This window comes from Pleurodeles waltl, chromosome 8 (genome assembly GCF_031143425.1).
Source record: "Pleurodeles waltl isolate 20211129_DDA chromosome 8, aPleWal1.hap1.20221129, whole genome shotgun sequence".
NCBI classification, from domain to species: Eukaryota; Metazoa; Chordata; class Amphibia; order Caudata; family Salamandridae; genus Pleurodeles; species Pleurodeles waltl.
In genome coordinates, this window is record NC_090447.1 from 77082662 (window position 1) to 77154750 (window position 72089).

Consider the following 72089-nt stretch of genomic DNA (forward strand, 5'->3'; position numbering starts at 1 on the left):
CTAGGTATGCCATGACATGGTCTCCATGGGCTTCTAATAATTAGTTCATCAACCTTTGGAAGGTGGCTGGTGCTCCATGTAATAACATTTTGAAGTGATGTAACTGTAGGAGTAAAAGCAGTTTTCACTTTTCTTCTTTGACCAATGGTATTTGCGAGTCCTTTAGTCAAACTGATAGTAGACAGTTTGACTAAAATTATTCCTAATTATTCTAGTAACTCATCATGCTGGGCATTGAGAGGCTGGGCAGTGAGATATTGTATTTATCTGACAAAAATCAACACATAACCTGATAGTTCTGTCAGTTTTAGGTACCAGTACAACCGGGAGTTCTGCTTGCTTCTATATTATTTGTTGTGACCCCCTTCTCTATTTCGTCCTATATTATCTCTCTCATCACAGCTGGGATTAGACACGGTCTTTGCTGCACTGTTGTATGGGCTCTGTAATTATTTAATGTTCTACAACAACTGGTCTTTAAGAAAAAAAAACTTCAGTAACAGATTTTGGATAGCTCTTTCCTGTTGTATGGTTTAGTCTTCATCAGCTATCAGCTTGTGTTACGTCTTTATGTGTAACGGTGGGTGTCTCCTGCATGTACAACCTCCTTTTCCACTCTTCCCATAAAGGCCTTGGGGTTGCACTTCTCTTTAAAATTGTTTACAGGTTAGGGGGGCATTTTGTTATGAGGGTGTTGGGGCTCCGCCCCCACCCCCATATTTCCTATCTTCTATTTTGTTTTCATATTATTTACATTATACCGTACAGCATTGTCTAGGGATGAGTCGCTCAAGTTTCACTGGCAGATGTCCTAGTGCGCACGTGCCGCTTGTTGCAGGTTTCAGAGGGCTTGCATTCGTCTAGCCCTCGTCCACTGTGGGCACCGGCAGTGTAGGACTAAACACCTCTGTGATGAAAGAAATGCCTCGCTTATTGAACACAGCGTGGGTGCATTAGGCTTACGCCCTGTGCTGCCTGATGCTGTATGTCAATCAGTGACGGTGTCAGAGGGTGGTCTTAACATTAGTCTGCTGCATGAAGACACCTCTATTGGGTAGGAGAAAAGTGGAAGCGTGAATCAGTGTGCATGTGCCTGGCGTCGTATGTGATGCCAGTCGCATGCTCGAAACAAGCGCACTGAAGCACGCAGAGTATTCTGTCACAGTGGCTTCTTTCTAGGTACAGATGCTGGCTGTGACCTATGGTGAGCCTTTGCTCCAGTACCATGAGCACAGTCCAGCCCCCTAGTTCTGGTAATGGGACGGGTGCTGTGGGGTTAGCCAGTATCATTGAGGCCATCACTCAGGTATGACTTGCCTCACCCAGCCAGCAGTATGAGGCTGTGCACCCAGTGAAAGTGTAGCTCTGCACTGTTTTCTACCTCACCCTGCAGCTTTCCTCCGAGCACATTCGTTCTGAGGGCACACAGTGCTGTGGATGTACAGAACTGCATGCACATAATTATCGAGTGATTCATGTGTAGAACTGCATGTGTGTAAGAAACTGGTGCATGTGATTACTGAAAGCATAATATTATGTCTGTGCTTTCATCTGAGGGTACACAGAGCAAATGATGTGCAGGGCTGCGTGCATTCAGCAAACAGTAAACACAAGGCCTTAGAGAACCACTCTAAAGAGCTGTCCTGGCTGCCCTGCAATGTGGTCACTGTATCAGTAATTCAAATGTTGTTGAAGCCTGTTACCTGCCGAGAGAAGCAAAGAGAAGTTCCAGAAACCATGCAGATGATGAAATAAAGGCTCCTAAATGGCATGTGACTGACTCTGGCCCAGCCCTAGAGACCTTCTACTAACAAGTGTACAACCAGGCCAGATGAGGGCCACAGTGTGGGTCAGTGATTCTCTAGCTAGATCTGGCTACAAAATAGAAACCACAAACCTGGCACAGTCACCTAATTTCAATAACGTGGGGCAGGCAATAGCAGCTGTGCTCCTAATATTGCATCATCCACCATCTGATTTCCTAAGATTGGATCAAAGCTAACAGTGACTGAAGCAGCCTGAAGAAACTGACCATTGCACAGCATGCACCCTGTTGTGTCTTGAACACCTGTATTAGGGAATGCTTAAGATGTATGGGGCTTTAGAGTGCTGCAAAGTTGCTTGAGCTCTGGAATATGGAACTGACAGGGACATGGAAGGTTCACAATTAAAAGTCTGTTATTGTTTTATGGAGATTGTAAAGAGTAATGATCTGCGAAGGCCCAGATTTTATTTAAATGCATGCTGCGAGCTCATGGGTTCTGCTACTCTCGGGCTTCTCCTAAACTCTCACCCAGGCACATGTGCTCACTGAGCAGAGCCTGTGCATTTAGAAAAGGAGTTGCCTGGACTTCAGGAATGAAAATCCAGGAGTCGCAGGTATCCCTCCTGACCATTTCCCAATGCCTCCCACCCTCAGTCTCCGGCAAACCTCCCGCTCCCCCCATCTGCCAAACTACTCGCTGTGTTAAACATCTTTCCTGGACTTAAGTGCTTTGGGAGGCAGTGCTCTGAAAAACATTTCACACTGAAGCTGACATATCCCCACAATGGCTCATTTGTGCTTATAGTTCTTATGCTTGTGCTGTCAGACATGTTTTGGGTGGTGTCATGTGACACTCACGATTTCCCTCCAAGGGCATGCTTGTGCAACGCTAGAGACACATTGGCCCCATTCTGAATTAGGTGTCGCCAGAACGCCGGGGGTTCCTTGCTTTTCTTGTAGGGTAACTGAGTAGTCTGAAGTATCAGTAGAACACCTCATGAAACCTACAGGCCACAGTCTGACTCCCTGCAGGACAGACTCAGACCTTCAGCCTCCTAGGACTGATAGAGTGAGTGCCACTGTGTGTATTGTTGGGGTCCAACACCATCTGCCATAAAGAGCCACATATCACAAAATGGTCTTTAAGGGTGGACTCCACCTCCATGGTGCTTGATGTGCGGCAAAGGTGAGGTTCCCATCCAAAGCTTCATGAAGTCTCCATTCTTTGGCAAAGGTGAGGTTTCCATCCAAAGCTTCATGAAGTCTCCATTCTTTGGCAAAGGTGAGGTTTCCATCCAAAGCTTCATGAAGTCTCCATTCTTTGGCAAAGGTGAGGTTCCCATCCAAAGCTTCATGAAGTCTCCATTCTTTGGCAAAGGTGAGGTTTCCATCCAAAGCTTCATGAAGTCTCCATTCTTTGGCAAAGGTGAGATTTCCATCCAAAGCTTCATGAAGTCTCCATTCTTTGGCAAAGGTGAGGTTCCCATCCAAAGCTTCATGAAGTCTCCATTCTTTGGCAAAGGTGAGATTTCCATCCAAAGCTTCATGAAGTCTCCATTCTTTGGCAAAGGTGAGGTTTCCATCCAAAGCTTCATGAAGTCTCCATTCTTTACAGCTATTAGATGAAGCACTAGATATGACAAAGTCAGGACCAGGGCACCAGACAAGCCCTGTGTACACAGCAGGCAACAGCAATGCATTTGCATTATACGCCCTTTATTATGAATAATACATGGTTAATCACCATACAGGCCTGCTTCTCCATGCCAACCACCCTACACTCTTGACTTTGATTTAAACCTACTTTCTTCCCCAGCCACCCTCAGCTTTTCACTGCACGCATGCCTTTTGTTCTATCTATTATCCACACTTCCTTGACTATAATCTCAACTTTTTGTCTTCACTCCTGCATCCACACATCTGCCTTTTTGTCCCCTCTGAGCCCCAGCCCTTCTTCCCATCCAGCATCCATTTTTCTGTTAAATCTCCCCTCCACTCTCCATTCAACTATTTTCCTTCCATGCCTTTTCTTTTATCTGTCATGCCCTCACCGATAGCACCCCTAAACTGCAGACCTGCCAACTCACACAGTGCCACCGTGTGTCACTCGATTTCAGCTCCCTCCACACAGTCACGTGGTGAGGAGCTGCTATCACACGGTGGGAGGGAAAACAAGCTGAAAACAACTCCAAACAGTGGGTTTCCAGCTCGTTCTCGGATGCTGTAAGCAGCAGATTTCCATTAAAAGTGTGAAAACACCCCAGGACATCGGCCACAGCCTTAAAGATCCTTTGTTTTCTTGGGTGGGGCTCTGGGGCTTGGTGAGGGGCAGAGCGCCTCTTAGGGCCAGATGTAGGAAGCCTTTTGCATGTCGCAAACTGCGAAAAATGCAGTTTGCGGCATGCAAACGGCCGAACGCGATGCACAACCTCAAATTGCGAGTCGGTACCGACTCGTAATTTGAGGATGCGACTCGCAAATAGGAAGGGGTGTTCCCTTCCTATTTGCGTCCGCATCGCCATGCTGAGTTGCTTTGTGACCGCGAATGCGGTCGCAAAAACCAACTCGCAGTTACCACCCACTTGAAGTGGGTGGTAACTCATTCGCAAAAGGGAAGGGGTCCCCATGGGACCCCTTCCCCTTTGTGAATGCCGAATTCTTTTTTTTTTTCAGAGCAGGCAGTGGTCCTATGGACCACTGCCTACTCTGAAAAAAACGAAACCAAATGGTTTCGGAATTTTTTCTTTTTGCAACTCGTTTTCCTTTAAGGAAAACGGGCTGCAAAAAGAAAAAAAAAACTGCTTTGTTAAAAAGCAGTCACAGACATGGAGGTCTGCTGTCTCCAGCAGGCCACCATCCCTGTGAGTGCATGGACTCGCTAGGGGGTCGTAAAATGCGACCCAACTCATTAATATTCATGAGGTGGGTCTTTGCGACCCCATAGCGAATCGCAGTAGGTGTCTGAGACACCTTTCTGCATACAATTTTGCGAGTTGCAAATTGCGAGTCGGTTTGACTCGCAATTTGCAAGTCGCAAAATTGTAGATTGCTACATCTGGCCCTTAGTTAGCTCCCAACTCCAGGCCCTGCCCCCTCCAAGGCCCAGCCCCTCCTCACAATATATAAATATTTGCTGTGCTCCCCAGCGCATGCAAATTCAGGATCAAGTCTTAACACCCCTCACTTTCACAGCTTACCAGCCGCCATTGCAAGGTAACATAATAAATTAGAGAATGCCTTTAGTTCTTTAATAACACTATGTTATATGTGACTGCGTTAACCTTCCCAGGGATTTTGTAGGGACCCTGCTGGTGGACTAACAATTTATTTTCAGATCAAAATTAAATAATCTGGTTTAAATTCTCGTTCTTTATTTCCTCGATTGTAATTCCTCTCCTGCTTTTTTGCGGTTTTGCTAGATTTTACTTACGATTTTTCAAACTCCCGAAAAATATTTTTGTTTGGGCAACATATTCTATAATTTCCTTCACCTCTTTGATTTTCCCAGCCTTCTCTAGTCATATCTAATAAGGTTCTAGGATGGCGTCCAAAGAGAAATTCAAATGGTGAAAGTCCAGTGGAACTCTGCCCATGACCCCTGAGGGCAAAGAACAGTAGAGGTAAGATTATATCCCAGTTTTAAGGCTCTTCTTGCATCAGTTTTTTAGAATATTTGTAATGTTCTGAATGTACCTTTCTACCAAACCAACTGTGGATGATATGCAGAACTTTTTATTTGTTTTTCCCCTACTTGTCGACATGTTTCAGCCATGAGTTTTGATAAAAAGGTGGTTTCCTAATCTGTCAAAATCTCCCTGAGAAAGCCAACGTGTGAGGACATTTCTAGCATTCCCTGCGCTTTTTTCAGGTTTTTAACTACAAATAGATGCATACTTGTGATAGAATATATTTGGAGCCCTGGGATAAGTGTAAAAGGTGCCCCGGTAGGTCCATTCCCATCCTTTAAAATGCAGTCCCCATTATGGAGAGAGAGTTTAGCAGTCCTTTTGGGGCATTTACGGGATTAAAAAGTTGGCAAACTACATAAACTCTAATACATTGTTTAACCTGCCTATATGTCCCTGGCCAGAAAAATTATTATAATACAATCCCTTATGCTTTCTCACTTGCCATGTGTCCTTCACCATTGTGGACATGAGCTACATCAAGTATTTGCTTTCTAAAAGCAATTACTTGCTTTTCAGGATGCATTCCACACACTAATCCATTCTCTTTAAGACAATATGATCCCACCTTGTATAGATCACTGTGTCTTGACCTCTTTCTAACATTTCTAAGGTGGTAACTTCTTACTGAGCTGCCTTGTAATCTTCGCCTCCTTCCCAGAGTTCTGTCTCATTTTCTTCTTCATCGCTTGACCTTTCTTTTATATGCAAATAAACGGGACTATATTTCTTCTTCTCTGCTCTACATTTGCAACTAGACGTAATGGGTCCATCAGGTTTAGTTTCAATAGTTTCATTTGAAAAGAGTGCCTGATTCCAAAGTCTTTTTTAGTTCCACGGGTACTTCAGCTGTTGGATAATTTTTCTTAATTCCATGTATGTATGTTATCCATATGCGAGAATCCTCATTCCTTTGATGATCCTTTACCATATGTTATTTTATCACAGTTTGTTGACATCCTTTATCCAGAAGGGTTTGGACTGCTTAATCGTTTACACTGATAGTTTTCGTATATAGAGTTTGTGGATCCCCTGCATATGTGTTTTTCCTTTAACGACACACACTTCTAAAGGTTCTGTCTTTTAAGGACATACCTGAGCAACATACCCTACTCTCTACAGTCCAAACAATGGGGGCCCATGGGAAAAAATGGAGTTTAAGAAGACGCATTAGTAGTTATGACTTTTCTTTCCTCCGCTGATCGGGACACATTTTTTTAATTGCTAAGGATTTTTAATCCTCCTGAATTCTAAGAGGTTCCTCCAAGGCTATTAGTGTTAGGGCTTACCTTCCATTCCAGAATTTGAAGAAAAGCGCATGATATGTCGACTGCATAATTTAATTTCAGTTTATACCATTTTTGGGTGGAAATTGACAGGGACTCAAAAAAATGATCTTTTGCAGTGAAATCTTTAGGCTGTAACTTCTTTTCCCCCCAAGTCTTTTATTCTAAAATAAAGAACTCCATGGCTTTTCCCTGCTTCCCCCTTTTATATTCTAAACTTCATTGACATGCTTCATTGTCTAATCACAAGCATTCCAAAAGAGATTTTTAACTTCTTAATATGGGTTAGTTCAACAGGTTGGGTGCCCGAAAGGCCAGCTCCAAATCTACTAGGAAGGTTGCGATATATTGTCCCATCTTTCAGGCTGCCAAGTGGGGATCCATGCTTCCCTTTCAAAATGTGTAAAGCAGTGGTTCCCAAACTGTGCGCCGCAGCACCTCGGTGCGCAGTTAGAAGTTGCCAGGGGCACCGCGCGCATTGATGAAAACATGATATGACACACTTTTAAAAAAAAATGATGCGTGCAGTTTTTACCAGCTTACGTTATGCGGCGCGGTAAAAATTATTTTCCGGCCGAGTAACTCATTATACTCCCGATAATTCTTCCTACATTTCCCACTTCCCCCTTATTGCTTCCTCTCTATTATTTCTTCAACTCCGAGTTGCATCTAAGGCAGCGCTTTCCCTCGTGTCATTGTGACTGCACACGAGGTTGCCTGCATACTGCTGCAGTCCGTGGGGATGGAGGGAGGATTGCTCGGTGGGGGAGAGGGGGGTGCTTGTATGGCCAGTTGGTTTTCAGCTTATATTCATATGGGGGAGTTACACGAGCCCCACCTGTCAACGTCTTGCCATCTGCAGCATGGTTTCACCCAGCAGCGTGATTACGTCGTTTTTAGAACCTCCGGTGTTGCCAGGCGCGCAGAAGTTCAGAAGAGAGCACTGGGGTGTTATTGCTACCCTCATTAAAGTGCGCACATTGTCGAATATCGGTTTTGTTGAATAATCAGGTAATTATTATGTTCTGATGGAATCCATGCTTTCAGATTGGATACATTTTGAGTGTTTTTTTCATGCTGTGCTCAAGATTGATTTGCTCCAGGACTGCTGAAGATGTTGGTTGCAGTATTTTACATGGGGCCTGGCATATCATATGTTATTCCTCCTCGCAGCACTGTGATCTCATTGACCAAAATATGGCTTAAAACCAGCGAGGCAACAGGAAAACCTGTATAAAGTGTTTTTAGAGGAGGCCTAGCACTCTACAAGAATTTCTTTATTTAAACTTTACATAAACGGTCTACAGGAAATAATATGTTAAATATGAATATTACTCAAGGGCTGACTATTTGATAGGAATTCTAATCTTTTGTGCCAACTCATGATACCTACATGCCTATAGTGTATTTTTAAATGCTTTCAAGTAACACTGTTCACATTGGTGCATTCTTGTTGTGTAGTTTTTAATTTGCCTTTGTTTAGTTTGTATTGTCAGGTTTTCCCCTACAGGTGCTGGGAGTGTTATCGCTTGCCAAGTGGAGCTGGACACTGCTTGGCCTTGTGATCATTGTAATCCCTACCATCTCTCCCATTTGGGATTTCCTCTTTCACTGCCGGATGTCTTGGTGAAGGGTGGAAAGATAAGGGCATTTTCTCTGTTTGGGCCTGTTAGGGTCTGGAAGGGCCAGAAAGCCTGCCCTGTGTGCCCCTCATTTCTCGCTTATCTAAATATCTCGAATTTCTCCTTCCTTCTTTTCCTTCAACAGTTATCTGACTCACATCCAAACACCCCCCACACACCTTTTGGGTGGGCACAGAGACCTACTAACATGGTCTCTGGGGTGTTCTTGGTTGCCCTTACCACCCCCCCGGGTGGATTGTGTGGAATTCCCGCTGTGGTGCATGTGAGTCGTAATAGGTGCACCATCTCTACTGCTGCACTGACGCACAGGACCAGAGTCTGGCGTAACTCGAGCACAGCCGTTTTACATGAATAACACTTGTATGCATATGACAGATCATACTTCTGCATCCTCCTGCGAAGCCCATCCATTAATGGGGGGTTGGTGTGAACGAGGAAAGAGAAGCCATGTTGCCCTGAAATAGTAGCAAAGTTGCACATACCTCAGCACCACTGTCTGGATGTTGTTGTAGCTATGATCCCACAAGAGCAATGAACCTTCCATCAGCCAGACTTACAAACTACTGAAATCTGAGGCGTAGTGGCATAGGCCAGTCTGGAAATGTACCTCTTCATATATAGTACCTGGAAGATGCACAAAGAGTAACTGCAGAGTGGGAGTGTGAACGGCAGTGCTTAATTTGTAAATAAAAAGGTGCCGGTGCCCAAAGCCCTCCTCTTAAACATGTGGCTGCTGCAATTAAATGTGGGAAAACTGAATACTGAGGCAGCGTAATACTGAAGCCATCTCAGGCCTCTTCAATGATTATAAAACCACTTCCTTTCCCTTCAGCTCACTCTTGCAGCTTTCTGTTTTCTCCCATTGTGATACTATTTTGTTTTTCTCTTCCGCAGTCTTTCTCTTCTCTTCTACGTCTGAACTGATTGGCATCTTTATGATTGACAATGAAGAGATTTTTAATTCTGAGTTCAAGTTCGTCTGAGCAAAGTGAAGTCTCAGGTTCTTCAGAGAAAAAAGAGGACGGGAAGCGAAAAACCAAGTACAGAAAGTATGATGACAGGTATCTAGATTATGGTTTCACATGTGTACAGGTTAATAATGAGGAGAGTCCTCAACGTTTAATCTGTTTAAAAGTTTTGGCTTTAGAATCCATGCTTCCATGTAAACTAAAGCGTCATCTTGAAAGTCTTCACCCAAATGTGGTTGAAAAGTCAAGGGAATTTTTCCAAAGAAAACTTACAGAAGCCAAATTACAAAAGACCACTTTCTCAAAACAAGTCAAAGTTAATAGTAACACCCTCTTGTCTTCTTCTAAAGTGTCCTTTCGTGTTGCACAGTGTAAAAAACCACACACAATGGCAGAAGAGTTGATTTTGCCTGCTGCTGTTGATATGGTAATCATCATGCTCGTAGAAGATGCTGGTAAACAGCTGCTCAAAGTGCCTCTTTCTAATACTATCAGCCGGAGGATAAATGACATGGCTGACGATATTAACGATCAGCTCATCTGTAACTTAAAAGGCAAAGACTTTGCACTCCAATTGGACGAGGCAACATACAACCAAAAAGACACCCATCTTATTTGCTATGTGAGGTTTGTTAACAAAAACAAAATAGTTGAGGATTTGTTGTTCTGTAAGGAAATGAAAGGTGGAACTACCGGTCAAGACTTGTTTGTGGTTGTGGGTGATTTTATGGTTCAGAATCAGATTGACTGGGAGAGATGTGTTGGAGTTTGCACAGACGGGGGTCGTTCAATGGCAGGATGCTACCAAGGACTTCAAGCTTGCATACGGTCTAAAGCACTGAATGCTGTTCGGACACACTGTATAATACACAGAGAAGCACTAGCAGCAGCAGGAAACCTCAGTGAAGAACTGCATAATATTCTGAAACTAGTCAACAAAGTGATACATTTTATTAAAACAAGACCAATGAAAGCAAGATTTTTTGCTAAGCTGTGTGAAGGCATGGGTGCCGAACACTCATGCCTTTTTTTCTACAGCAGTTCTCGATGGCCATCTCTCGGTAACTCCCGGCTTACAGTGTATGAGCTTAGGAATGAAATACACTCATATCTACATGATGATGAACATTGTTTTGCCGACAAATTTATTGATGCAGACTTTCTAATACAAATGGCTTTTCTTTCTGATCTTTTTGAAAAACTGAACGCACTGAACAAGTCCTTGCAAGGTAATAATACTAACATCTTGCAGCTCTCAGACAAAGTTTCAGGGTTTAAGAAAAAAGGCATCCTTTGGAAAGGCAGTGTAAGCAAAGGTGACTATAAATGTTTTCCTTCATTGGACACATTTCTGCAAGACAATGAGATGGCATTAAAGGAGGAACTGAGGACAGTTTTTGTTCTGTATTTGTCACAACTGCATTTTTACCTTCAGAAATATTTCCCAGAGGATGAAGTGGAGCCAAATGGGTGAGAGATCCCTTCAATGCTGAGATACCTCAGCATTTCAATAACGAGGAAGCAGAACAGCTCATTGACATTTTGAGTGACTCAACACTGAAAGTACAATTCCAGTCTCTGTCACTACTTGAGTTTTGGTGCCAAACTCAAGATGAATACCCAGTGATTAGCAAGATAGCCCTGCATGTTTTGATCCTGTTTGCTACTTCCTACCTTTGTGAAGCTAGTTTCTCAGCAGTTGCAGTGATAAAGTCAAAATATAGGGCAAAAATTCACCTTGAAAAAGAAATGCGTGTTGCGATCTAAAAAATAACACCAAGATTTGAGGAGCTTTGTAAAGAAAAACAAGCACATCCATCTCATATGGATTTTCCAAACAAATTTAGTCCTTTCTATTTTGTTTACATTCGGACTCCCTGTTTTTTCTTGTTAATTAAAAAACATTTTCTACAGAAATTTGTTGTGTGGTTAAACTTACATGTGTTCAAAAAAGGTTGCTAGTTCATGGAAAAATGTTTGGCCCTCAATATTGTATTGTTTTTGACTTAACTGAATTAAAAAAAATCTTAAAGTAAACAACTTGTATTTTTATTTTGTTACCAATATGATAATACCATCACCCAAATTATTTGCAGGAAGAAAAATTGCCCACCCGCAAAAAATGTAACATAATGGGGAGCCGTGGGCAATGGCCAATAAGTGTGAAGGGAGCCGCAGGTCGAAAAAGTTTGGGAACCACTGGTGTAAAGAATCACACAGGGTCATCTTCTGGGTGTATTTCCATAACCCCAATAATGGTATATTTGGGTGAAGTTGGGTGCTAGTGACATCATCTGCTAACTTGATGATGGTGTTATCTTAGGCAGATAAACTACAAGTGAGGTGCTCTGCTTGGGATTGTTGTGCATTCTGCGCCTGTTCTAAGGCACATTATAAATGCCTTTAGCCTTCAGCCAGTTGTTGTATCATGTTTTCCATTTTTATTGGTGTAATCACGATTCCACTGCTGACACCATGTGTGAACAGTCTCAATATTTATCAAATTTATCATAGCCATATAAATGTGCTTTGTTTCTTACTGCTTACGAATATCTGCTACGTTCAACTTTTCCAGTTTAGTAGTAGTCTCTATTAACTATTTAACTTTGGTAGCTCCATGAACCAAACAAAATCGGTACTACATTGTGAGAAGAAAGCTAATGGGACAAACATGTCAGGTCGTGGAAGACAGGTTCAATTCTTCCGGCCCACAAAATAAAAAGATGAAAATTCAGAGTTGCTGAAATTCTGTAAAGACATTTTGGGGGTTATTACAACTTTGGAAGAGGTGTTAATCCGTCCCAAAAGTGACGGTAAAGTGACGGATATACCACCAGCCGTATTACGAGTTCCATAGGATATAATGGACTCGTAATACGGCTGGTGGTATATCCGTCACTTTACCGTCACTTTTGGGACGGATTAACACCTTCTCCAAAGTTGTAATAACCCCCTTTGTCTATTCCTGCCAAAATGCTAATTTTGAAAGAGTTTTTCGTTTGATTAATATTCAGTGGAGTGACAAAAGCGATTGTTTGGAAGTTGCAACGTTGCAGTCCAGTTTGCGGCTCCAGAAGAACAGTGCTAAATCCAGAAGTGAACCGCTGACAGACGTTCAACCACCATCTGTATTGAGTAGAGAAGGAAATTCCACCTCTGGACTCTCCAGTGGATTTGACACTTCCTACAGAAATAGGAGGGTTTCCATTACTGCCCACTGTATACGCCTAAAATAGCAACATGTGATTAATTTTTGGACAAGTAACTACAAGCCATAACCTTTGAAGGCAAAACAACAACATTTATTTTGTATTTGGTGACCAAACACAGCAATTGCTTTTTACCTTTATGTGTTACATATGGTCCTAGACTTTCAGACCTGTTTAGAAGATCACCAATCTCATGATGTTTTGCTAGTGTTGATTCAAGAATGGCTGGATGTTCTCTGATTTTATTCGCTTTTATCATGGAGTCCAGGAAGTCCATGGGTGCACCTCCTTTTCTCCTGTCACTTCAAGGGTCTGAAGGTGGGTGGTATTACCTCGGTTGCACGGCCCGCTTATAGTGATGGGAATGAAACAAAGTAAACATGACTGGCAGACCAGCGGTCCACGTATGGCCATCCAGACTTACACATTATATATTGTTTAGAGCTTTGATGCACATCACTTTAGCAGAGAGGTCGGCGATGGGGGCTTCAACTTCCAGCTCGGCAGCAGAGCACTGAACGTCTGTGTTGGATACCCAAGAGCAGAGCCCTCTTTACCCTAACAGTGTTTGTGAGAGTGCGGGAGGATACCATGAGGGTGATGTTATACACAGACCTGGGTCCACTGCTCACTGTACCATAGGACTCAAGCTATACGTGACTGACGAGGTCTATGGAGTCTGACACCAGGCTTGGGTTGCTTGTGTTCCCGTCTTGAGGGGACCAGGCCTGACAGTTCAGGCTGGACTGTTCCTAAAGGAGCAGAGCCAAGGCTGGTTTGCATGTGCTGGTTTCTTTCTAGAATGCCACAGTGGTAAAAACACAGCAGGCTGTGATATGGCCCTGAGCGATTGCTATGAGCTGCGATTAATTCAAGCAATCCTTCTTGTTTTTGTAGTAGACTCTCTAAGTGGAATGGAATGGGTATGCCCAGACATGGGGCAGTGCTGACTGTGCCACAGGACTAAAGCCCCACTTCATTGCCATGGCCTTCCATCAACTCTACATCACAATGTACTGAACTTACATGTTTATTCCCAGAATCCGGCGACCTCACATAGCCCTTGTCGACGGTGCCTACTTTCCACAGGTTTGGGAGTTCAGGTGGGCTGTTTCTATTAGATGAGCACCAAGACTGATTAACATGTGGCTATTTTCTGTCTAAAATTGCATCATGGGTGAAAAATGATAGATCGGAATGTGGCCTTGAGTGAGTACCAGTAGCAGAAAGTAATTCAAACATTCCTTTCTTCACCTAATTGTTTGTTTCAGCTCTTCAGCAAAGCAATACCAAAGCATGGCATACCCAGGGGAGGCCCTTCCTCGCACAGCGTGACTGACAGTGCAGTTCTCCAATCAGGCCTACTGCACTCAATCACTGTGTGAAAAAGGTCCTGTTTTACTACCTGAATGGGATGCGTCACCTGAGGCCTTCGGAAGCTTAATATAAAAAGTGTGTGTGTGTGTGTGTGTGTGTGTGTATGTGTGTGTGAGAATTAGCCGAGCACACCACGCATAATGATGGCATTGGCATAAAGGTAGTCATTCTTTACATATTGTGGCCTTCCATGGCATAAGTGCACCCAACACTGGTAAAATGCTGCCACAGAAATATAGAAGATAATAGTGGCAATTTACTTTTATAACCAAATGTATTCAGTTATTTTAGATATGAACATCCTTATACAAAACTGGCTCCATAAAGCCCAACATACAGTTTCCCCAGAGTGGGGAGAGGGGGTCACAAGATATCAAGTCCCATCAACCACTGTAGAATGATGGCAATTCTTGGGATATTGTAGGCATGCATGGCATGAAGGTGCCCTGTACATCATTGGCAAAATGTTGACACAGTAATGAAAGCAGCAATCTGTGGCAGCCCCTGGAATGAAAGTAGTAATTCTTGGCCTATTATGAGCACCCATGGAGTAATAATGCTAGCCACCCTTGGTGTAATACTGGCCTTGTAATAAAGGTGGCAATTCTTGGCCTGGCGCCAGCATCGATGGAGGTGGTGCTTACACATAGGCATACACCTTTCTTTGACAAACAAGTTCTCATGCAAATTGACTACAAAACTTAAGAGGTAAACAATTTAAAACATTACAAATATGTTGCACCGATTCTTGAAATCACATTCAAGAGACTAATTACAATAAAGCAGAGCATACATAAGTTTCCATTCGTAAGACGTAACCACGGGCACTGAAATTATGCAGTTGTGCGGCCGCAGTAATTTTTGCTTAATTACAGATTTGCCGCATCTGCCACATAATTGGTCATCTGCCTCATAATTTGCAGATTTTAACAAATCAATGGTTTCTAGCTCAAACAGTTCACGAGCTACTAAGAATGCAGCGACGTGTTGGGGTGCAGTGAAAGGCCCTTTGCAAAACTGACTTGTCACCTTTTTGTTGTTTATTGCTATAATTGTGTATTAAAACGGTACTAATGAGGTGCAACCAATTCCCAGGCAGTGTTACCAAGTTTAAAAATGATGACGTAATTAAGTAATGCTATTACAAAATGTTCTGCCTTATGCAGCATAATTTCCCTTTTCTTACCACATAATTTACTCAACCCTGCTGCATAATTTGGCCCTCTCCTGCCGCATAATTCCAGTGGCTGTGACCATAACCAATTTCCCAGCCTAGCACAACTCTCTGGGAATAGCAGCCCAGCCAGAAAAGTATCTCATATATCATTGTGCAGTGGCCAGGCCCGCGTTATATGATGGGAAGATTCAATTGCTGGATTGGACATTTATTCTATCAAGCATTTCCCTGTGGAGCTGGTGCCTTTGGTAACCGGTTTTGAAGGCCGAGGGCTGCTGCCTTTGTCTCCAGCTTCCAGGGTTTAATGCAGCAGGCACATCAGGACAAAAGCACAAGAGGGAAAGAGTGGAAACAAAGAACCAGAAAAAGTGGCGACAGGACAAGAGCGAGGGCTGGTTTCAACCTACTTGGCAGGGCTACTTTTGGGGAATTAAAAAAAAAAGTGATGGGTGGAATGCGTGAATTAATCTTGGACACTGGTAATTGCTCTGGGACACATCCATCGTTCTTTATCTCACCATCAACCACTAAACAGGAATCTATTAATCTTTTCTTATGTCAAGGCTTTGTTTTTACCTTTTGTTCATTTTTCTGCATTTGTATATAGTGCAAACCTAACCTGGAGCGCCAGTTACATTACAAAAGGTGAGAAGCATTCATTGTTTGTAGGCACGGGGAGGTTTAGGGTCTGATTTAGAACTTGGTGGATAATTTCCTCCGTCACAACAGTGACGGATATCCCGTCGGCTTAAATCTAAATCCCTTTATGTCCCATGGGATTTCGATTTTGGCAGATAGGATATCTGTCACCGTTGTGACAGAGTAACCCGTACGCCAAGTTGTGAATCAGGCCCTAAGTGATTTGACTGGAATCACAGGAGCGGACACTGATGCTGGTTCCCCAGTACTAAAGTCGAGAGCTCTGGCTGTAAGGCCGCATCCATCCAGGAAACAAGAAGGTTGGCTTGTGATTGGCTTGTTATTGGTTCGCGGTTCAAACAGGACCTCGTGCTGAGCTAGAGCCGCGCTCCAGGCTTGAGCCTGGCTGGAGATTTTAGTGGCTCCCCCACCTCTGTGCAACCCTACAGCTTTTTGTTTTATTTGGGATTCTTCAGTAGGGTGAAACTTGGTCCCAGTGGGAGAATAAGAGTGGCACCTATGTCTGGGCACACCTGTCGCACATAGGGCGTCACACTAAGGAATACAAACGAGAAATTAGTGCAATGCTTGATTAATTTCAGCCACTGGAAACTACTTGGGACTAAATCTCACTTCATCGGTTTTTGCCCACTGTGCCACCTCAGACCGTTCCCAGCTATATGCAAATCAGCCCCGACGCTGCTCCATTAATACTAATCCAGTCCAAACTGCCAAGTCAGGTCCACTCTGAACTGGAAAAAACAATTGGCCGCAGTAGACTTCCTAAGTGTGACAGGTATGCCCCTCGAGAAGAGATCTGGCCCAGTGTTCTGGGTGGTACTGGTGTGCGTGAAAAAAAACGACGTACACCAAGCAGCGCCGGCGTAGGGGGATATGGAGCTTGGGCGCCAAAAAATGGGGCAAGTCAGGCTGAGGCAAATTTTTCGCCTCAACCCGATTTGCGCCATTTTTTTTGACTCCCAACCCCCATAGAAATGACTCCTGTCTTAGCAAAGACAGGAGTCATGCCCCCTTGCCCAATGGCCATGCCCAGGGGACTTCTGTCCCCTGGGCATGGTCATTGGGCATAGTGGCATGTAGGGGGGCACAAATCAGGCCCCCCTATGCCACAAATTTTTTTGAAAAAAAACACTTACCTGAACTTACCTTAATGTCCCTGGGATGGGTCCCTCCATCCTTAGGCATCCTCCTGGGGTGGGCAAGGGCGACAGGGGGGGGGTCCCTGGGGGCATGGAAGGGCACCTCTGGGCTCCTTCCGAGCCCACAGGTCCCTTAACGGCTGCCCTGACCAGGTGCTAAAAAATGGCGCAAAAGCGGCCGTACGTCATTTTTTTTGACCCGCCCACTCCCGGGCGTGAATTTTGCCCGGGAGTGTAAATACGGCGCACATGCCTCGGAGTCAATTTTTTAGACGGGAACGCCTACCTTGCATATCATTAATGCAAAGTAGGTGTCCACGCTAAAAAATGACGCAAACTCCATGGACTTTGGCGCAGACTAACGTCATTGAATAAATACGCCGCCCGCATGGCGCTTCAGGATGGCGTTAGCCGGCGCTAATTTTTTTGACGCAAAACTGCGTTAGCGCAGTTTTGCGTCAAAAAGTATAAATATGGCCCTAAGAGAAACTTGAAAGCTTTTAAATTCGTGGCCTATATTAAATCAGGTCATTCAGTTCCATCGAACAATTGAGAGAATGAGTCACCGAAGACGGAGCTGCCCTGCGAGGCCGAGCTCTAAAGAGGCGCCGCTGAGGGGGGGGCCAGGGGGCCGCCTATTATCTAGGTCTTTCCTCTTTCAAAGGCTCTACAGACTTCTCGAAAAGTTCAGTGCGATGAACATTTTAATGATGCCATTATCTCCCACAGCCGCGCGGTGCTCGAGTGCAGGAATAGAAGCTGGCTGAAGGTAGGAGGAGAAAAAAAAAATCAAAAATATGAAACAAAATAGAAGGGAAAAGCTCTTCACCAGCTGACACAATTCAGCTGAAAGACCCTCAAAGGACAAGCCTCTATAACAGGCTCCAAAGACCTTAAAGAACCCAAAATGCAGCATCATGTCTCATACTGGCACTCTGAAAACTCACCCACCACAGAAAACACCACTGGCTGCCAGCCAGGCCCGAATGAATCTGAAAATGCTGTGCCCGGAGTGGGCTGGGCGGCTTCCCTCAAAAGAAACCCACCTACCAGCCTGGCTGCCATCTCTACTGGGCCCTTCTCACCTCCGGGAGCAATTACAGATGTACGGGTGACGTGCCACTCTCAAATGGGCCCCCGCCCACCTCTGGAAGGACACACCACCCAGCAGTTGGAATTTCTGGACAAAACAAAAAACCCAGGGCTTTAAGTGGGCCGGGTCCTGCCGGTGCTCTGCATCAGCAGTTCCTAAAAGCAGGTGCTGAGACGGGGCCCCGTCGGGCACTCCAGTTTTGCCCTCACCCTCGGGGTGAAAACACATCTCACCTCGGCAGCAGCGCCACCCTTCACTGACTTTGATGTAACTTCAGGGAGACTCGTTACAGTTCTATCACAGACTCATCATTTCAGAACGGAAGCATCTTCAGTATTATATACAACAAAGCCACTGTTGTACTTGTTTATCTTAGGCAACTAACAACCATTGACAAAGCCAATAGGCCTGGCTTGCTGTAGGTGTAATGTCAGTTATTGCATTATATATCTGGATGCAACAACAGGAAGCATCAAGCAGCAGCAAAATGCCAGTCGGTGGCACACTATGCTGAGCACAGTTTTTTAGTTGACGTGTTTTAAGCCACGCCCTTAATTCTACAGGCCACGCCCCTTTCAGAGACCTACTAGTTTTTCATCCCACTTAAAGCCCTGTAAAACCCATCTTTCCAACCCATCGATCACTGACTCGGGAGCCGTGGGGTGACTCGGAGGGGGTCTAACCTTACGAATCCGAGCAACTAACCCATACACCACAATGCAAGGGATATCCGCGTTGGGCCTATTCACAAAGGAGTGCGTAAAGTAGTACCCCTGCAGCACTCTTACAGGCCTTTGTGAACTGGCTGCCAAATATCTACACTGGGACTGTTCATGCACAATTAGGACAGAATGGACTGTACCCTCTTTGCGAATACTAGTAGGGAGTTGGACGTTTCGGGCTGATTCACAAAGAAATGTCAGAGTATGCACAAGAATACTCTTGTAGTACTAATTCTCATACTCATAAATGCTTTCATGAATCAGCCCTCAAGAGTTTGTGAAGGCTGCCAACAGTCATGGAATGCGCACAGCAGTACTTTTGACCCTGTAGCTTTGACGCATAGAAATAAGCGTGAATAGCCACTCGCAGGCAGGAAACCCTCCCTTTACAGCCTTTTGTGCGTACTCTGTAAACCCCTCATGCTGTAGATCAGTGGTCTTCAAGCTTTTTAATGCTGTGCCCCCCAGTGGAAAAAAATCATCGGCCCCCATCCATATTTTTCACAATTATTCTATGAAACTGGCAATGTTTAAATATACCACTTATTTAACCATTACAGTTACACTGTTACTGTTTTAAAAACGCAATAAAATGTATGATGCCAACCATACAATTCTGGTCAAGCAGGCCTTAATAATGCGTAAAAATATCCACTGTGTGATTATTAGAAGTGGGGTTGGAGGTTTTGAAGAGTATTTGGAGTCCCTTCCCTTTTGACACAAGCTTGGACATACATGACAAAACATGTCAGTGATGGCCCATTACAGAGTGGTTTGCTGCTGCTCATTTTTCAGCTCAAAACAAAGCCCTTTTATTAGCATAATGCTTCTTTTGGTCACAGCCTGGCACCCCCCCTGGGATCACTTGAGCCCCCCCCCCCCCAAGGGGGGTCCGTCCCTCAGTTTGAAGACCCCTGCTGTACATCATCTTTTTTTAAAAAGGCACCTAGAAGCAATTTAGGCATGCTCTGTGTGACTTACAGGTAGAATAAACGTAAACAAGTGCCCGGCTAGAAGGTGGAAAGGAAGTGTTTATTGCTCTATCCTAAATGGTTCTTTCATGAGGGCTTCTCTGCTGATCTTCTGTACTGTGTGAGAAAGCTGCCTTCCAGTGTTTAAATGCTGCACTCTCCCTGAAACAAGAGCTGCTGTTCTGTCCTACTTCAACCAGGGTTATCACAATGGCGGGAGGAGATCTGCGGTGTAAGTCCGACCCAGACTCCCTGATTTGCACAGTCCCATGCTTCTGCAGCATGTTTTATTTATACATTTTTAGGTCTTGCCTGCAGATAGCTTTTAGATGTCATTTGTGGAAGGCCTTCTGTTGACCATGCCTTGCTCATAGTGGTCTTTGGGCCTGAACATGCTTACCATTGGTTGGCTATTTTGTCAATCTCAATTGATTGCTTCTTATTCGATGGAGTAACTGTGCAGTAACTGAGCAGTGCAGAGGGTAAAAAGCCCCATTCTCCAGTGCCCCGCCTCCTCTCCAGTGCCCCACCCACTTCTCCCTGTGTGATTACACAGAGAAAATAATTCTCATTTTCACAAGTCAGCATCTACTCATCCTCAAAGGAAGAATGAAATCACCTCCCTTGTCCTGGAGAGGCTTTTAATCGGAGCCCAGGTGGGCACAACATTCACACCAGAGCTATTTACCCATTCTTTGTGAGGGCTTCCACCTGACCAAATGATAGTGGTTCCTCGCTGGGCGTCCGTGTGATGGGAGAGGACAGCAGCAGCACCGAAGTTGGGAGCCCCCGCATCAGGTTCTTAACCCAGGACACACAAGAACATCTGATAAGCCTGTCCTCAGGTTTTGCAAAAACTCTTGCAATCATACGAGTCAGTATGATAAAAGCTTGGAGCTCAATGCAGTCGTGGCTCGCCTGGGTTACAGGGGCGGGATGGCGTGGGGAGGAATATTAGTAAACTTAAAAAATGAAATAAAAAAAAACTTACTTCCACTCTGCGCCGCTGCTCCCCCGTCTCCTCAGAAGGTAGGAACAGGCTCCCAGCCTGCCCTGCGGCCAATCCTGATGCTGCTCAGAGCAGTGTTATGATTGGCTGGGAGCACCCAGCCAGGCCGCTCCCAGGCAGACTGGGAGCCTGTGCCCGCTCTCTCCAGCCCGGAAACACAGTGCCGGGCTGGAGAGAGCGCAGTGCGCATGTGTGTTTGGCCGACCCGAGACGGCGGGCCAAACATACATGCGCACTGAGGGGAGTGCTCTGTGCACTTCTCTCCATCGCTGTCATCTCCAGTGCCCCGCACCTTTTACTACAAAACGATAATAAACATAGTTTATTATTGTTTTGTAGTTGAAGGTTTTTTGCTGCTGGCCGGGGGCGACGCTCCTTCGCCATAGCGGAGGAGCCGCCACAGGCTCAACGGCACGATGCCTTTGGAAGAGCCTTCCATGCATGTTCTGAAACTCCCGTCGTGGAAGGCTCGGTGCTGTGTGTTAGTGAGGAGGAGGAAGTGACGTCACATAAAGGTGCATGCACTATTTTGTTGAGCACATTAGAGAAACGCAATTACAGTATTTAATGCAACCTAACAGTCGCAACTTAGATGCCTCTGTTCTTGGCATCCGGCATAATTTCAGGTCGTTTTAGTTATGCAAGTCTATAAGGCACTGAACAGGACGTAAGGCTTTGAAGCGCTTTAGAAGAGTATGCTATATGCAGGGCCACTTGAATTATACGGCCGAGGGCCAAAATATAGGGCAAGAAAACGCAAATTATGCGGAATTGTGCAGCACATTTTGTGATAGTATCACTTCATTATTGTTTCATTTATAAAGTTGCTAACACTATCTGGGCATTAGTTGCACCTAATTAGAACCAGTTTAACTCACTAAGACACGGCGTTTTTAATAACTTCCGAACCGTTTGAGCAAGAAACATTTTTTTAATTAAAATCTGCAGGTTATGCAGCAGAAAACGGATTATGCGGCACAAGAGTCAAATCTATAATTATGCGAAAATCGCTGTGGCCGCCCAATCGTCTAATTCCAGTGGCCCTGACCCTTTAAAAACACGAATGATGTGAATAAAAGCAGACTAACACTTCAGGTTAATTAACGACAAGGAAAGTCTATCAATGCTATTGTGGCACTTCCTGCCACACGAGGGCGCTGCAGGACTGCACGTACACAGGGGCAGAGCACACTAGGGCAATGCTGGCAGCCAGAGAGGTTACCCCTGCAATTAGTGATGGAGTGTAGGACACGGGTCGTGCTTTGAGTTGTGTGCAGAGAGCACGCTGCTTAGAGGCAGCACTTCTACGTCTTCAACACCGAGGAGAAATTACCTATTTTAACATTCCCACAAAAGACTTTGGTGTGAGATTCATTCTGACGGCGCTGATTAAACCCGCTGTACTCATGTTTGAATATTTAATGACCACGGAGCTGCAGTGTATTCGTACAGCTTAGATGGCCGGGAGGTCATTACACCTGTGTGTTTTGCTCCAGCGCTTAGAGGCAGCTTTTATAGAGGTAGCGCAGTGCATTAAAATCGAGAGGGAGCCATTGTTATATAATGGGGCCCAGAATTACGAACCTTTCACGAATGCACCACAAGAGTGCAACTTGCTGTGGTGTCCTACATGAGAGGGGTCAGAAATGCACCATATCTACTAAGTATGGGGCCCTGCTGCTCTGGGATAGCCCGGGCGCACTTCACGCAGCCTCGTGCCAACGCAGGCCAACTTGTGCCATGTTGCAATGCAAGGGTGCCTGCGTTACGGGCAGGACCGTTTTGTGCAGGGAGCTACACCTTCATGCACAAACAACAATCCTTCCAGGCATATTCCTCTTTGTAAGTGTGCTGCAAAATGCAGGACACATGGATGAATGAAGTATTAAGGAGAAACCAGATAGTTCTCCTCGTTCTGCGTCGATCATCATCACCTCCTACGCCGACGACACCCAACTTATACTCTCCCTCACCAAGGACCCCGCCAGCGCCAAGACCAACCTACAAGAGGGTATGAAGGATGTCGCAGATTGGATGAGGCTCAGCCGCCTAAAGCTGAACTCTGAAAAAACGGAAGTCCTCATCCTCGGCAACACCCCGTCCGCCTGGGACGACTCCTGGTGGCCCACGGCCCTCGGCACTGCACCGACCCCCACAGACCACGCCCGCAACCTCGGCTTCATCTTGGACCCTCTTCTCACCATGACCAAGCAAGTCAACGCTGTGTCCTCCGCCTGCTTCCTCACCCTCCGCATGCTCCGCAAGATCTTCCGCTGGATCCCCGCCGACACTAGAAAAACCGTGACCCACGCCCTTGTCACGAGCCGCCTGGACTATGGCAACACCCGCTACGCTGGGACCACAGCCAAACTCCAAAATCGCCTGCAACGCATTCAAAACCCCTCGGCCCGCCTCATCCTCGACGTACCCCACAACAGCCACATCTCCGCACACCTGAGACACCTGCATTGGCTCCCAGTCAGCAAAAGGATCACCTTTCGACTTCTCACCCACGCACACAAAGCCCTCCACAACAAGGGACCGGAATACCTCAACCGACGCCTCAGCTTCTACGTCCCCACCCGCCTCCTCCGTTCCTCTGGCCTCGCACTCGCTGCCGCTCCACGGCGGGTGGGAGATCTTTCTCCTTCCTGGCAGCCAAAACCTGGAACTCCCTCCCCACCAGCCTCAGGACCACCCAGGACCACTCCGCTTTCCGGAGACTCCTAAAAACCTGGCTTTTCGAGCAGCAGTAACCCCTCTTTCCCCTAGTGCCTTGAGACCCGCACGGGTGAGTAGCGCGCTTTATAAATGTTAATGATTTAATGATTTGATTTGGGTAGGCACACCGTTTTTTTGCTGTTTTTTTTAAATAGATCAAACTCGACCCGAAGGCACGAGGAGATTAAGTGGTTTGCCCAGCATCACAGGTTGTTGAGCCAGCGCCAAGACTTGGACCTTGTTTCCTAGTTCCAAATTCAGCAGCTCTGGACGTAGCGCCACATCTTTGCAAACCCAGATCTACCGCCTTCAGCAAATCTGGGTTTGTGTCAAAATCCATGGATGGATGCATGTGAACCCCCATGTTCCACCCTTGTAACACCTACCCAATGTACTGTAACAAAACTCAGTGCAAAGCGTTGATTTGAGTTATCTTTTGTGTGCCTTTGTAAGTCTCAACTCGCATTTTGTGACATGGCAGCTCCAAAAAAGTGTCGTGAGCATGACACAAAATGTTAGTAAATCTGTGCCTTGGGGCAGAGATACTTCCAAATATAGATTCAACGCCGCCTCCTCCATCCCCCTTCACTGAGAACTGAGAAATTCATACTTCATCTCCAGGAATATCAATTCTTTGTTGAGCATTCAGCCTTTCTGTCATGACACTCAGACCTGCAACTCGAAGAGTATAAGGAACAAATCGTATGCAGGTTAATCCCAACGTTTATTGGTAAATTGGCACTGCCACCAAGATGTTGGCAGCTAGAGAGCCTGTACCAACTGAGCTATAATCACTCTTCATCACCAATCCTACACAAATTAGAATGTTCTATGGCAGCATTCCACAGGGAGTAGCTAGACCGCAAAACACCTTCCCCTCTACAGAACTGCATACATGTGAAGAAAAACATAATATAATTCAGTATAATTTAATTTTCAGGCAGTTGCCAACGCCGGGTGTAGGTGTCCTGGACCCCCATTTTATTGATTTTAATGTTTCTGATAAACAATAGAAACATAACCAAACAAGGCATCCAGTTTTTACATCACTGCTATGGATTTGTGCCTATAGACATCATTTCATCATACCTTATAGTGCTCACTAAGCAGCCCAAAGTAATCCCACTCAAAAGTAAGCCCTTTTGAGCAAAGCCCTGAAAGGTCAGACAACACTGGAAACATTCTCCCCAAATGTGTACTAATACTCTGCCATGCCTAAGAAGGACCTGGTCTATATGGGAGGGGGCTGGTATCTTCATCACTGACTCTGTTTGATGAAAGTTTGCATGAACCCCTTCTTCCAAGATTGTGTGCCTTTAATAGGACACAAGCTAAAGCTGCACTTCTCTCTTTTCAGGGTGAGTTCATTCTCACACTTCCGTACAGGTGGATATCGTCCTGGAAAAATGTAACATTGTTAAACCCGGTTAATACCTTGGATATGACCCTCTGGAAACAAGCAGTCACAGATGCAAGTCCAAAAGGCATGCAAATAAATGTGTTACTAGCATAAGAAGTGACAAATGAGGTCAAAGCTTTGAGCAATCATGGAGCCAAAGTTGGTAAGTGCCCGCAGGGAGATTCATCGTACTAAAAATGTTTGCACCTGCAAAACTGACAACACTTCTGAAATATTTAGTTCAGGTTCCCTGTCTACCCATATATTCTGATTAAGATCACAGAGATCGGCACACATTCTTATCTTGGTGCTTGCATCCTTGGCTGCTAATATAATTGGCACTAACCACTCCGAAGCTTCGTTCTCTTCAATGACACCTGACTCGAATCATTATCATTAGGATAGGTACTCTCCTAACTTTGCATACAGTGGGTTTTACATTACAGCTTAACCCCTTTAGTGCAGCCGTTGGCCAATGGCCCCAATCCCCCTACCCAGTGTGTCTGTTGACCATTGGCCGACACTCGGGAGGGTTAGCAAGGCCACTTGGTGCTTTACACCAGAGGGTTTGCTTTTTTCCACCCAAGCTCAGGCTGCTCGGTGAAAAGCTTCCCGAGCAGCCAGAGCTTTTTTTTGGTTTGTAATGATGATCAGCATCCAGGGCGAGCTGACGTCACTACATTGCAAAAGTGGAAGTAAAAGATCCACTTTTTTTCACTTTTACTTATTCAGTGGTCAGGGTATGTCTCAACCCTGCCAAGCAGTTCCCCTTTCCAAAGGCACATTTGCCAAGTGGGAGAGCGCTCCCCAAGCAGGAATCCACTAACTGGACACTAGGGATTTTAGGGGAGCCCATCACACCCCATAAAAATGCCAGTTTTCTGTCCCCATGGGGGACAGATGAGGACCCCGATCTGCCCTCCCCAGGGGTGCAGAAAGTCCACTTGACTCCATGGAGTGTTTGTTTTATTAAAATATAGGGGTGAGGGCATCCCACCAGGGTGTTGCCAGGATGCCCCCCCCCCCATTTGTATGAGTAAATTCAAAACCTAACTATAACATCCCTGTAACCTTTGTTTTTTTAGTGAGTTTCTGTTTTTTTTAACATAAAGCAATTTAAATTACTATACATTATTCTAACCCCCGCCACAAACAGCCTTCGGCCGTGCGCAGCGGGGGTTGGTCGCAAGGCCTGGCCTGCAGCCAGGCCTTGCAGCCAAGCCCTTATTTTTTTTTTTAAATCTGTTTATTAGTCATAACATTCACTCAACAGTACATTGGCTGTTAATAATTTTGCGATCTGTTTACTTACATATATAAGCTTGCACAGCGCTGTTACACAATGAATTGTCAAAAAAAAGAAAAAAGAAGACATAAAACGAAATAAAAAAGAAAAGAAAAAAGAAACATTCAACTTGAAACTGTGCAATAACTAGTTAAAGACGCAACTAAACGCCACTAATGTCATTTCTAGTGTTGGCTATCCCCGACAGAAGGTGGGGGAAGGAAGAGGGAGGAATACAGCTAATGTGTATGAGTAAAACGGAGGTCATAGTTGAGGTATGAATTATGCATTGCGGAGCATGACGGGGCACAGAGCTAGTCTGATAATAAGCAAGCTAGGTATGAGTTGCGTATAGGCATAGCCGCAGAAGAAGTATCCTGATATATTTCGTTGTTACATTGAGGGAGGGGATGAGGATGTTAATAATGAAAGTGAATGATGGTGGGGCAGCTAAGAGTAGCGTGCTGACGATGTCAACCAAGACTGTAATAACTATATATGGTGCCCAATTTACGGGGGGTATATGTCATCCCTCGCTTCTATTGCCACCACAAAAGTGTCCCAAACTTCGGGGCCATCCTGAATAAGGCCTTTGTGTTGTAATAAGCGAAGTGCCTGGGCTTCAGCCTGTGAGCGACTATGTAAGTCACAGAGCCAAGCCGAAAGAGATGGAACGTGTGGGGCTTTCCAGTGTGTTGCTATTAGGCGCTTGAAAACAACAAATGCTAGATCTATAAATCTGTGTAACTGTTTATCCTCTCTAATACGGTGGCGTATGCCAAGTAAACAGGAATCTGGTGTGGGCAACAGGGTGTTGGACGAAATGTCTGCTGTGACGTCCGTAACGCGGTGCCAAGCCGAGTTTGAGTGGCAGCTCCAGACCATATGGTAAAAGTCTGCTGCCGGAGTAGCGTATCTGGGACATGACGGGGTTGTGCTCGGGTATATTCTTTGGATGCGGGCCGGGGATAGATATGAGTGGTGAATATAATTGAATTGGGTATAACGCAGACGAGGATTACGGGATATTGACTTGATCATTGCGAGAGCTGCGACCCAGGTTTTTTGTGGTAATGGTGAAGGGAGGACGGAGTCCCAGCGTGCCTTAGCATTCGGCAGGGTGGTGCAAACTGCTGCTAGTAATGCTTTATATAATTTAGTTATAATGCCTTTTGTGCTACCTATGGTGAGGATGGTAGTAAGTAATGGGGACTCAGGAGGCTCAGTGTTGCCAGCACCCCAGAGATTATTGAGTAGCCGCTTGATGGCGCTATATGTCAGAAAGGCTCCGTTGTGCATAACCCCAGCGGATACCAGTTCCGCAAAGGTGTACATCGCGGAGCTGGAGTATAAATCACCCACATTCAGTGTGCTTATGTCCCGTGTCTCATGATGTGATGAAAGGATTTGGGTGCCCGGCAATTGAAACAGCGGTAGCAACGGGGAGTGAGGAGGAAACGGGGCCTTGCTATGGACGTATCTACGCCAACCGAAGCGAGCTGCTTCCAACAATATGGGTTTTGAGGGTAGGGGGTGAGGGCCAGATAGCAGTGAAGACAGTATCGTTTGCGGGGCTATATATGCCTGCAACATTATGCTTTCGGTAGGAGGAGTGTCCTGAAGCCATGCGGATAACCACGACAGCTGAGCAGCTGCGTAGTATCTTTCGAAATTAGGCATGCCCAGCCCTCCCGCCTCTTGCGGGTATTGTGTTATAGCTAACATTACTCTGCGTCTATCTTTGCCCCAGAGCAGGTCAGTTAATATTGAGTGCAATTTACCAAAGAACGAGCGTGTTAAGCATAGCGGAAGGGCAGTAAAGTAATATAAGAACCTTGGGAGGATAAGCATTTTGGCTATTGCTACCCGACCCATAGGGGATAGGGGAAGTGAGCTCCAGAACGACATTGAGCTGTGGGTGGAGCTGAGTGCCCTGTCAATGTTACCCTCTTTTAGATCTGCAATGGAGTGATAAATCTGCACCCCGAGATATTTAAAGGTAGCATGTGACCATGGTAGTTTATATTGCGGTAATGCCATATGAAGGTCAATCGGTATGGATATTTAAACCAGAGGCAAGAGCAAAGGAGTCGAGCAACTGCAACACCTCTACCATAGAAGTAGAGTGATTACGCAGGTATATCAGGGCATCATCTGCGTATAAGGATATAATATGATGAGTGTTAGATTCCGGGATGCCCCATATATGTGCGTAGCTACGTAGTTGAATTGCTAATGGCACCATGGCTACAGCGAATAATAAAGGGGACAATGGACAACCTTGTCTGGTGCCTCTGCCTACAGGGAATGCTTCGGAGATAGTGCGTCCATTTTTTACACGGGCTGTGGGCGTGGAGTAGAGCGTTTTGATCCAACTAATGAAGCCGGGGCCGAAACCGAACGCTTTGAGTGTGCATAGAAGATAATTCCAGCTTAACATATCAAACGCTTTTTCAATATCTAGCAAGAGGGCCACCGCTTCTGTTTCTGTATTACTGTGCATTATGTGGAGCAGCCTTCTGATATTTAAGAAGGTGCTTCTCCCAGGAATAAAGCCGGACTGATCATAGTGTATCAGGCTTGATAGGTAGGGGAGCAGCCTGTTTGCTAATATTTTCCCTAGCAATTTGCAACCTGTGTTGAGGAGAGAGAGCGGCCTGTATGATTGAACGTCAAGAGGATCCCGGCCTGCCTTTGGGAGGACAACTATTAGAGCTTCGCGCATGGAGTCTGGCAGTTGTAAGTTATGGCGTGATTCGTTAAATACCTCTGTGAGTGGATTTAGGAGATGGGTAGCATGGGAGTTGAAATATTCTACCGGTAGGCTATCCGAACCGGGGGTTTTGCTACGTGCCATTTGTGCCAGAGCTGAGCGCAGCTCTTCAATAGTAATAGGACCATCTAAAGTGGCGGTATTGTCAAGAATGTGTTGGTTTTGGGAGACAAGTAGTAATATGTCAGTTAGTTGCTGATCCGGCGGGGGGGGGGGAGGAGGCGTGTAAAGGGCACGATAGTATGTGGAAAAGGCTTCGTTGATACCTGCTTGGGTGTTGACAATGACGTCGGGGTTCAGACGTATCGCACCAATGGGTGATGGCTGCGAAGGTTGACGGGTCAGCCACGCTAATAGCCTGCCCGATTTATCTCCCTCCGTGTGTTGTCTTGTCATATAATGTCTGTAGTCGTGCTTACCTAGACTGGTGTCTACTTCATTGTGGGCAGCTCTAAGCGAATTCAGTGTTGCTAGTGTGGACTCAACTCTGGCGACCTCAACCTCTGCTTTGCGGAGTTTTATCTCCAAATCTTGTAGTTCTTTGGTGAGTGCCCCTCTTACCCCCACCGTGGCCGCAAGGCAATGTCCGCGTATTACCGTTTTATGGGCATCCCACTCTATAGCGCGGGATGAAGTTGTGTTTTTATTCAGTAGGAAGTAATCAGCCAGTCTCTTGGACATATCTGCTTGAAAGGGGGGGTCTAGAAGAGCTTCTGGCTGCAATCGCCATGTTGGTATACGAGTGTGCATGTGACCCCAGGCCATTATTACGCATTGAGGGTTGTGGTCTGATATGGTGCGCGCTAGGTATTCAGACATGCTCACTTTCTGAATTACAGCTGCGGATAAGATCATGTCTATTCTGGTATGTAGCTTGTGTACAGGGGAGTAGTAAGAGTATTCGCGGTGGGTGGGGTGGCCCACCCTCCAAACATCCTTCAGGCCGTTATTTAAGGCCCAGCTTGCTAGTGCTTGTGAGGCGTGATTGGATGGGGCCGTGGTGAGTGGGGGAAATGAGCGGTCTATTTGAGTATCTAGGACGCTGTTAAAGTCGCCCCCCCCATATGCACTCTAATGTGGGGTCACTGAGATTGCCAGTGGAGAGCGTGCTCAGGAAATCGCGTTGATTTGCATTTGGGGAGTATAGTGCTACCAAAGCTAAAGGGGACCCGTCAAGGGCGCCTTCTAGTGTCACGTGTCTACCGTTTGGGTCGCATTGTGTGCGAGATATGATAAATGGAACCCCAGGAGCAATCCAAATCGCCACCCCACGAGCGAAGGACGAGGAAGTGGTGCCGTGCAATTGACCTTTCCATTTTGAGCGTGTGTTTTCCAACGTGGATTTAGAGAGATGTGTTTCTTGTAGTAGAGCTATGTGTACCTGATGCCTCTTAAGAAAGGCGTAAACCCTTTGCCGCTTATGTGGCGTTGCCATACCTTTAATATTCCATGTGAGTATCTTATATTTCAAGATACCTTGGTGAGTTTGGGTGGCCATGAGGCTTTTATAGCTTTCGCATAACCGGAGAAATGAGTGTTCTCCGTCCCCATTATGAAAATATTGTGACGCTTACCCGCTATGACTAGCCAGTGGATGTCCGTAGTGTTGTAAGCTGTAAACCTATTGCTATGGTAAATATGACATGTGCGTTTGCTGCTGTGTTTGCGATTAACTAACATGTGATAAAACCAACAACCAAAAAAAGTGCATTCTAAAACAATATATAGCAACAACTGAAATATTAAAAAATAGAAAACAATTCCAGCAATTGCCGGCTTGGAGGAACGCTCCATATGGAGCAGGGGGGTGCCGAAGGACATTGGTTCAGAGTCATGTATTTACCCTGCCCGAGTTACTCATGGTGCAAAGTGCGCCGCCCAGGACCACAAGCAGGCCACGCGCCGCAGTAAGGGATCAATAGTGCCGCCAAGCCGCCACTGAGCAGCCAAAGGGGGAAAAGCCGTGCCGCTGCATCCGAGGAGCGGGAGTAGGTGGTGCTTGATTGTCCTAGCAGATGTCATCCGCTGTGCGCGGCGTGAAGGAAGGACCACTCGTGGATTCCGCCGAGTCAGAATTTACGTCCTGCTCCAGATCCACGTCAGTTTGTGTGGATAGGGCAGTTGGCGACGTGTTAACAAATCTAGATGTGGCCCGCAGGAGCAGGGAGAGTTCAGTTTGTACCTGTTCAGATGAGGGTTTAATGCCTTGTTTTTTGCGTTGCCTGCGTCTCGACGTGGAGGAAGACCAATTTTCACCCAGGGTGCTTGTGTCTAATGGGTCGGCTAGACCCTTGGCATGCAGCCAGGTCCAGGCATCTTCCGGAGTGGTGAAGAAAAGTATCCGAGTATCATCCTGCACCCGGAGTCTGGCTGGGAACATCAACGCATACTTGATGTTATGTTTGCAGAGGCATACCTTAACACGATAGAAAGAGCTCCACTTCTTCTGTACTTCTGCTGTAAAATCTGGATAAGCTGTAATCTCAGCATTTTCAAAGCATACCGGACCAGATTTGCGAAATAGCTGTAGGATGAGGTCTCTGTCGCGATAGTTAAGGAGTCTTACTATCAGCGGACGAGGTTGTGAGCCAGGTCGAGGGGGCCTGCCGGGGACCCTGTGGGCACGCTCGACGGAAAAGAACTTTGGGATGTTATCTTTAAGAATTGTGTCCGTAAGCCATTGTTCTATGAATAATTCAGTGCTGGGGCCCTCGGCTCGCTCAGGGAACCCCACCAGACGAATGTTGTTGCGCCGGGATCTGCCCTCTGCCTCCTCAGCTCTGCATTTTAAAGAGTCCACCTCTGTCGATAGATGAGCCAGTTGCGATTGAAGGTCTTTCACAGTCCGGGGGAGGGTTGCAGAGTCTTTTTCAAGTTCGGACACCCTGTCGGCCAGTGCGTATTGATCAGTGCGAAGTATGTTTAGATCATCTGTTACCGAGCCTATTTTGGCTTCTAGGGTGGTCTTAGTGTCTAGAATGGCTTGCAATATCTTTTCAAACTGTGACGTGTGGGATTGTAAGGTAAGTTACAACTTCTGCAAAGCCAATTGCGTGGTGGCGTGGGCCTCTGAGGGGGGTGGGGTGTCAGGGTCCATTCTGCCCGGAGGTGCTCGTGGGGTCTTTGGTTTGACCATTTGGTAAGTGCGGGAGTGAGTGGCCGTTAACGAATAGGGCCGGTTGGAGGCGATGCGGGCGGGGAGCAAAGGAGCAATCTGCGACGTAGTAGAAGTGCAGACCCAGAGGAACGCAAATAACTGTTGAAGGCCCAAAGTGAAATACTGACGGCAATGGTATGGTGCGCGATATTAGAGATCCACCTCTTCCGTCTGCGAGGCAAATGTATAGATTTTTGCGGTGAAGAGCTTAACTGGCTAGTTCCTGGTGGCTAGCAGAGTGATTTAGCACTTTGACGTGTGACCATCACACCTCACGGTTCCAACCAGCAGAGGGGATGTGCATGTTATGCTTCTACATCCAAATACAATAGACAAGCCCAACAACCACACAAGGGCGACGCAGCAGCAGGTGAACACAAAGTGACATGTGCGGCCGGGTCAGGAGTCACACCAGTCCGGCATAGGCGTTGAGGACGAGCAAAGCAGGAGTAGGCCAGTGATATATGGAGAATAATGGCCTAATGCGTTGGATATTGCTTGTGTAGTTTAGAGATTGTGACGCTGGTGGGAGATTATAAGTAGAGTCTAGAGGGGTGGGAGTGGAGCCCCACGTATTTTGTTGGGGGCTATAACTGCCCCGGGTATCTTGGGGCGCGGGGGTGGTTAACACAATTGCGCACTGCGACTCGATAAATGTCGCCGAAGGCTCACCTCATTCAACCGACCAGGCCAGTTTCCCACTGCGTACTTGTCCAACGGCTGTGTTCTTACTGCCTCACCACACCTGTGGTGAAGCTCGGACAGGCTCTGGGCTAGGTCCCGGATTTGTAGAGTCTACTGTGGAAGTGAGAATATAGATGTTGCGCTGCGTGCCTGCAAAACGATCTCCGCCAGGACAACACGTTAGGATGTCCCCTCCAGGCAGGCCACAGCAACCCCCAGCCCTGGGGCACATGAAATTGTAGGTCTGCTCCTGCAGGCCACAATGTGTGGGGCGCGGCTCCGCAACAGGTCAGCAACGCACCACACCGTCACCCCAAAATCCCATCTTAGGGCCAGTGCCCTATCGTGGTACTCTTTGTTATGACACGCTCCAACGTGCTGGTGGAGCCGGTGGAGAGGAGACAATCACTGCTGCTGGCCAAAAAGTAATGGTTTGAATGTCTGCTTCAATTTGTTTTGACTTTTGTTGTGTCGATGCACACGCAGCTCGGCCTCCAGGCCGGCTGCGGATCTCAGCACCGGCCCCCAGTAAGCGGGGGGGTCGGGGCGCCGTCACCAGCAGCGGTAACCTCACACGGAGGTCGCCGGACTCGCGAGCCCGCTCCGGCGGGCCTTAGACTGCAAGAGGCGGCGCCGTGGCAGGACAGCCCCGTCCGGCGCTGCTGCCCCAAAATGTCCTCTGCGGGCCGGCGCTCGATCCCAGTGCCCCGAGCGAAGTCGGATCTCTCGTGGCCCGTCCCCCGGGCACGCCGCGGACCCGAGCTCCAGCATCGGGTCGCGGAAGATGTTACGCGGCACACGCAGCGAGCGTGCAGGCCGTCACCGCGGGCTCGGAACCGGCAGCCCAGCCAAACGCCCGCCGCCCGCCGAGCGGTAGCGGCAACCAAAACACAGCCGCGGTCGCCGGTGTGGCCCCCAGACAGCTTGATAGACGACGTCCGTACCCCTTAAAAGGGAGGCACGGGCGCTGCTTGCAGGATATTTATACGGGCCAGGTATCGGAGCTGCAGTTTATGCTGCTGCTCCGGTCGCCATCTTGGCCACACCCCCACAGCCAAGCCCTTATAACCACCCAACCCCACGCCACACACGTCCTTTGGCTGTGGGCAGCGCAGGTTGGCCACAGGGCCTGTTTCTGTCAGTGGATCTGTGAGTGGGTGCATGAGTATTTGAGTGGGTTTGAAAGTGGGTGTATGAGTCTGAGTGGGTGTGGGTGTGGGGGGGTGCATGAGTGTCTGAGTGGGTGTGTGAGTGGGCGCATGAGTCTCTGAGTGCAAGGATAAGTGAATGAATTAGTGTAAGAATGAGTCTCTGGTGTTTCAAATTTTCCCATATTCGTGAATAATTCGCGAAAATTCACAAATTTCACAAATATCATGCATGGTGACGCAAAATTATTTTAAACCCATAATTTGCCCCTAAAACACACCTATAACACACCCCTGGGGACAGGGTACCTTCACCCTGACCACTTATGCACTTTCAATTTGGATTTTCACCCCCGGGGACCGTGTCCAGTGAAATAAAATGGCAACCGCAACTTTCTAGTCAGGTTGCAGTCAGCCAATTGCATCACTTCTATTCGCAGGTGTATTAGTGAAAAAAATCACGAATATCATGAATTATTCACAAAATATTTGCGAAGTAATTGTGGCCAGAGATATACAAATTTAATTCCCCTTTAATATCTCAAAAACTACTGAACAAATTTACACCAAATAAGCGAAAGAGTGATATGCGTACTGAAAGCTAGCTTTCTGCCAAATTTGGTGTAATTACGTCCAGCGGTTCGGCTGTAGACGTGTGTAAAGGTCCAATGGGAATTAACACGAGAAACACAACTTTTTTCAACCCCCCTTTTTCTCTGCCCCAGCTTGACAGATCAGCCCCTGAAACTTTCCGTGTGCAACAAGAATCACCGCAAAACTTTTTGGGGAAAATTTCATGATGATTCGTCAAACAGTGCCAAAGATATAGGCAAGTCAAAAAACTTTTTTTATGGAAACATTGTCCTAACTATAACTACCTAGGTTTTAAATATAAATATATATATATATATATATATAGAACATTCCTTCTGTCCCACCAGGGGTGGGGGAGGGAGATGGGGTTTGCCTCCAGTTTGCCACCATGGGCAGAAAGCCCAGTGGATGACAGGACTATTTTAGTTTATAAAAGAATGGGGTGGGTCTAGCCCCTCCTGACATCAGACCACGCCGTCACCACCAAAAGCCTCAACAGTCTTTCTGCTCCCCTGTGGACTAAAACATCCAACCACACAGGCAAGTGAGAGGACATTTGATTCTTTTGGGTGTTCTTCTTCCATATCAGTCAGGATAGTGGGGCTAAATCCCAAGATCGTCCCACTTGCCATGGTGACTGGCTGCACTTTTTGGGCTTGGGTAGCCTGCCACACAGAGAAAACTACCAGACCCAGGCAATTTGGAAAAGTAGACATTGAGGGGAGTCCAGGGTGGTATGCCTTGTGTGACGCCCATGCTGTTATGCTCTGCATACCTTAAGCTCTGCTTAAAATCACACATTTTCCTGATGTTCTGTGATGGAAACTTCCGGAATCAGGAGGAATCCACAAAATTTCTACCACCCAGTGTTACCCGACTTGTGCTGATAAAAGTGCTGTGCCACTTGTGTGGTTGGACCTAGAGCATGAAACATGAAAGGATCAAACCGAGGTCAATGGAAGTCCCCTCGCAAGGGCTTAAATTGACCCTGGTTTGATCCCTTCCTGTCCTGTGGAAAGAGTCTGGGTTAAACATACCCGGTGAGAGCCACACAAGTCACTGCACCCTTGATTCCCCAGATGACTGGTTTTCAAAAATATGCAAGTTATCTGAAATTCCCTAGGTGCCGGCTGAGCTAGGACCCAAAATTCACAGCTACCCACTTTGCAAAATGGGTTCGTTTTGAGTGGAAAATGTTATGTATCCATGTCGCATTTTGGGCCGTTTCCTGTGGCGAGCATTAGGCCTACCCATGCAAGCGAGGTACCATTTTCATTGGGAGACTTGGGGGAATGCTGGGTGGAAGGAAGTTTGTGACTTCCCACAGATTCCAGAGCTTCCCATTACAGAAATATGAGGAAAGTGTGTTTTTAGTCAAGGTTTGAGGTTTGCAGGGTATTCTGGGTTAAAATAAACCTGGTGAGCCCTACAAGTCACCCTGGGTGTCTAGTTCTCAGAAATGTTCAGGTTTGCTAGGATTCCCTAGTTGCCGGCTGAGCCAGGACCCAAAATTCACAGCTACCCACATAGGAAAAAATTGTCATCTTTCAATGGAAAAACGTGATGTGTCTATATTGCGTGTTGGCCCGTTTCCTGTCGCAGGCACTCGGCCTACCCATCCAAATGAGGTACCATTTTTATCGGAAGACATGTGGGACCATAGAATAGTATAACATTTGTTATTACCAATTGAATTTCACTGCATTTGTGCCTTGCAAATGTAAGCCTGTGTGTAAGAACCATTGTATGGTGCAGCTCAGCTGTTGGCTCTGGGTACCTTGGATTCTTAGAGAACTTACAAACCCTACATATCCGTACAACCAGAAGGGTCTAGAGGCAGTAGTGGTGTATTGCTTTCGTAAATTGGCCATCACAACAAAATGTTACAGATGAAAACGTTGCCATGAATAGCCTTTTATTCCTACTCATTTTTAATATTTCTTTATTACAACAGTTAGTTTCTTTGAGAAAATCTTCAGGGATCTATGCATATGACCCCTTGCTGAATCCAGAATGTTGTCTACTTTTCAGAAATATATAGCTTTCCTGGATCACCCATGTTTTTCACACTGGGTCCCACTACAAACTGCCAGCAAATTGAGAGCACAAAAATAGGAAAAAATGGCTACGTCTTTCAAAGATGTCAAAACTGAATAAAAATATGTTTTTTTATTTAGCTCTGCATGTTCCTAAAACCTGGGGAAATGGTGACTTTGCCACAGTACACCGTTTGTTGATGCCATATTTAGGAAAAATACAGACACTTTTATCGAGAGCACTTGTTTCCTATTTTTCCCCAAAAACTCAAAATTATATGTATTTTGCCTACTTTCTCCGTAAATAAACTGTGGGTGCCTTTAGAATCCCTAGGATGTTGGAAAAAAGGGTGCACATTTATGTGGATACCTTATATGGAAAAATATTTATGCAGCCCTAAGCATGAACTACCCCATATAGCCAAAAAGGGCTCAGCACTGGGGGTGGGTGGGGGAGAGGAAGGGGGAGGCCCAATAGTTCCGTGTGGAAATCCATAAGAAATCCATCTTTTTCTTTAAAAACTTAATTAAAACTCTGTGCAATGTCAACTTCATCATCACTCACACTGTTTACCAACAAAACTTGATCTGAGGAATTGAGGGTTCAAGGTGATGCCAATGTATTCCTTTTTTTCCCTTTGTTTTTATTGGTGTTTTTAACAAAAACATACAGAAACAACTTCTTGTTAGTTCTGCCCCCCTGCTCCCCCCTCTTCCGAATCTGCTCCCAGTCCTGCATCACCCATGATAACTCTTTCAAGCCTTCCTGTATGGACTGTGTGGGTTCAGAGGCAATGTTCCTCAATTTGATTCTGTCCATGCTCTTCTTCGTGGTCAGACTCAATGGAAGATGAGGATAGGTTCAGCGCTCTGATGTCTGGCTCTTTCAAACAGTGTAGTAAATGGTCCCATTTCCTTGCTGCCTCTAGGTGTAGGGCCCTTCCCTCTGCATCAGCCCATCTTATTAGTATATCCCTCCATCTACTTAAGTGTGGTCCCCCTGGGTCCTTCCAGTGTAGTGTGATTTCTCTCTTTGCCAATACCAATGCCAGGTCAATATATTTATTTGTGATTTTATTGGCACTATGGCGAGGAAATCCTCCCAGTAGGGCCGCCAGCGGGGAGAGAGGCAACAGTGTTTTGGAACAGTCCCTCCCAATAATGCTTGATCCTTGAGCACCCCCACAGCATATGTGTGAGGCCTGTTTCCTGTTCAGTGCAACGGGGACACCTGCTATCCGCAGTTTCAAACATCTTGGCTAACTTTTGGGGCATGAGGTATGCCCTGTGGAATATGTCGAAATGAGTCAGCTTGAAGCGAGCATTTCTAGATGCTGTGTATGTATGTGCTGTAATTCTGGACCACTGTTGCTCATCTATGGGTGCCTCTATGTCCCCCTCCCATGCTAATCGTAAAGTATCCAACGGGAGCAATGTGTCCTTCCTCTACGCTTTGTATAAGATAGATACGGCTTTCCCCTCCACGCTAACCGTACAGATAGCATGACATCCCGCATGTGTGGGTGGTTCCGTCAGCCCTTGTTTCCAATGACATTGTATGAGGGCTATCAGTGATATGTGCATAAGAAACAACCCAGGGGAACCTCAAATTGTTCTATAAGAGTTTCAAAGGACAGTAGTTCCCCATTGTTAAACAGATCCCCCGTTTCGGAGATGTTATGCTCTGCAAGTCTCGATATTCCCGTTAGGACCTGGCCTCCTGGGAGCCAGAGAGCCCAATTAGTGGTATTGCCGGTGCACAGGGCAAGGAGGTTCTTGTGCGTTGTAAACTGCGTAGCCAACAATTGCGCAGTGTGTGCATGCCTGGTTGGTTCATTGGGCGTCGTCTTCTGGGATTCAGCAGGACCCTAAAGCGGTCCTCCCATGTTTGGACATAGCGTCACTGTGTGCATCTCCCGTGTGAGCCACTGTAACTGGCATGCCAGATAGTAGAGTTCCACGCCAGGTGCTGTCATCCCCCCCTCGTCGGTGGGCCGGAATAGGGAGTGAGGAAGGATTAACGGTAAAGTCGCAAAGTAGTACATTAGTCTAGGTAGGGATACCATTTTAATCAGTGCGATTTGCCCCGCCACCGATAATGGGAGTGTTTTCCAAAACAAGACATCTGCTTTTAACCTCTGGAATGCTCGACCCACATTGCCCTCTAGTAGATCCTTGGTTACGTGGTATATATGGACTCCCAAGTATCGAAAGGTGGAAGCTATCCACATAAGACCCTGTGTATTCCCCACCGGTGGAGCATCTTTTCGCAGAGGGAAAATGTGGGATTTCTGACAGTTAATACAGAGCCCAGAGAGGTACTCAAATTTCACAAGCAGAGCCATAGCACCCGGCAGTTCTTTCTCTGCATCGTGTAAGAAGAGTACCATGTCGTTCGCGTAAAGCGCTATTCTATGAGTTTGACGCTGGATACATAACCCCTGTTAGTAGGCACCTGTTCTCGCCGCTTGCGCCAATGGCTCTATTGCTATGGCAAATAATAGGGGTGAGAGAGGACAACCTGTCTGGTGCCTCTACCTACCACGTATGGCTCTGATATCGTATGACCTGTGCGGACACGAGCAGGTGGGTTCGTGAATAAGTTTCGTCCACTTAATATATCCCTGTCCTAAGCCCACCCATTCCATCACTTGGCACAGAAAGTCCCATCGAAGGCTATTGAAGGTCTTCTCTATATCAACCGCTATGGTTGCTGCGTTCTGTAAGTCTGGGGATTGATATCGAAGGATCGAGATCAGGCATCTAATGTTAATAGTTGTGTTACGGCGAGGAATGAATCCCGTCTGGTCTGGGTGGATCAACGTGGGCATGTGGGGCAGAAGGCGCATGGCCAGGATCGGACGTAGTATCTTATAGTCCATGTTTAACATGGACAAGGGGTGGTACAAACACACATCTGTTGCAGGGCGCCCTGGCTTTAGGAGTGGTATAACTATGGCTTTGTTTGTGGACGGGGGCTGCGTTCCAGCCCTAAGTGCCACCGAGTGGAGTGCACTGAGTTCAGGAGCTAGTAATTCAATATATGCTCTGTAAAATTCCATGGGGAGTCCATCTGCCCCCGGCACTTGCCCCCTGGCCATTGTCTTCACAGCTGTGTTAATTTTGAGGGGGGAAATCACATCTTCCAATACCAGGCAGTCTGCCTCCCCTAATTGAGGGATTTGAAGCTCCTCCAAGCTCCTTAATTGGGTGGGGGATATGTCCTCCCCCAGGGAAGCATATAGTGAGGAATAATAGTTAATAAACCTCTCATTGATTTCCCCTTGCCCAACCCCCCTGTCGTTCTCAATCTCCATCACTAAAGAATGTTGTCGGGGAGGAGCTGAGAGCCTGGCTAATTGAGCCCCTGCTTTGTCCCCCTGTGTGTGTAGTCGGGTCATATAGCTTTTATAATTGAAACATTGTAATATTTCTATTGCTACTGCAACCTTTTCCTTAGCCTCTGTAATCAGAGGGGACATTTCCAGGGCACCAGGTCTCTTCCGTTCCAGTTCTCTGAGTTTTTCTTCTTTGTCCCCAATCTCTCTCTCCAGTGTCTTTTTGACCCACCTCACCCCTGCCATGCTCTGACCTTTGATTACCGTCTTGAAGGCCTGCCACTCTAGTGCACGAGAAGACACCGTTCCCTGATTGTGCTCGAAATAAGGTTTAATTGTGTCACCAATCGCCTACCGGAAGGCACCATCTTCCAGTGTTTCCACTCTTAGTCGCCAGTCCGGTATTCGGGGGCTCTCCCTGTGCCAAGCTAGCATAAGTAGCAAAGCATTATGGTCTGAAACTGTGCGGCTGAGGTACTCTGCCGCCAGGGCCATACTACTGACTTCAGGTGATGCAAAGAAGACGTCAAGTCGGACATGTAGGTTGTGCAAACTCGAATACAAGGACTAGTCCCGCTCTTCGGGATGTAAGTGTCTCCAACAGTCCCTGAAGCCCCAATGTTGTTGCCAGTCTGTGAATGCCTTGGCCGACCGGCGTGTGGGGGAACGCTATAGTGGGGGGGTGTGATCTATCAAGCTCCGTATTGGAGACACAATTGATATTGCCGCCGATGATAATTGCCTGTGTAAGTTGTGGCCCTAGTGTATGCAAAAGCAATGTCAAGAAGGAGCCCTGCTCCTGATTGGGTGCGTAGATCCAGCCTATCGTGATATCTCTTCCCTCTATTCTCCCAGATACCAAAACATAGCAGCCCTCTTTATCTATTATTTCATTCATTTTTTGGAAAGGAACCCCTGGCTGAATCCACAAGAGGACTCCTCTGGCGTATGGCAAATAAGTTCTAGCATATACCTGTCCATGCCATCTTTTGGCTATAGCTTTGGCCTCAGGGCCTCTAGATGTGTTTCCTGGATAACAGCTATATGTAACCTTCGTCTCCTGATTTGAGAGTGGGCCTTATATCTCTTAGTTATGCTATTCAGTTCAAGTCAGGAACTTGTAGGTTGGGGGTGTTCTATGAGGTGTTCCTAAGTGAAGAATCTGTGTCATGTGGTTGAGCAGATACGTCCCTAGTGGTCGAAACTGTGTTGAACAAAACAAATACCCAAACAATCCAACTCCCTCTCCCCAGGACCGGCATCACAACTATCCCCGTTCAAACTTTCAATAATGTTTTCAACATTACGAGTGGGGGTTGAATGTAAGAAACCAGGGGCAGACTCTGCCCAGCGTGCTCCCCACCATCCAATGTTCCAGGATATGTCTCTGCCCCCTGGCCGTCGTGCAGGGCGATCCTGCTCAGACCCAGCACAGGGCATATCATCATTCAATGTTGTTAATTTGGCAGCCTTTTCTGTCTGCAGCGAAAGACCGCATACAGTCCGTCGTCACAAGGGTTTTAGGCCAGGATTCCTTCAGTCCAAGGCATTGTCTATAGCAACAGGTTGTGCTCTCCTACCCTCTTGATGTGGGTAGACTCATCCGTATGGTTGGAGTCAGGCCTCTATTATATTATTTCATCTGAAGTCCCCTGGGTCACCTTTGGTGAAGTGTCTGAAGTGTCCTGGGATGAGACAGATGCACTACCAGTTGTAGAGTAATGGTCAAAGAGGAGTTCTGAGGAGTGGGATGATCCTGGTCCCTGTGTATGAAGGGATGCTGCGAAGTCCACCGCTTCTTGCATTTCCAGCAGTGCCTGTGTGCGTGGCGGTGCTGCAGTTGTTGTCGGGTGTCTGGTTTTCTTTTGCAGTCTGACACGTGGGTTCCAGGGGTTTCTTAGTGTCTTTGCCGCAGCTGGGTCATTTGAATCTAACCATTCCCATACCTGCTGTGGTGAAGTGAAAAAAATAACTTAGTTATTCGTGGCAATCCTTATCCTGGCTGGAAATAGCATAGCATATTGGATTCCTCGCTCTCTGAGCTGTTTCTTGGCGTCGGTAAAGGAAGCCTGTTGTCTCTGAGTGTCTCTTGTGAAGTCCCCTATCTTAATCTCTCCCCTCAGTCTGGCCTGGGTGAGGATATGATCCCTGTCTTTGAAGTGGAGCAGTTTGGCGACCACCATCCTGGGTCTCGCACCCGGCGGCAGGGGCCAGTCCGGCACCCTGTGGGCTCGTTCAATCGCAAAGTATGAAGATAGTCCTTCAAGAGCCACTTCCTTGCGTATCCATTGTTCCAAGAATGTGGTCATATTTGTTGCATCCTGCTCCACTTTTTCTGGAAGACCCACTAGTCTTAGATTACTTCTTCGTGGCCTGTTCTCCATGTCTTCCACTCGTGCCTCCAGGGTTTTAATACAAGACATTATTTCAGACATATTCTTGTTTAGCTGTTGACAATCCGGAGCAAGCTGTTCCAAGGACCTTTCGTTCGTGGTGACTCTGTCCGTTAAACGGCGATGATCATCTCTGAGAAGGTTCAGTTCGATGGCTATCGTGTCTATTTTCGACTCCAGGGCCTCCTGGGATGCCGCTATGGCCTGGAAAATAGTGTTGAGAGTAGTCTCTTGGGCAGCTCCCAATTTAAAGCTGCTTGGCCAGTGCCATCATCCTCCGCGGGCGAGCCCACTGCGGTTCCTCTGTCCGTGCCATCCCGTTTTTTCATTTTGCCCATTGTTCTAACCGCCTCACCTCCACAGTTTTCAAATGGTCATTTAGGAGGTTTTTATGTTTTTAGGGGTTGTTCCTGTAGGAGGGACGGTGGAGGGCCCCTTCAGAAGCAATTGATGCACTTGTATATTTTGCTTTACGCTCTGGAGCGCCGCAGCACAGGGCCACAGTGTCCGAGCCCGGGGAGGCTATCCACCTCCCTTACCCTCTCTCTGCTCTTGTAGTCCACGTGTGTCCGGGGAGCTGGTGCCTGTGGCCGGCGACACCCGCGCTTCGCGGCAGTCCCTCACTGTCAGGGTGGGCCGCTCCATATCCCCCACAGGCAGCGCCTAGATTCTTTCCTTATGTTATGTAGGTTTTCTACCTCCCCACCTCTCTCCAAATTCACCTATTCTGAAGGGGGAGGGGGCAGGTAGCTAGTCTCTGTGTGCTCCTCTCCGGATCGGAGCCACCTCCGTACTGCTCCACTGTCCCCAGGCTGAACCCACAGCAGACACCGGGCTGGCCAGCAGCAACGTCAAGTCATTCGCCAACTCTACGATCAATTTTTCATTCTCCGCCGGTCCCCCAACACCTCCTCACCTTCTTCGGGAGCCATGCTCCCGGGCCACCGTCCGTCCCCGGCACTGCCCCCAGGACGGGAGCTCCAACACCTCCTCCGTTGCCGCCCCACTAGATCCTAATGAGGCGCTCTGCACTTAATCCTCAGCGGCCCGCCGGGTGGCCACGTGTCCCGCGTCCAGCAACCAGGCCCAGGCTCCGCTTCAGGAGTTCTGTATCTCGTTCTTCTGGGCCGCCATTTTGTGTCGCGGGTATACGCCGCGCACCGCCTGCTCAGGCCTTTCAGGGCACCACCAGCCCCCTCGCTACACCAAAAGGGCACACATTGGATCTGCTACACGATCCGGGGCCCGGTCTAGGCTCCGATCGGCAGATGTCTGAAAGCCGCTGGGAGCTCTGCTCTGAGCGTGTTACTCCATCGGCCTCAAGCCACGCCCCTGCCAATGTATTCCTGATGTCACCATTCCAAAAGATAGCCCCCCTTCTGGACACACCTACCTTTCCTACAGTCTTCCTCCACTAATGCAAAATCTTCATCATGGAGAGACCCACAAAATCAATTTTGATTCCACCATAACCACCATGATTGATATCTGGAGGGGACCAAGCAATGTCTTCTCCAGAACAAAATCGTAACCCAAATGTTATCAACAATCGGTGTGCATGGTGATCCTGAATTCATCAAGACAGTAATTTCCTTGCCTCCTATCACTGCCAAACATTCTGGCATATCAGTGTCCCCTCCATCCAGTATGCCTTCTGCTTGGTCTCTGGACAGTAACTCCTCACGCACTCTGAACTTGCAGGTACAATGAGCAAACACATGTGAGGGGTCAGACTTGACCCCCTTGGTTTGTGTAGGACATTAAATATTATAGGCTGATTGCCCAGTTCACTTGAAATCCTCCTCCTCTAGAAAAGAATGGCTGTGTGCTGTTTTAATTTATTCTATCTCATTTAGAAACAGAACACCATGGACCAAACCATATCTTGGTGTAAAAAGAAGAGTATAAAATCATAGCCTTGAAAGATACTGGGATTTAGCAGAAAAGCCAGCCTTCTGGGCAGTACAACAGAGTCTCTTGAAGTTGGACCAGAAGGAGGTTTCAAGGCCAGGGATCAAACCCAAAGAATCTTCAGTCCGCTCCAGATTTAGGGGGTCATTCTGACCCTGGCGGTAATTACCGCCATGGCGGAGGTCGGCGGTAGCACCGCCAACAGGCTGGCGGTGCACCGCTGGGCATTCTGACCGCGGCGGTTCAGCCGCGGCCAGAAACGGAAAGTCGGCGGTGTACCGCCGACTTCCCGCTGCCCTTGAGAATCCTCCATGGCGGCGGAGCGCGCTCCGCCGCCATGGGGATTCTGACACCCCCTACCGCCATCCTGTTCCTGGCGGGTCTCCCGCCAGGAACAGGATGGCGGTAGGGGGGTGCCGCGGGGCCCCTGGGGGCCCCTGCAGTGCCCATGCCAATGGCATGGGCACTGCAGGGGCCCCCGTAAGAGGGCCCCACGAAGAATTTCAGTGTCTGCTTTGCAGACACTGAAATTCGCGACGGGTGCAACTGCACCCGTCGCACCTTCCCACTCCGCCGGCTCCATTCTGAGCCGGCGTCCTCGTGGGAAGGGTGTTTCCCGCTGGGCTGGCGGGCGGACTTTCGGCGGTCGCCCGCCAGCCCAGTGGGAAAGCCAGAATGACCGCCGCGGTCTTTCGGCGGGAACCGCTTGGCGGGCGGCGACCGCCGTCTGCCGCGGTCAGAATCACCCCCTTAGTGTATGCGAGCAAGACGCGATAGGATACAAAAGTAATCCGACCAATTTGATGGCTAGTTGGGTATCATGTGATTGCTTGTGGAAGGTAGCTTGATGCCAAGACCTGGAGGTACCTGTGCATCAGGGGAAGCATTAACTAAATTTTAGCATTGAATGGTAAACAATGGATAGCCTTTTTGTCTAGGGTGCACCTGGTTGCTTTTACCCATCTCAAATATTAGACAGCTAAGTTTTGGAGTCCGTAATAGAGAATCACTGTAGTCTAATTTACAGTTAAAGTTCCCCTGCTACTGTATGATAAAAGCAGGGATATCTGTACAGTTGGGGATATCTGTACAGTTGGAATATTTCAATATATCAATTGTTTCTCACTCAGTCAATTTGAGTACTAAGGCTCATATCTGCATACCTCAAATAGATGAGGGACCCTATTTACAAAGAAAACTTAAAGTGAGGGCAGAAAATACCCTATTTGCACCTTTTAGAAATTCACAGAGGCATTCCAATTCAATGTATTTCAATTAGTAATTCAATTATTTTATTTATATTTTGAAACTGAAGTACACATAAAATCCATCAATATGACAACATTGCTACAACAATCTACACACAAAAATGAATAAAATCATTGTTTTTAAAAAGGCATACAAAATGTGAAAATCCATAAAGTGCTTAACATTGTGATTTAACAATGTGCAATTATAGAATACAGTGCCTCAATAGAAAGTGCAAAAGCCAAAATAGTGCAAATGCACAAGAAAACGTGATTACAACAAATCATGAGCTAAAGCGTTAAAGTAATACCGGCTCATTACACACCATTCTTACATGAGGAGAGCAAAGTGCAAATGTGCAGGTAAAGCGCTATAGAGACGATTAACTGGAGTAAAAAATGCACAAGTCTGTCCATTCAGACAAAAAAAGAAAAAAAGTGTCAAAAATATGAATTTTGAGCTCACACATTCGCTGGTAACATACCAAAGCTCACTTTACCGGGAGCTTGCAAACACAATTTGCAATTCTCCACCAGTTCAATCGGGTACAAAGATTGCATTCCTGTTGGACATAAATACATTTACTACAAATGTGCAGTAGTAAAGTCCACTTGAGTGATGGGAAGTGGGCGTTCAAAGGCATAGTTTGCCTTGGAGGTTTGGTACATGTGTTGGCATTCCCAAACTACAATCCATCCTCTTCCCACTCTGGCAAATGTCAGAGAATTACTGCAGCCAAGGGCTGGAGCAGCTCCTGTCCAGGGTGGGAAGGGAAACAGACCACCCCTACATTTGCTGCCAAATGGGAAACATCCTGAACAACTAGGTCTAAACCACTACTTGCCTGAACCACTACTGCTAAACAACTAAAAAGTCTCTACAACTAAGTACTGAACAACTACTGACTAAACAACAATTGTGCCTGAATAAAAATTGCCTGAATAACTAATTTTAAGTTAAGGTTTTCTTTTTGTTTTTTTATGGTTTATTATATATATATATAGTTGTTCAGGTAATTGTTATTCAGGCACAATTGTTGTTTAGACAGTAGTTGTTCAGTACTTAGTTGTAGAGACTTTTTAGTTGTTTAGCAGTAGTGGTTTAGGCTATAGTTGTTTAGGACCTAGTTGTTCTGTCACATATTCCTCTGTGGGGAATTATATGCTATACAGAACTCCTTACAAGGGAAACAGGAGTCCTTGGTAAATGTTGTTTGACATTGGCAGTAGTTAATGTTTAAACCTGTGCCTGGCTCAGCTTTCCAGGTGTACTACTGGGATTGTTTGTGAATAGCAAAAATAAATCCCATAAAAGTACGTTCAGGCAGCCAAAGTTTTATATTATTAAATATGTTATAGGGCCTACACTTTTAAAAAAATGTGAAGAATATGAGTGTAAATATGCAGGGGCTAACAGAATCATTTCTGTCTTGCCTCCATTTTATTAACTTCCTGCCAGTGTTTGGCCTTATTGAGGCTTTATTCAGAATTTTAAACGATTCTTAGGTCCTAATTACGAGTGGCCCGGTTAATTGTGATATGTGTCGTAAATGCTGTTAGCGCATATGTCGCAATTATGGGTTGTGTGATAAATATAGACAGGACAAACCTGCAGGTATTCATCAGGAGGAAAGTGCTTGGTATTTACAAATTTACCGGAGCCTGCAGGTTTTGGTGCAGTGAGCACCCAGATCTGCATGTTATTCCCCAAAACTTGTAATTGGGTGGAATTTATCACACCTGATATATTCTGGCTTGGCAGAGTTAGGTTTTATCAAGTGAAATAAATATTACACAAGTTGCCGAGGCACTCATAATGAGGGACTTAAGAACCTATTTAGCAGCTGAAGGTAGGCCTGGGTCCATCAATCAGGATTTGTAAAGCATAGCTAATCACCTGACAGCGTATTGAGGCGCTTGCAGGTCCTGGCGGCTCATTCTAATAGCCAGATCTTAAGGACCTTTTGGAATTCTGGAAGTGAGGTGATGGTCTGGAGTTGCTGGGGAGGCTGCCAAAAAAACAAGCATTTGCAGTGCAATAGATCTCACATTTGCTTGAGTTAGAGCTATTGGCATTGTAAACTCATAACTGTGCTTTTCTTGCAACATAAATTGGTCAACCCTGCCTCATAATTTCGTCTTTTCCTGCCATATAATTCCAGTGGCCCTGCATATAACTAAAGCACTTCCAATTACCTTCTTCATCTATCTGCAGAAAAAAATGTAAATGTTGACATTTAGCTTCCTAATTTAAATCTGCCATGCTAATTTCAATAGAATACCACTTTCACCACCCCACCATCAGAGTTGCTGGCTGGCTAACACAATTCTCCCCAAAAAAGACACAAGACAGCCAGAGAGGAGAAATAAATTAGAAGGGTCACCCAAACATATCAAGAGTGTTCAAAAGTCATAGTGTAATAAGGAGAGATTATTAAAACATATACAATTATCATATAAACCTTTATCAGAAATAAACTTTTGGCATTAGACTGTAATGCTCAAAACAGCCCCTAGAGGGCACCAGAGCAAAAATATCATTTGAAAGAAACATGGTCATGTAACCATATTGTTAGCCCCTAGAGAACACAACCCCATGAAAAAAACAGGAGAAAGTAATGCAGTGTAACTATATACTTAGAGCCTAGAGGACATTTTAGGGCTAACAGGCCTACTGCAATTATGTTATAAATAAGGCCTTTAAAGCAAAGCTTCTCCCAGCTGTAAGACAAAAGTTCTAACCATAGGAAAGCTTAAAGGTCACTGAATGGTGGAAGGGGTTATTTTTTTGGGGCTCCCACTAACCTGGTGTGGAGACCCAGAAATGGTGTAGACAGAAAGAGCGTTTTAAAGGTGGTCCCATTCTCCTAGGACCACCACAGGCTGCATTATGAGCAAAAATGTTTAGTAAAAGTAATGGCCCTGTAAAGCATTATGGGGCAAGTTTCCATGCCACAAATATTTTAGTATGTTGATACGATTGTAATGTTCAGAACAGCCCCTAGAGGACACCACAATGCAAAAAGCATTTTTAAGAAACATGGCCATGTAACCATATAGTCAGCCCCTAGAGGGGATAACCACACAAAACGAAAATGGCAGAAAGTAATGCACTGTAACCATATATTTAGCCCCCAGAGGGCATAGTGTATTACACATTTTCAGGGGTAGCAGGCCTATTGCAATGATATTACAAACAAGGCCCATAAAACACAAGCTATTCCCAGCTGTAAAACTAAAATTCCAGCCATGAGAGGGCTTAAAAAGACACTGACTGGTGGGAGGGGTTATTATTTTGGGGTCCCAGTAACATAGTGTGGCGACCCAGAGATGACCTAGACAAAAAGAATGTATTGTGCTGAATGTTTTGGTGATGGTCCCATTGCCCCAGGACCACCACAGGCTGAGTTATGAGCAAAAATGTTTTATAAAAGTAATGCCCTGCAAGGCATTAGGGAGTGAGTTTCCTGAGTGCAGTGAATATTGTAGTATCAGCTCTCCCGGCACGCTTTAAGGGTTTCTGTTTTATGTAAAGCATTTATCAATTTCAAGTGTTTTTAAGGGGAAAGCCACAATAAATGACCCTGATAAGGTAACTGTGAACAATGTGACCAGAGCTACAATACCGCTGATTCAGTTCACTCTGTTGTGCCTGTTCGCGCTGTGAGCGGCATGGCCGCCATGCAGCACAAAGGAGAGAGACAAAAGAAAAACTAGTTTGCCCACGCTGAAGTATATTGGCAATCGTGTAATAATCCATGTAACAGAGGCAGTCTGCAAGGCGTGAGAAAAACAGCCTCAAGGTGGGACAAACGTAAAGCATTTACCTATGACATCGAGTGAATTTGAAAGGCAATCCCAGGAACGAATGAAAGTGATGGGGGTGGGATTGGCGTGGTTAAAAGCCCACAATACTTACAACAGGTCACAGTGCTTGTGCGTGCAAGCTAACAATAAAAGAGCAGTGAAAATGAGGGAAAAGTAAAGAGAAGGCACACAAAACGTGTCAGAAAGAGCACAGAGAAAGCATTGAAAATAAGCGAAAAGTATGAAGGCACATCAAAACAGGGGGAAAAGCTAGGAGAAAGCAGTGAGAGCAATGGAAAAGCAAGGAGAAGGCACTCAAAAAACAGGGGGAAAAGCTAGGAGAAAGCAGTGAGAACAATGGAAAAGCAAGGAGAAGGCACTCAAAAAACAGGGGGAAAAGCTAGGAGAAAGCAGTGAGAACAATGGAAAAGCAAGGAGAAGGCACTCAAAAAACAGGGGGAAAAGCTAGGAGAAAGCAGTGAGAACAATGGAAAAGCAAGGAGAAGGCACTCAAAAAACAGGGGGAAAAGCAAGGACAAGACAGGAGCAAGAGCTATGCAGCAACACAGGAGAGCTAGACTCGGGACCAGAGCTGGGTGTCCTTAGCGCAGGAGTTCATTTTTAGCCTCTTCCGAGCCTGTAAAGTGGGGCAGTTGTTCAATGTACACATTAAACGGCAAAGGTGTGGCTCACCCTTCCTTCTGCTCATGCATGCAAAACAGAAGGTGGTCTTTATTAATGCATATTTAAGAGAAGGAGTTATTTCGTTTATGTTTGGTATTGGGCAAGTATCATCTGATCTTGGCTCAGTGCTGTGTGAACCTGGCCTAGCACTGTGTGATCCTGGCCAGCAGAGTGTTGCACACAGGAAGTATATACTGTAAAAGGATCAAGGCACACCCAGGGGCACCTCAGGCCTAGTGTATGAGGGTGTGTGGCTTCATGGTTGATAGTGACAGGAGAGGGAGACCTTTGTCTGCTGAGAAGATTGAGCATTCATATTCCCACAGCTCTGCTATCTCTCTGATTTCAATTTTTAAGTCTGGATTGACAGCACCGCTTGTTACCAAGGGGCAGGTTTATGAAAAGAGGCGCATCGTGTCACGATGTGCCACTTTTCTTGCACCCCATTGCGCCACCCTAACGCCACCATGTGTGCGCTGTATTTATGATACGGTGCACCATGGTGCACCTTAGGGAAATAGCGTCAAAAATGTTGACGCTAGTTTGGCACTTGGCAGGATTAGCGTAAAAAATATTGACGCTAATCCTGCAAAGTGACTGGAGTCCCAATGAAAACAATGGGAGCCTCATGTTAATGCCTGCCTTAGGCAGGCGTTAAAAATTATGCAAGAAATGGTGCAGTGGAATCTTATAGATTCCATTGCGCCATTTTTTGGGGCCTCTTAGTGCTGGAACACCCTCTTTTACATACATTATGCCTGGCGCAGGCATAATGTGGCACAAGGGTTTACAAAGTGGTGCAATGTATACATTGCACCACTTTGTAAATATGGTGCAGCGTTTTTGCCCCTTAACCCCACATTAGCAAATGTGGCACAAGGTGGCGCTAGGGCCTTCTTAAATCTGGCCCCAAGTCATTAAAATATACACAGCATAGGGTTTGCCTCCACTGAGAGGGGCGTCGTGCATTCATCTCATGCTGTAGGCTTTTTACTGTATCATTCCCTCTTCAAGAACGTGTCTCTATTGCAATGCATGAGGTACTATTTTACATCTGAAAAGTACACTCAGTCCTCACCCTGTTAGTCCCATTCAGTCCTTTATCTCTTACAAACATCCTATGCGAAAATCAATATTTTCTGCTACTTTTCCCCAGGATTCAGAAAGGCAGCAGGGCTGACTTTAATGAGATTAACTGGATTTACGGGTACAACTCACGTAAACAGCATTTCTGAAAGCATGCCTGTGTTTACACGCCTTGTCACATATAAGCCAGACCTACTGGCTTTGCCAATCCTTGTTTATCCAGGTATTCAGGGCCTCTGTATTCAGCCCTCAGAACCCCCTTTCAGTACATCAATGGCCACAGGGCACAGCTCTCGAGTGACTCATGTTTGAAAAGTTCTCCTTTACATCTTAGTTATTTGAGGAGTAGATGATGGCGCAAGAAATATGCAAAGACAATAAGACTCTCAGAAGGAAAAACAAACACAAGAGCCGTGGAATGTAAATTGAAAAGGAACCGCATAACTTTATCTGTAATGTCAGACCCAGGGCTTAGGTGAGAACAAGTCCACCCAGCCTGGCCATGAGAAGGCTGTCTGTTTCCACTGATCCCTGTTGCAATCTCCTGGTGCATTTATTTGTTTTATTCTGCCAGAGAAATCTATTTTCCAGAGGATACGCACGGTTCAAGGTGGGATAAGGTTGAATTTCAGCAAGTGAAGGGTGTTTTTTATGGCACATGACTCCAACGGGGTGTCGGGTGCTGGTCTGTGCATTCATCATATTATTGTGTTTGCAAAGTGCAGTTGTCAATAGTTAACTTAGGGACTGAAATGAGCAAACCGGAAATGTATAGACATTTGAGATCTGGGACCGGTTCCCCAAGATAGCAGCGGGGCTTTGTCCCACTTTATGCTCTCTGGGGGTACCTCACTATTACACAAGGGGCAGTCCCTTCTGCAAGACACATCAACCAGTGCTCAGAGCCAGCAGAAGGAAAATAAAACGATATTTCACTATTATTTTATTTTTCTGCTGCTGACTGAGCCTGCCCGTGCATGGCGGGCCGGGCCTTGGGAGGAGGAGGGAGTGAACTGTGCTTGTCTGTTTGGCCGCCGTTCTAGGCCCGCCAAAGTGATATGCGCAGTTAGGGTTCTCCAACCCAACTGTATTTGACAGCCGGGTTGGAGAAATAGCACAGACTCCCTGTGTTTGAGCGAGCGACAAACCAGCTCGCTCAAGCCAATCCCTTTGCTGCTCTCATGCTTGATAATAGCATGAGAGCAGCACTGGGATTTCACAGGGAGTTTTTGATGCTGCGACCAGGAAGAGGAGGAGCACGAGGCGGCCTGCAGCACCAGGTAAGTGTTTTTTTAACCCGCGTGCTACCCCCTCGTGCTTCCCCCCTGCGCTCCCCATGCGTCCCCTTCCACCTGCCCCACCACTTTTAATTTGTGTTGGCAGCCGCTGCTTGCACCACCCATTGCCAGCTTGTTTTGAATGTGTTTTGAATTAATAAACAACTGTTGTTCTACTCATCTCTAAATCACACAACTATATGGCCGCTGAGCACCGTAAACCACTGGCTCAAATTAAGCACTTAGGCCCATATTTATACTTTTTTAGCACCGCATTTGCGTCATTTTTTGGTGCAAAAGCGGTGCAAACTTATAATTGTATTTTGTAAGTTTGTGCTGCTTTTGCTTCAAAAAATGACGCATATGTGGCGCTAAAAAAGTATAAATTTGGGCCTTAGTGTAACTCAGTTACGAGGTGGCTTGCCCCATGCTATTGAGGGAATGTGTTTGCCCCTGTGCCTGCACCATGTTACTGACACGGACTCAAGGGCAAAGAGGTCTCTGGGGAGCAGGCTCTGACCTCAGCAAGCTTGTATAGTCTGTCAACCCAGGAGCAGTGCATGGGGGAGCTACGCTTGCCTTACTCACCACACTGGTGAACGTTACAGGATTTTCGGTTTTGTGCCCATTCAAAGGACGATTTTTAAAATTAATATTATTTGTCAAATGAATAAGTAACCATGGGGCCAGATGTATCAAGCGAATTTGCATTCGCAAATGGTGCGAATCGCAGAATTCAGCCGTTTGCGAATGCAAAAATGCCTTTCATAATGCATGAAAGGCATTCGCTGTGCAATTTTAAGTAGTCGCTAAAATAGCGATTCCTTAAAATTGCGACCCCGTTTAGAGAATCGCAAATTGTGATTCTCTAAATAAGAAATTGCAAATAAGGAGTCCTTATTTGCGATTTCTTAAGCACCTGTGTCAAGCATTTCCTAAATGCGAATTGTGCATTAAGGAATCGCAATTACCACCAAATTCAATTTGGTGGTAAGCATGTGCAAATTTTAAAAATGCATTATAAATGCATTTTTAAAATTGACATGTAACGCACACATGCCCCTTTGGCATGTGTGCGCCTTACATGTCCTAAAATATTTTTGGGGTGCAGCAGAGGGGGCCTTAGGCCCCCAGCATCCTGGGGTTTGCATTTCCTAATAATTCGCAATTTGGGAAATGCAAAATATTCGCAAATATGGGCCTACAGGCCCATAGGTGCGAATAGGGTCAGAATCACTATTTGCGATTCAGTAATAGCATTTGCGATTTTTAAGAAATCACTATTAACGAATCAGAAATATGATACATACCATTTTGCATTTCTTAAATAGCGATTTCTTAAAAATCGCTATTTGAGAATCGCAAAACGGATCTTTGATACATCTGGCCCCATATGTCTTTGGCACTTTTACACTTGATTTCTTGGGCCTTATAATGATATACATCATCCCCTTGTCAAAGCAAGGAAGTGTACCACTCCAAAGAGCGGGCGCCCTAGGTTTGCGAGCTTACTCACTCCCTAGTGGCAGGGAGCACACTGTTGGCACCTTGGCGTAGGTTTCCCATGCAAGTGATAAAGCTCCTCTGGTAGTGATGGGGCTGACAAACCTTGGAACGAGCCTGCGCAGTTTGGAGGGGTGCTGACATGAAGAAATGCAAGGGGCATTTCTAGCACCCCATCATCTGCCCTGCTACTTCCTGTTGCAATCACCCACAAACATCTGTCCATGAATGCACAGAAATACCAGCAGTGGTTGCACCAACGCATGGTGAATACCTCCTTATTTGTCAGCTACTGTAAATACTACAAACTGCAATTACCACAATGCAGCGGGGAGTTTTTGCTTACATGCCAGCAGTGTGCACCCCACCACTACAGCATCAATCCAATGAGTGCAACTCCGGCCATTAGAGACACTGGGACTCTGGGCCACAGCTTCCTGCATTTAGTCACCCAGGGTCTGGAATAGCATCACTTCTGACATCAGCACTGCTCACACAGCCCTGTCAGCAGCCTAGAGGTGAACTGAAGCCACCTCTCTCCACACAACATTAGAAGCACACATCTTACACACTTACAATCTCAGCATTCTGAAACCAGGCACCCCTGCATTGCCAGTCTATAGTGCTGTATTGCTTGGGACCGACCCCTGTATCATCATCGGCCAGAAGCAGGAATAAAGCTCAGACTGGATACCCTGCTGCTGTTCAGAGTGGTTGTGGTTTGATTGACGCACATGTGGTGCCTACCAAGGTCAACATTTTGGTATTTTCGATGTATATTAATCAAGGATGGTGGCCAATAGGAGCCGCACTACTAAATTCCTTGCCAGGTTTGTGGCGTAATACTGTTGTGTAGCCATTTTAGTTATAGCTCCATGCACTGCCACTGTGCACTTTAACCTAGATATATTTTATTCAGCTTCGCTTTATTCTTGTTACTGTGCCACTTTTACTGTCTTGTTTTATTTCCTTCTATCTATCTGTTTTTGCCTGAACCAGCACTCTGTTCTCAAACAAGACATTCCTGCTTACTCTGTGCTTCTTCCGAAGCTGCAGTAAGATAGGTTGCCTGTGAACGTGGTATAAGTTTAGTCTCTGACATTCATAGAAAATACACATCCTTACGTAGGGACATTTTCTCAGAACACCAGCTGTTTTATTATGAAAACACTTCCCTGTCCTTTACACGTTAGAGAGAGATTCCAGCCAGAGAACCACAACTGTATGCTGATTGCCGAACTCTTCGCTACAGTTGCTTATGCAGACTTCAGGTCTTTGCTCAGGTATGGGGGATGATGTCTTCCCAGGGGAACCTGAAGGACAGAACTAGAGCTTAACAGGCTGTGCTCTAACATAGCCTAGGTAGGAATTAGTCTATTGACCGTAGTGACAACATGGTAACGTTATTTCTATGCTTTGCTCTCCTTGTCATAATTGTAATCTTGTCATGCTGTATCGTCCTGGTTATTGCAGCCCGCGCTTTGCTATCTAAGATGCAGTCACTTCATTAACATTTTATTGAAACATATACTAACTCTGTTTGTCATTGTATGTATGAGACTAATGTAACCAAGAGAAACGGATGAGACCTGAGTGACCACGGCTTCCCTGAGAAACCAGTTATGTCATGCGCTCGGCTGCCCAATCATCCCTGCCCTTGGGTAGAGATGAGGCACTGCTAGTTAGCCGGGGCAAAGACCCGGATTGGGGCGACAGATTTCACCTGTAGTGGGTCAGACTCAGTCTCCCACACCGCAGGCGATTCTGCCGCTCAAAATCCAGTAGTCTCATTAGAATAATGAGAGCCTACGCGACAATACAATCCCTAGTTTCACCAACTGGGAACAGTCTTCATATTCTGTCTACAATAAAACTGGTAGACCATTGGTGCAGTGTTGGCATGGCAGCGGGTAATTCAAAGGCGCCAGCATGCTCAAGCTCAACCAATGAGATGTGAGTCTGTGTTGCATGTGTGCTGAAGTTGGCCCTGTGCGTGACAATCACCTGGACTGCCCACAATACACAAACACCACCAAAAAAGCATCTGCCCAAAGTCAAGACTGAGAGGACCAGACTGGTTAGTCCTCAAGACAGATGTATTGGTAGTAGAGGGAACTGCATCCTCTATCAAGCCACTGGGCCCAGCAGTTCAGACAGACGGGAATGTCAAAAAAATAAACACCATAAACCCTATTTATAAACTAAACATTCAAACCACAAAATCACTCCCCGTTGCCCACAAGCCGATGAAGAATTTCATGCAGACCCTCAGAATGGCTGTGAGACCATGGTAGAAAAGTAGGAGAATCTGGGATGATGTATCCACCGGTTGTTGAGACTATTCTACGGTACGCCTCACAGTACCACAGAGTGCACACCCGCATCTATGCTGCACTGTGACACCACCAAGGCACCCTTGAATGTAAGGAGCTGGAATCGTGCAGAAAGCAGAGGCATGGCAACACATGCTTCACTACAAGAGGAACAAACCATACATCTGTGGACATAGGAGATAGCATCGTCCTCCATGACAGACTCCCAGAGGACAATTCAGCACTGCGTGGTCCACCGCTGAGCGAAAAGGGGCCATGCCAACTCGAAAAGAACAGCGACCTAGCAACCAGAGACGTAGCAGTATTTTAGAGGGTAAAAACTGAAACATAATGACACAGAGAGACCCTCATGGCCCAGCTCTGATGCACATGACCTCCAACAACTGGAGTATCCATGAACTGTTTAGAGCATCATCGTATCCCAACCTACCACCCACACTGGATGCGTTGACACCATCCAGAACAACAACACCGGATGCTCTCCACCAATGACAGAATGAGTGCTGCGTTACGCCCAAGGCCAAGTCCATGCCAGGAAAGAAACCAACTAAGAACTACCCTAGAGACTAATGCTGTCATAGATTTTACTTGTATATTCTATTTATTTGTACTTTGGGAGGGAAGTTATGATGCAAACACGCCCTGATAGATGTAGTCATGCTCAAAGGCCTACCACATCCATGCAGCTGTGTTCCGTCTGCACGGACAAATAGAAGGGAATTGGGCTCAGTTGGCACCCGTGCAATGCGTGTCTGTGTCTACTGCAGGAGCATCTCAATAGACCCCTTGAACAACAATGCCCAAGGCCCCCCACCTACCAGGTATCTCAGCAGGCTGAACAGGCTCTCCGCTTTTGCAGGGACTCCTAATGAAACTCATTTTTCCAGTTTGTTGGATGGGTAAGATGATGCATTCCATGGTCCTGGGCAGGCAGCTTCCATCAGTAGGTCTCATCTCACATATGCTCATTGTCACTCACATAAAGTTCCTTAAACTAGCCAAGGAGTGTCTGATTATTGTCTGTCTCATGGGCAACTCTTTCCTAATTGCAGCAATCACATGTACTTATCTTTCCCAGCTAACTGGACTGCTCATAGTGAGGCCAGATTTATCTCCCTCTGTGTTGTCTAACTATATCATGCTCATTAGCAAATGTTCCCAATGTGTCCAAAGTTGACAATAATTCTGCAGACACTCCTGTTGGATGCAATAATTATCTCGCTCAGTAAAATCCAACATTGAGGTGCTCAGAATTAATAGGATACAATAACTGTAGCCTATTCTGACTTTCTGAGGAATAAGATTCAGATTTTTGGTACTTACCGCAGTAAAATCTGAATGTTGTGCAAAACAGTTAGGCATTTCTCCTTGTTAGACTCTGGCAGGTTTGACCTCCTGAAGTTGACAAAGGGTGCAATCTTCATCACAGCTACCACTGAGAATTGTGATCCCTTGTGCAAAAGGGTGTATGTTCAGAGATTGTAATTTAATCGGCCACCTCTAATCAAGTCCAGATCCTTTATAACTACCTCGTCTCCAGGGATCCTTGGGCTAAGCCCTATACTTACTATACAAATGTTCAGTTTGGGCATCAAGATCTTTGAGATGGACCACTTGGGCTTTCTCACCCTTAGTCATCAGACGTCTCATTAAAGTGTACTAAATCTCCTTTGAATACTTAAACTTAAAACTATTAGAAATAATGGTCTCTTTTTGTTTTTATTGGCCTTCCCTCTCGCCTGCAGGGAAAGTCATCATCCTTAGACATTCCAGAAGTTACCTTCATCAACTGTGATCTAAAAGAATGTACTTTCAAAGATCCCACTCTTGAGCAAAAGGCACTTTGGAATTATGTAGAGATGGAGGTCAAAATGTTGCTGCAGAAGAAGACAAGTTATGGTACATATTATAGAACAAATGGCAAAACCTGTGTCACGTTCTGCGGTATGCCGTCTAGCTCCTGTGACATATTAAGATGGATCCCAAGGAGATATTAAATATGCTTGTTTCAGTGTAAGATTATTTAATTTGCCCATCAACAACATTACATTTAGGGCCTGACCTAGGTCTTGGCGGAGGGAAGTACTCAGTCACAAATGTGATGGCTATCCCATCTGCTGTATTACGATCCACTTATCTCCTATTGGGATCATAATACGGCAAACAAGATATCCGTCACATTTGTGACCGAGTATTCCCTCTGCCAGGAACTATATCAAGCCCTTAATGATTTTGGGCCTTATTTAGAACTCGATGGATGGGTTACTATATCACAACGGTGATGGATATCCTGTCCCTCAAAACCTAAATCCCATTATGTCCTATGGACAGACGGGATATCCGTCACTGCTGTGACGGAATAACCCGTCCGCCGAGTTCTAAACCAAGTCCCATGTCTTAGACAGAAGTGCCATTTTATATACCTTGACATTTCTGTCTTCCAGAATAAAATCGATTGCGTTAAACAGATAAAATGTTACACTCCAGAGAAAAGAAGCCTATGTGTGCACTCGTCAAGGCATAAAAGGGGTGCACTGGTTATTCAGCACATGCCAATAATGTTTCAAAACTTGTGTTTACTATTGTCTTTACTCTGTTTTTACACCACAGGGTATCCAGAAGCACCTTTTGTTAATAGCAGAATCCCTACAGAACTATGTTATAAGTTACACATTCACTGTATGTGTGTCTCACTAGAAGCCACAGTAACATTCAGTACATTGGGCCTTGAAACAGTTGCAAAACGCAGAACACTCCTCTAGGCTTCAGAACACTGTGTCTGTGATGTAACCATGAATTTGAATGAAGAGTGAAACAAAACATTTTAAAAACAAAGAAGGAAACCTTGTTTTCTTTCTCAGTGATTTGCTTTTAAGTGTTAAAGATTTTTGTTTCCTGCTGCAGATAAAAGCTCTTCCCCACCCTGTCAGAGGGGATATTAGCCCATCTGGGCCCACCTCTTTCAAGTCTGGATACAGACATCAATTAGGCCCTGCATATTACAATCTGATGGGAGTTAAAGTTTAGGACACAATAGAAATGCCACCCTGGGAGACATAAGGTGAACAAATGACTTGAAAACACTAATTTAGGTAAGAATGACCTTGAATCGGCTTCCACTGAAATATTCCTAGATGCAGCATATGGGGTGCAGACCTGCCCTAAACTAGAGCCATCATCTATCAAGCTCTTTTCAGGAAAAACATTGATACCTTGCTTTTCACTGAATGAAGTTTCTCATTTCAGTTCCTTAGACTTTATGAAGTTTCTCATTTCAGTTCCTTAGACTTTTAGTGCCAAGAGACCTACCTGGTATTGAAACTTACTTTAACATAACAGCAAGACAACTTGTAACTATTAACGATAAGATACACACAAGTTCACATGTAAAAAAGCAGAGTACTGGCTGAACATCTACTGAAAAACAAACATTTCCCTAATATATAGGACCCTAGTCGACAACTCCGCACACACTTTGAGACAGGTGACACTTGGAGGGGCGGACAACAAGGCCTTGTTGACGACTCAGATTGGAACGAGACTCTAATGTACCCTAGTGAGGCGACAATGCGTGCTACATTCAGTTTTATTTATTTATTTTGGAGATTTAAAGAGCGCTGCAGCGCTACAAGCCATCACCATAACCTCAGAGTGCTCATTTAACTAATAAAAGATCTACAAAGGATTATGCTCGGCACAAGATCTTGTGAAATTGGTATGTAGTTAGCAGCTTCTTCCTGAGCAGATGCAGTCAACCGCATCCTTTTCATACAATTTGGCTGATACAGGAGTTGTGGAAGGCAGGTTGGGGTTGTCTGGTCAAGGTCTCTGAGTTTCCTCCAACCTTCAAGGCCAAAATGATGTCGTGGGGAACTTGGGGTGTCCAGACCCCCAACATGACCAAAGTGATGTCATTGGAAACTTGGGGTGTCCAGACTCCACCAAGACACAAGTGATATCATCCGGAACTTGGGGTGCCCAGACCCCATCAAGACCAAAGTGATGTCATTGGGAACTTGGGGTGTCCAGGCCCCATCATGGTATGTCAAACGCATGTAGTCTGTAGGTCTAGTGGTAGCAAGGAGGGACATTGCTAATCTATAGGAGTAATAGAGATTCATCGAAGGGCACCGCATGGGACCTCAACATGGACTGATGCTTGGCACTGGAAAAGATGGCATTCTGTGGGAGTGTTGTATCGAGAATTTTCTAAGGTTTCAGAACATTGAAAATATTATTTTGGACTACTTAATGTGACATAACATATGTGAAGTTCTGACCAGGATTGTAATAACTAACATTGATGCACGGACACTGTAGCTCATATGAACAAATTGTGATCTATAGTCAGGGACACTGGGATTATGCAGCAGAGGAGGGCCAAATTATGTGGCATAACGTTTACTAAATTATGCAGCAAGAAAAGGCAAATTATGTGGCATAATGTGGAACATTCTGTGATAGTACTACCTCATTAGTTTACCATTTTTAAGCAGGTTAACACTACCTGGAAAAAGGTTTCATTTCATTGCTGTCAGCCTGACACCCAAATACAGCAAGAAGCAACGGAAAGATGACTCCCCAACCTTTGAGAAGGGATTCCCCCGCTGCGTGTTTAGTAACTTCTGATCCATCCCAGCTAGAAACAATGCAGCAGAAGATAGATTATGTGGCAAATGCAGCAACTCCATAACTATGCCGAAAACTCTGCAGCCGGAAATTCACATCAATCCAGTGGGCCTGTCTACAATACTTCCACAAACTGTGGTGACATGTAATCCACAGCATTCAACTATCTTATGCTAAACAACAGAGCACGTGACTCTATGTTGATCACTCATGTCTGTTTTCATTTGCTTCATTGATAGCCATTAAAAAACAGTATTTAAATTGTTAAAAAATAAGTTAAGGTAACTAGTTAACGTTTTCAAAGTTCTGTCGCTGTGCCGCTTCAATGTGCAGCGTTTTTAGTAACTTTTGATCCGCTTGTAATAGAACTGCTTGTTGCTAATGTTTACAAATGATGCGGCTGTGTGGACATGTTTCAGATCTTCCAGCGACCTTTGCCCTTTCATTGCAATCTATGACCACCTGTCACAGGAGGTCCAGCTGTCACAGCCTCTCATCCCTCTCCCCGGGGCTCTCAGGGGCCAGTGTGGAGCCCAGTGTGGGGCACAGGCCCTCCCTTCTGGCAGCTCCAGTGCGCGAGGCAGAGTATCCCCACGCGCCCTCTCTCCCGGGTCTCAGCGCGCGCTGGACGTCTGTCTTCTGCCAGAACCTACTCCTTCCTGGGGAACCCGGTGCCGCCAGTCCCTAGGGGAGTGGCTCCCAGCTTCTAGTGGGTGCGCACTGCTCCCCCCTGCTACCACCCCTCCCCGGGGCATAGCAAGGATGCCAAGGCCCCGGAGCCAGCAAAGAAACTAGCCACTATGACTGCTCTTCGGATAGTGTGCCCACAGGGCTCTGAGCGCTGGTGCCACTGCACCTGCTGCACCAACGGTTGCTAGGCCTCGGCCCCAGCCAGGAGCCCGGGGGGCAGGGATTACCATCTCGGTGCTGCACCGCTTTCTCTGGCTCTTGTCTCTTTCTCCATGTAGCGCCTAGAAGCAGTGTTTCAGCAGTTTCTTGGATTTGTTTGCCTGCCCTCACTTGCTCCATACACATTAAATTCCTCTCTGGGCTGTTTTTTATCCTCCAGATGGCTCACCAGGACCGGAATCGTGAGAAATACAGCTTCTCCCAGGCTCAATGGCCACTTCCGGCCTCCTGCTCACAATTTCTAATTCCCGACTGTAAACTTTAAAGCCTAGAGGTGGGCCAGCTCACAAATTAAGAAGGAGCCAGAGATCGACAAGGGTAAGGCTTGGATCCAAGAGGCTGTGCGCGAGCCGAGCCACGAAAATGTATGGCATCTCGACCGTGCCACCAACATGACGTGAAAATATGATAAAGTCTGTTCAAAACCCAAACCGTGTATTTCTTAAACATGGGTTATGTGGCTGAATGCAGCAAATCCATCATTATGCGGAAAACGCCGCGGCCACAGAATCACATAATCCCAGTGGCCCTACACATGAGTGTCACAGCCACAAGGTGTACTCTTCTAGCAAACGGGTGCTAGAGTCTGACGGGCTCTGCCAGAGGGCAAAGAAACCGCGCCCACATTGCCTCATTGACATTCCTATGTATGTTTACTTGTTGGGCTCCCTGATGCTCTGTAGAGCAGGCTGACCTGTGCTTCTAACATTTCCAGTTTAAAGGTAGACCCAGGTTAGCAGCCCAGAGATGGTTTGTGAACACAAAGGGCCTCACCAAATACATAGGCGTGGGTGTGTGCACGTTAGAGGTGTCCAGGCAGCTAAACACACGAACACTGAGCAGAATTATACAGGCCTCAGTCCTCAGCGGCGGCTCAAGAGACTGTTGGAGACAGACCACTTACATTAAATAAGCATTTGCAATGCAATGGGTCTCGCGTTTGCTCGAGTTAGAGCTATTATTAGCGTTGTAAATTTCTAACTGGACTTTTCTTGCACATAAATTGAAAATTAAAAGTAAAACAGTTGACATAAGCAACCCGATTCAAAGCACCACGGCCGCCATGAGCGCGAAGGAGAGACACAAAAGGAAAAAGAAGTTCGCTAGCAGTCAAACTTATCGTGCAATTATCCACATAACAGGGTTGATGGCCACGGCAGTAACAAAACCGCCCACGTATGGACCAACATAAGGCATTTCCCAATGATAACAAAGGATTTTTGAAAGGCAAGCCCATGAACGAGTGATAGTGGTGGGCATGCAGTGGGCGTGGTTAAAAGCTCACAGATAGATTACAACATGTCAGAGCGCTTGCGCCCTCAACCTTAAAAGTGAATGTTTCTCTCTTAGAATGGTGTTAACTGCAGTGTATGAAGGGAAATAGACACTCCTAGTCAGGGCCGGCTTTAGGGGTGTGTGACTGGTGGGACTGCACTGGGCTCTGACCTGGAGGGGGGGACACTAGCATTGGGGGGGGGGGGGAGCGCTGTGTTGAGCAATAACTTGGGATTTTAAAACATCTGCTGCAGAATTCCTTGAGGGTCCATCTTTCAGGCAGCAATAAAGATGTCCAGATCACTCTTGTGATTAATGTTCCTGCTAGAGAGAGAGAGAGTCTAGTGGCAGTTTTGACTCACCATAAAGTAGCATAGAGGGTCAAATGCCTGCTGCGAAGAACACATCTGTATTTTATGTGGATGGCAGAGCAGAATAGTAAAACTAGCCTTTACCAGGGTGTTAAAACAAATGAAATGTATGTGAGGGAGAGGCTATGGAAAGATGAGGGGTACTTTTGGCGAGTAGTAGTGAGGGAATCCAAGGAGGAGTTCATGGGGGTGGGAGGAGGTGGGGGTGGTGCCCAAAAAGATTGTTGCACTGGGTGCCATTAGCACCTACAGCCGGCCCTCCTCTTAGTCTCTACACAGTCAAGCATTAGACAGTTCATAGCCAAACAGTACGACTGACTGGTGTTGAGGGAGTCATTCATATGTGCCCGGATGGAGTCAGCGGATGTGGGCTGAGAAAAGTGCAGTTATACCCTTGCAAAAAGTCTGTGCCCACACCAGTGTCAAGATTTTGTTATTTAACAACCAGTTTATTTCCTGTTACAATAAAGCCCATGTGGGACGGGCCTATACCTCCTGTGTCACCACATTCCATCAATTATTGGAACATTGTGAAAGGGGACACGCCCCTCATAAAACTTTGATCTTGTAACCATATCTTTCCATTTATGCCAGAAAGCCTTTCTCCTGGTTTTGACCTGGTTTGATTTTTAGAAAACATTTGAAGACTTTTCTCTTTAAGAAGTATCAACCTGGGGCTAGAGGTCCCACTACAAGTGGCTGGTAAAGGGAGTTGCCACACCCATTAGTAGCATAAGTTTCTCAGTAAAATAGTGTATTTGTGGTGTACACCCGCAGACTCCATCAGTGATAATATTGCGGAAAATGAGGATTTACTAGAGGAACTGGCACTGGAATTTTCAATTGCCTTGTTAATAGAGAGAAGAGCTATCTCACATGATGCACAAGATTTACAGGTCAAGAGCCACACAGGAGAGCTATTTTACATGCCTCAGACATCAGAACTATGGCCCTCATTATGGCATTGGCGGTCAGCTGACCGTCACGCCGGCGATGGCAGTAGTTCTGCCGCCAGGCCGGTGGTGAAGACTGCCAAATTCTGACCAAGGCGGTGATCCCTCCAATATACAGCCAAGGAACCACCTGAACCGCCAGTGCAGTCCAGCATCCGACCACGGCTATTGCCATCTTCAGGCTGGCGGAACACCATTCCCCGCCCACCATATTATGACATAGCAGACCGCCAGGATTTCCGGGGCGGGATCACCGCCACGAAAAGCCTGGTTGAAACGAATCATATAAAAGGAGATTCCCACCTCCATGGACACAGAGGACTCCGTGGCCGTCATAGACCCGAACTGGAAGCCCTGCTGATGTTGTACCATGCAATGGCAGTCCCGGAGCAGCAATGCTGATGACGACAGTGAGTAGAGCTGCCTAGCACACAAGGGAGGGTGGGGAGAGTGACACACACACATGCACAACACAAACCATACACACATACCACACATCAAGAACAATCCGCTGATAAATCCAACAGCAAAATAAGCCAGAAGTAAAGAAAGCCAGGACAAATACTTTTGGTCCAACCACTGTATTCCGGTGGGAATAGCGAGTTAAAGTGAACTATATCCATAAAGGGCCATTGGCCAGTTCAATTCTCCATGGCATCCCACAGGACAACGAAATAGGCCCAACTTGACTCCTGACAGCCTAAGTCACTCCACCGGGCAGGGACATCATAATGCAAGGCAGGCACCTCAGAGGTTGAGGGGGGTCCTTGGATTTGGGTTTGGGAGGGGGGCAGGCCTTTGCTCTTCAGTTTAGGGGACGGAGGAGTGGGCTTGGAGCGGGGGTGGAGTGGCAATCTTGTACCCCTTAGTGGGAGCTTTTGCTGCAGGGGGAGGGACATGGGCAACATCAGGGGGGCCATGAGAGGACTGGGAGCTGGAAGTACTGTGCTGGGGGAGCGGGACCTTCCTTTCACGGACAACATGGGGTGGGGGGAAGAGGGAAGAGGTCAAGGCGGGCAAGGAAACATTTGTTTGGTACAATGGGGCGGAGTGTGGGAGGGGGTTTGGGAGTGGAGGTAGAGGGAGCGGTTGTAGGAGGAGTAGGTGTGCTGGACTGGGTTGCAGGTGCATGTACGGCGTGCATGTGTGAGGTGGATAGCTGTTGAGTGTCTGAGGTGGGTGTGTTGCATGTGGTTTTTGATGGTGGTGGTGCTGACTGCGCATGTGGTGAATGGGGTGCTAGTCTGATTGTCTGCTGTTGTGGTGACTGTGGGCAAGGCTGTACAGGTGGCAGGATCTGTGACTGTAGATGCAGTGCTTGCAGGTCTGAGTGCTGATATGACTGTGAGGGAGGAGGAGGAGGAGGGGGAGACAGTGGAGGCAGTGGCTGTTGTTCTGTGTACACCTGGGTGGTGGCTGTGTGTGCTCATGGTGTGATCTGTGGTGCCTGTGCTTGTCTTTGCGAGTCCTGTCTGTTGTCTAGGGTGCATGCTGGTCTAATTGTGTGGTTGGGATGGGTGGGTGAGAGGGCTTTGGGACTGGGAACAGGTAGTTGGAGGGAGGACGGAAGAACCAGGGACACTGGCTGCCGTCAAAGATGAGGCCAGAGCCTGAAACAATCTCGGTAGGGCAGCCAAGCCACAGTGAATGCCCTACAGGTAGGCATTGCATTGCTGCATCTGGGATGCCCACCCCTGGATGGAATTCACTATGTTTGACTGCCCTAGGAGATGGATCTCAGGAGGTCAATAGCCTCCTCAGTGAGGGCAGCAAGGCTGACTGGGGCAGGGCCTGAGGTGCCTCGGGCGAAGGAGATGCCCACCCTCCTGGGTGAGCGGGTACGGGCAACTGGGTGGGGGGCTACTCTGGTGGTAGTGCTGGTACGGGGGATGGCGGAAGATGATGTAGCTGGGATGGTCCCAGAGGGGTCCGCCACCACCAGGGAGCTTCCATCAGAGGAGGAATCAGAGTCTGTTGTCGTAGCTCCTGTTTCCCCCGTGGTGCTCCCCTCACCCTCTAACCCACTGGTCCCCTCAGCGTCTGTGGACTCTGCCTCCTAGGTCCCATGGGCTGCAGCTCCCCCACTCGCAGTGCCCCTGCTCCTTCACCAGATGATGCTGATGCACAGAAGGACAGGATGAGAAAAGTAGAGAGGGTGGGGAAAAAGAAAGGGAGCACAGGGTCAGTTACAGCAACAACAGCACAAATGCCATGCACATCACAATGACTCACAAGGACTAAGACTGTGCAGTATGAACCACAATGCCAAACCATTGCCTGGGAACAACAGCAAAAATGAACTAAACGAACTGAAACACTACCATCTGCATACTTACTGGGACTCACTAAGCCATGACTGCCATGGTATGCCAGCTACTTGCCAATACCAAATGTACATACCACTCATCATTGCTAAGTAGGACTCTACAAGATTAGCTAAATGGGCATATTGGGCCATCCACTGACTAGAACCTTGTACTCATACAACATGGCAGGCATCAAGAAAGAATTCCACACAGTGTGCCTTCCCCCCCTTGTGGCTGCTGTGCTGCCCTCAAGCTCCCATCCAACTCCAGATTGGCCACTGTCAGTATGCGGGCCATTGGGGGGGGGGGTCACGGTCCAACGGGCCCCCCTTTCCTGCTATTCGCTGCTCTACGCAATACCTCCTACAGTACAGGTACTGTCAGTGCTCCACTTCCTGGCCAGTGGTTCTTTCCAGGTGACTGTGGGCTTGGCTGCAGGTATGTCTCAGGCAATGTTTCTAAATGTGCTGAGAAGAGTTTTGGCTGCCTTGATGAAACACATGAGCAGCTATATCTCATTCCCCCACAGTGATGGCTGCATTCTCCACCATGGGACACATACCACATATGATTGGGGCCGTTGACGGGATCCATATTGCCTTGGTCCCTCCCAGGACAAATGAGCAGGTCTACAGAAATAGGAAGAGTTACCATTCAATACATGTCCAGATGGTGTGCCTTGCAGATCAGTACATTTCCCACATTACTGCCACGTTTCTTGGATCTGTGCATGATGGCTATGTATTGAGGAATAGCAGCGTCCCACAGGTGATGGCACAACTACAGAGAGAGAGGATGTGGCTCATGGGTGATCGTGGGGGTTCACCCAATGTATGTTACTGTATGCCACCTGAAGTTGTACTCTGTGCTACTGTACACGAGTAATGAGTGTCTCTCACTACTTCCTGGTGACTCCGGCTACCCAAACCTATCCTGGGTGTTGACACCAGTGAGGAATCCAAGGATAGGGCCAGAGAATCATTACAATGAAGCACATGGTCGGACCAAAAGGGTAATTGACAGGATTTTTGGGCTACTGAAAGCCAGTTTCCTGTGCCTCCATGTATCTGGTGGATCCCTACTCCACGCCCCTGGGAAGGTTTGCCAGATAGAGGTGGCCTGCTGCATGGTGCACAATTTGGCCCTCAAACGCCATGTTCCATTCCTGCAGGAGGAGGGGGGAGACAATGCACCTGTGGCAGCAGAGGACACTGAAGACAGTGATGAGGATGGGGAGGAGGATGTGGACAACAGGACACAGAAGATACAGCAGTACTTCCAATGACACTCAAGTAAGACTGTACTTCTGTTCATACCTCCATTACAATTAAGTGCTGTGTGGCTGCTGAGTTGTGCCAAGCACAAATGTGTTCATTATGTGACCTGAGACTGTTCCATCTGTGGTCAGTTGTCCCAGTGTTATGGTGATGGTGAACAAGCTTATTCACCCCATGCAATGTGTCAGTAGTTTAGCTGTCTCAAATTCATGCCCACTGCAAACTGTGTCCTCATCCCATACAGAACTTAGCATATGTCGCTAGGAATGTCATGTGACGTACAATGTGCTTACACAACCGCTCTGTGACTTCAATTTCCCTGACAGTGTTGCCCAGACTAGGTGGTCCAGAGGAGGGATTGGTATACTGACAACATGGCATAGCTAATACTGTGGTATCTTGTGAGAGGGCCTGAAATGAGTTGTTTCTACTCACTGATGGTGTCTGGAAGCAATTGCTGTGCAAATTACTGAGTAGAAGTGCCCAGCTGAAGGCAGGCTCTTATGTTACAGGAGCTCCCGTTGCAGCACGTCCTTTACTTCTCTGCAGAATGTCACTAATGGTTTCCCTTCTTGTAGATGTTGGTGTGGTCACAGCTGTGAACTCATGTGATGCCTGCAGACTGCTTTCACACAGTTTGGTGGATGGTGACTTGTGGCATGCTCTCACACTGGTTATGTGTACCCCAAACTGACTGTCCATTGGACGGATTCACAATTTACATGACATTTGCACAGGATAATAAAGGTCACAACATTGCATAGTGTTGTAATTAAAGCACAAAACCTTCAGTTGTGTTCAAGTCTGATTATTGAAGTGACAAAAAGGAAGGGATAGTGCAGTACAGTGGGGTGAAGGTGGACAAAATCTTCAGTGTAGTGGCCCAGTTGGTGTGTAGCACAGGTCCAGTATCCAGAGGCCATGGGAATAGGAGCAATGGCAGTCCAAAGTGAACAAGGTGTCTCAGTGGCACACAAGGGAGACATTCTGGAGGGGCTCATTTCCTGGCTGTGGATTGGGTCTTGGCTACAGTCTCTGTGCCTGTCTGGGTCACAGGGAACGTTTGCGGGGTGGTTCTCCTGCTGCAGAGGGAGGAGTGCTGGTGACCTGTGAGTCTTGTGGCAGGTCCTCCTGTACACTAGCTGCAGCAGATGTGGAAGGCTGGTGAGTACACTGGCTAGTGGAAGGGGCCCACTGGTGTGTTGTGTAGTCATGCATGATGTTCACCATGTCACCCAGCACCCCTGCAATGAAGGCCATTTTGGCATTTAAGCCCTGCAGCTGCTGCATGACCTCCTGGTGGTGTTCCCCCTGCAGCCGCTGGTTCACCTGCAAGATGGTAATAACCTGGCCCATCCTGCCCTGGGATTTCTGGTAGGTTCCCAGGACATGTGTGAGTGCCTCCTGGGCAGTCGGTTCCCTGGGCTGGGCCTCCCCTTGGCACACAGCTAATCTCCCACTGGCCCTGGCCCCCTGTGCCTGTGTGCCCACTCCCACTGACACCAGGGCCTTCATCGTCATCCCTGTGTGGTGTCGACTTGGGTCCCTCTACAGGTGGGCACACTGTTGTCCTGGGGACACAGTTTTGGTGGTGTTGAGTGGCTGGGGTGTCCGACTGACCAGCGGTCCCAGATGGGCCAGGGAGATCATCCAGATACAGACATCCAGAGTTGCTGTCATCACTGAAGCCTTCTTCTGGTGGAGGACTCGGTTGCTGTGGCACATACTCACCGCTGACATTGGCTGTGATACCTGTGGACATGTATAAGATTTGTTACAGTCATTGTCAGTTACATATTCAGCATTTCTGGCTTTCCCTATGGGATGGGTGTTGTCCTTCCACCTTTGGTTAGTGTATGGTGATGGATTGTGAGATTGGTAGTGCTACATGCTGCCCATGCATTACTGTTGTGTGTGCATGCAGAGCTCGGAGGGGTGTGCTTGCAGTGGGTAGGGCATGTAGGGGTACACAGTTGAGGGTGGTTATGGGGGTGGTTCTCTGTATGGGATGGAGTGGAGTAAAGGGAGTCAGGGTGAGGGGTGACATGCCATGCAGGTATCGGTGGTGTTGAGGTGGTAATGGTGTCTTACCAGTGTCCAGCCCTCCAGTGATTCCAGTAAGGCCCTCTGGATGCAGGATAGCCAAGTCTTCCTACTCCCACGCTGTCAACTGTGGGGAAGGAGATGGGGGTCCACCGTTTGTCTTCATTATGACAATGTAGCGCCTGGAGGCCACTGCACACACCTTTCCTCGTAGGTCATTCCACCTCCTTCGAATGTCATCCCTTGTGTGTGGATAGGTTCCCACGGAGTTCACCTTGTCCACGACCCTTCGCCATAGCTCCATCTTCCTGGCAATGGATATCTGCTGGACCTGTGCACCAAGCTTCAGGACTCAAAGGACTGCCAAGGACCCAGCCTAACCTCTAAGATGAGGTGACTCTTGGCTTTACGTGCGTGTTGGTTCCAGAGAGGTTGCTCTTTCCATGAGACCTGTGCTGGACATCGACAGACTGCCCAGTGGTGCGCATCTAGGCGTGACAACTAGGCGTGAAAGCTAGGTGTGATATCTAGGCGTGATGTCTGCCACCGCAGCCCAATTGGTGCTAACAGAATTTAGGGCCTGATCTAGATATCGGCAAATGGGTTACTCCGTCATCACGGTGACAGATAACCCGTATATAATGGGATTTTTATTTCAGCAGATGGATATCCGTCACCGTTGTAATGGAGTAACCCGTCCACCAATATCTAAATCAGGCCCTTAGTGTCATACAGAAACCACAGAGTGTAGTGAGAATAAACAACTCAGGCTAAAAATAAAGAAGTGCACAGGAGGTAAGCTCCCTGAAGCCCACGCCTCATTCTTTTGGCTGCTAGATGAGGCACAACCGCAGAGGCAGGAGTAGGAGAAGTACATCGGCTGCGGACACAATAAGACTTTAAGCTTTAGCGAAAACAAACACAAGAGCTCTGGAATGTAAATGGAGAGGAAACTGCAGAACTTATCTCTAATGGAAAATCCAGGGCTTATGTGAAAACAAGTTCTTCTACCGTGGCCATGAGTAAGCTCCCTATTTCCAAGATCTCTGATGAGCGCAGAATCAGACGTCTGCACACAGAAGAAGAAGGGTGTAGGCGGGCCAGCCCCAACCTTGCCCTTAAGTGGGCTCCCTAACCCACTCAATGCCTAGTCACAAGTTTATTTTTTTAATGTTTCGCAAGGGCTCACAGTAACTCTGACTGCTTAGGTTTCATTAATACGAGCAATGTTTTGGGCTACCTTAAGCACCTTGAAGCATGTGTGAAATCAGGAGAGACAGGAGGTGATATTATCACATTTCTCTCCAAATCTCAAATAAACACCAGGATATCCTGGGACAATTCTGAGACACTCCCACCGTAGCAAAAGAGACTGCTTGCTTCCATCACAGGGACCTAAAGAGACAAATGAGTAACAGGACAGAAGGAATCTGAAAAGCAGAATTCCTTACGAAGAAAGTTAAATGAAAATGTGCATAAAATTAGAATTTATGTCTTGGCAGTGGTTCAAACCTAACTTGCAGCAGTAGGTGACAAATAAATCTGGGCACTTCTTGGTCACGACCAGAGAGACCCTTATAGTTTCCATCCCTAAGCCCTCGAGTGATGCCACGGGCACGACGGCTTACCGTCCTTTTCGATGTTAAACCTGGTCTATAAGATCCTAAACAAGGTCCTGGCAAACCAGCTCCAATCCTACATCTTCACCAGTGCTTAATTTGTAAATAAAAACGTGCCGGTGCTCAAAGTCCTCCTCTTAAACTCACGGCTGCTGCAATTAAATGTGTGAGCATGGAATACTGAGGCAGCGTAACCCTGAAGACATCTCTGGCCTCATTAATCCATTTACAGCCCCTCCCTGCCCCTTCAGCTTACCCTCACAACTTTCTGCTTTCTCACTTTGGGCTGCTTTTTCGTTTTTCTCTTCATCCGTATTTCTCATATGCGTCTTTTGCTCACAGTAAATGCTTGAGGCAGAAGAATAAGCCCCGGCCCTCAAAAATAAGTGCCGGTGCTCAGCACCGGAAACAACAAGCACAAATTAAGCACTGATCTTCACTCTGGTGCATAAGGACCAAAATGGCTTTATTCCCAAATGAACACCTTTCACAGCATTCAAAGCCTCTACCCCACTCTGGATGAACAGCTGAGGCTCAGTTCCCAAGGCACGGGTCTTATCCATTGACATACAGAAGGCCTTCGATTCACTGCAGTGGAACTATCTCCAGGCGATTATGACTTTAAT

General features: G+C 46.7%; 1 protein-coding gene across 1 annotated transcript; it reads left to right on the forward strand.

Annotated features, from left to right (window-relative positions):
- The first annotated feature begins 9325 nt into the window (after window positions 1–9325).
- LOC138249473 (zinc finger BED domain-containing protein 5-like) lies at window positions 9326–21091 on the forward strand. Its single transcript, XM_069203432.1, has 2 exons — window positions 9326–10577; window positions 21045–21091. The coding sequence occupies exons 1-2, from the start codon at window positions 9326–9328 to the stop codon at window positions 21089–21091; spliced, it is 1299 nt and encodes a 432-aa protein (XP_069059533.1).
- The last annotated feature ends 50998 nt before the right edge of the window (window positions 21092–72089 follow it).

What these genes read in the sequence shown, in the direction of transcription:
- LOC138249473 (XM_069203432.1), top strand. Translation starts at nt 9,326, where the DNA reads ATGAAGAGATTTTTAATTCTGAGTTCAAGTTCGTCTGAGCAAAGTGAA. An exon ending in ACTGAACAAGTCCTTGCAAG is followed by an intron (nt 10,578 to 21,044) that starts GTAATAATACTA and finishes ATTGTTTTGTAG; the next exon opens with TTGAAGGTTTTTTGCTGCTG.